The sequence below is a fragment of the Papio anubis genome, chromosome 11, assembly GCF_008728515.1.
Source record: "Papio anubis isolate 15944 chromosome 11, Panubis1.0, whole genome shotgun sequence".
Taxonomy (NCBI): Eukaryota; Metazoa; Chordata; class Mammalia; order Primates; family Cercopithecidae; genus Papio; species Papio anubis.
The window spans coordinates 38,701,573-38,773,661 of NC_044986.1; the positions used below are offsets into that span (position 1 = coordinate 38,701,573).

The window sequence follows — 72,089 nt, forward strand, 5'->3', positions numbered from 1 at the left end:
AATTAACAAAAGTACAAGATCTCTATAATAAAAACTATAAGACATTGATGAAGGAAATTGAAGAGGGCACAAAAAAGTGAAAAAATATTTCATGTTCATTGATTGTAAGAATCCATTTTGTAAAAATATATATTGTTAAAATACACTGCCCAAAGCAATGCAGTTCCTTGCATTGCTACAGTTTCAATGAAATTCCTGTAACAATACCAATGACAGTCTTCACAGAAACAGAAAAAAATTCTAAAATTTATATAGAACCATAAAACACCCAGAATAGTCAAAGCTATTCTAAGCAAAAATAACATTACCAGACTTCAAATTCTACTGCAGAGCTGTAGTAACCCAAACAGCATGGCACTGGTATAAAAACAGACACATAGGCCGGGCGCGGTGGCTCAAGCCTGTAATCCCAGCACTTTGGGAGGCCGAGACGGGTGAATCACGAGGTCAGGAGATCGAGACCATCCTGGCGAACACAGTGAAACCCCGTCTCTACTAAAAAGTACAAAGAAACTAGCTGGGCGAGGTGGTGGGCGCCTGTAGTCCCAGCTACTTGGGAGGCTGAGGCAGGAGAATGGCGTGAACCCGGGAGGCGGAGCTTGCAGTGAGCCGAGATCTCACCACTGCACTAGAGCCTGGGCGACAGAGCGAGACTCCGTCTCAAAAACAAAACAAAACAAAACAAAACAAACAAACAAAACAAACAAACAAAAAAACCCAGACACATAGACCAATGGAGCAGAACAGAGAACCCAGAAATAAATCCACGCTCCTACAGTAAATTGCTTTTTGACAAGACTGCCAAGAACATACATGGGGTGAAAACAGTCTCCACAATAAGTGGTGCTCAGAAAACTGGATAGCTATATGTGAAAGATTGAAACCAGACCCCTATCTCTTGCCATATACAAAAATCAAATCAAAATAGATTAAATACTTAAATTTAAGACCTCAAATTATTAAACTACTACAAGAAAGCATTTGAGAAAATCTCCATGACATTTGTCTGGGCAAAGATTTCTTAAGCAATACCCCACAGGCACAGGCAACCAAAGCAAACATGGACAAATGGTATCACATCAAGTTAAAAATCTTTTGCACTGCAAAGAATACAATCAACAAACTGAAGAGACAACCCACAGAATGGGAGAAAATATTTGCAAACTACTCATCTGGCAAGGGATTAATAACCAGAATGTACAAGAAGCTCAAACATCTCTATAGAAAAAAATCTAATAATCCCATCTAAAAATTTGCAAAATTTTGAATAGACATTTTTCAAAAGAAGAAATACAAATGGACAACAGGCATATGAAAAGGTGCTCAATGTCAATTATCATCACAGAAATGAAAATCAAAACTACAATGAGATATTACCTCATCCCAGTTAAAATGACTTACATCCAAAAGACAGGCAATAACAAATGCTGGTGAGAATGTGTACAAAAGGGCACCCAGGTACACTGTTGGTGAGAATGTAAATTAGTACAACCACTATGGAGAAAAGTTTAGAGGTTACTCAAAAAAAAAAAAAAAAAAACAAAAATAGAGCTACCCTATGATCCAGGTATCCTTTTTCCCAAGAAAAAGGAAATCAGAATATTGAAGAGATAGCTGCACTCCCATTTTTGCTGCAGCACCGTTTATAGCATTCCAGATCTGGAAGTAACCTAAGTGTCCATCAACAGATGAATGGATAAAGAAAACATGGTATACACAATGAAGTACTTTTTAGCCATAAAAATGAATGACATCCAGTCATTTGCAGCAACATGGATGAATACTGGAGATCATTAGGTTAAGCAAAATAAACCAAGCACAGAAAGGAACATCACATATCATATATTTGTGACATCTAAAAATCAGATCAATTGAACTGATTGAACATAGACAGTAGAAGGATGGTTACCAGAGGCTGGGAAGGGTGGTGAGGGGCTCAAGGAAAGGTGGGTATAGTTTATGTGCACCAACAATAGAAAGAATAAAGAATAAATAAGAACTACTATATGATAGAAGAGTAGGGTGACTATACTCAATAATAACTTAATTCTATATTTTAAAATAATGTAAAGAATGAAATCAGATTCTTTGTAACTGAAATGATAAATGCTTGGGGGATAGATACCCCATTCTTCATGATGTGCTTATTTCACATTGCATGGCTATTTCAAAACGTCCCATGTACCCCATAAATACGTGCATCTACTATGTACCCACAGAATTTTCTAAATACTAAAACATTAAGTAAAAAATAAAAAAATTGAATTATATAAAAATAAACACAATAAAGTAAGTAAACATTTTGCTTGTGTTAAAAGTTATTTTTTGGAAAAATAAAAGAACATCAATAATTCCTAAGCAGTACCAGTCCCTGAGATTTTATTAATTTTTGTATCAAAATGGGACATGTAAAATGTTATTTCCTTGCCTATATTTTTGTGGCTTATTTATTAGTTCTGTACTTATTGGAGACATTGAGATGATCAATCCAGAAGTGTTTGACAAGCACCTATTGTGTATATGCATGTGGCCTAAGCTTCATGGAATAATTAAAAATTAAATTGTTAAATAATTAGAATATACTAATTACACTGTTTTTAGTTACTAATAATCTAAGAAAGACATAATGCATATGTCAGGTGAAATGGAAACACAAACAAGTTAAAAAATACAAATATAAATTGAATGTAGGCATAATCATATCACAGCATATGGAAGAGAAAGAAGGAGGGGTTAAACCTAGGAGGGCCTCCTGTAATCCCTGAGGTTTGATGTATATCTTTAAATATTTGCATGAAACATAGGAGAGGGGATTTTGGATGAGTAGAATGGTGCTGTCAACTAAAGAAAAACACCTTGCTTTTAAAGAATTAAAGTTAATTTTATTCAGAGTCTTCCTGAGGACTGCAATCTAGGGTAGTCTTTCAGAGTTTCTGTTAAAATACTCCAAAGCTGTGTGTTAGTCAAGAGCTTATATACTGGTGGTGGAGATTCTGCATGTGCTCAGAAGTTACATCAAATGTGGTTAGAAGTTACTTTAGAGCAAAATTTCATCAAAGTTTCAATGTAAAGGTACATCTACTTATAAATTACAGATGCATTATTAATAAACCTGTCAGATATTATCTTAGGTACAGAAAAAGGCAAGGGGTATAATCATTAAACATATATTTTTAAAATGCCATAATTCAGGAAAGATTCGTGGAGACCTGTACTGTATCCTGCTTATAGCCTTCAAGTTATTCTCCCTGAAAGCTGCACTCAGTCGCTGAGTCAGAGTTTTGTGAATTCATGCTGACAAGCAGAATGAACAAATGGATTCTTCATGACAAGGGCTGACTATGTGGCTGGCCAGAGCCATATGTTTGCCACTATTGTCTTGCAGTATGATGAGAGGTCCAGAGGTATTTGGTGGCAAAAAGATGGAGGAGAGAAACCTTAATTGAGTGGAAACAAAAATGAATTTGAATAGATATGGAATTGGGGATGTCTTTCAATAATCTGCAAGCCTGAATGTTGGCATGAAGAGTTTTTATTTGGTCAGGTATGCACCAGAAAAAGAGTTGAATGTGGATAATTATTAGAGAAAATTATACTAGGAGTTCTGTAGAATGATTTATACCATGAAAACAGAACTCAGGGACCAGATTATGAGATTGTTCCTCTCTTTGGCCTCTGTCTTCAAGGAAGTCTGGACTATGGAAATGCAGATTCTATAATAAAGTCTGGCTCTCCATTCCAAGATGGCCGAATAGCAACAGCTCTCGTCTGCAGCTCCCAGCATGAACAATGCAGAAGACAGGTGATTTCTGCATTTCCAGCTAAGGTACGTGGTTCATCTCATTGGGACTGGTTGGATAGTGGGTGCAGCCCATGGAGGGCAAGCTGAAGCAGGGCGGGGCATTGCCTCACCCAGGAAGCACAAGGTGTTAGGGGATTTCCCTTTCCTAGCCAAGGGAAGCCATGACAGACTGTACCTGGAAAAATGGGACACTCCCGCCCAAATACTGTGCTTTTCCCAAGGTCTTAGCAACCAGTAGACAAGGAGATTCTCTCCCATGGTTGGCTCAGTGGGTCCCATGCCCACGGAGCCTTGCTCACTGCTAGTGCAGCAGTCTGAGATCAAACTGTGAGGCAGCAGCCTAGCTCAGGGAGGGGTGTTTGCCATTGCAGAGGTTTGAGTAGGTAAACAAAGCAGCCAGGAAGCTTGAACTGGGCAGAGCTCACCACAGCTCAGCAACCCCACTGCCTCTATAGACTCCACCTCTGTGGACAGGGCATAGCTGAACAAAAGGCAGCAAACAACTTCTGCAGACTTAGACTTCTCTGTCTGACAGGTCTGAAGAGAGCAGCCACTCTCCTAGCACAGTGTTTGAGCTCTGAGAACAGACAGACTGCCTCCTCAAGTGGTTCCCTGACACCCATGTAGCCTAACTGGGAGACACATCCCAATAGGGGCCAAATATGTGGGTGTCCCTCTGGGACAAAGCTTCCAGAGGAAGAATCAGGCAGCAATATTTGCTGTTCTACAGCCTCTGCTGGTGATACCCAGGCAAACAGGGTCTGGAGTGGACCTCCAGCAAACTCCAATTGACCTGCAGCTGAGGGACTTGACTGTTAGAAGGAAAACTAACAAACAGAAAGGAATAGCATCAACATTAACAAAAAGAATGTCTACACCAAAACCCCATCTGTAGGTCACCAACATCAAAGACCACAGGTAGATAAAACCACAAAGATGGGAAAAACCAGAGCAGAAAAGCTGAAAATTTAAATTTTCAGCAAAAAAAGCTGAAAAGTTAAAAACCAGACCACCTCTTCTCCTCTAAAGGATCACAGTTCCTCACCAGCAATGGAACAAAGCTGGATAGAGAATGCCTTTGATGAGTTGACAGAAGTAGGCTTCAGAAGGTCGAAAATAACAAACTTATCTGAGCTAAAGGAGCATGCTCAAACCCAACTCAAGGAAGCTAAAAGCCTTGAACAAAGGTTAGATGAATGGCTAACTAGAATAAACAGTGTAGAGAAGACCTTAAATGATTTGATAGAGATGAAAACCATGGCATGAAAACTTCATGATGCATGCACAAGCTTCAATAGCCATTTCGATCAAGTGGAAGAAAGGATATCAGTGACTGAAGATCAAATTAATGAAATAAAGCAAGAAGACAAGATTCGGGAAAAAAGAGTAAAAAGAAATGAACAGAGCCTCCAAGAAATATGGGACCATGTGAAAAGACCAAATCTATGTTTGATTGGTGTACCTGAAAGCGATGGGGAGAATGGAACCAAGTTGGAGGATACTCTTCAGGATATTATCCAGGAGAACTTGCCCAGTCTGGCAAGGCAGGCCAACATTCAAATTCAGGAAATACAGAGAACACCATAAAGATAATCCCTGAGAAGAGCAACCCCAAGATACATAATTGTCAGATTCACCAAGATTGAAATAAGGAAAAAATATTAAGGGCAGCCAAAGAGAAAGGTCAGGTTACCCACAAAGGGAAGCCCATTAGACTAACAGTGGATCTGTGTGCAGAAACCCTACAAGTCAGAAGAGAGTGGGGCCAATATTCAACGTTCTTAAAGAACTTTCAGTACAGAACTTCATATCCAGTCAAATTAACCTTCATAAGTGAAGGAGAAATAAAATCCTTTACAGACAAACAAATGCTGAGAGATTTTGTCACCACCAGGCCTGCCTTACAAGAGCTCCTGAAGGAAGCACTAAACATGAAAAGAAACAAAACCCAGCACCAGCCACCGCAAAAACATGCCAAATTGTAAAGACCATTGAAGCTAGGAAGAAACTGCATCAATTAACAGGCAAAATAACTAGGAAACATTATAATGACAGGATCAAATTCACATATAACAATATTAACTTTAAATGTAAATGTGCTAAATGCCCCCAATTAAAAGACACAGACTGGCAAATTGGATAAAGAGTCAAGAACCATCAGTGTGTTGTATTCAGGAGACCCATCTCACATGCAAAGACACATAGACTCAAAATAAAGGGAGGGAGGGAGGAAGATCTACCAAGCAAATGGAAAGCAAAAAAAAAAAAGCAGGGTTGCATTCCTGGTCTCTGATAAAACAGATTTTAAACCAACAAAGATCAAAAGAGACAAAGAAGGGCATTACATAATGTTAAATGTATCAATGCAACAAGAAGAGTTAACTATTCTAAATATACATGCACCCAATACAGGAGCACCTAGATTCATAAAGGAAGTCCTTAGAGACCTACAAAGAGACTTAGACTCCCACACAATAATAATGGGAGATTTTAACATCCCACTGTCAGTATTAGACAGACTAATGAGACAGAAAGGTAACAAGGATATCTAGGGCTTGAAATCAACTCTGTACCAAGCAGACCTAATAGAAATCTATAGAACTTTCCACCCCAAATCAACAGAATATGCATTCTTCTCAGCACCACATCATACTTATTCTAAAATTGACCACATAATTGGAATTAAAGCACTCCTCAGCCAATGTAAAAGGACAGAAATCACAACAAACTGTCTCTCAGACCACAGTGCAATCAAGTGAGAACTCAGAATTCAGAAACTCACTCAAAACCACACAACTACATGAAAACTGAACAACCTATTCCTGAATGACTACTGGGTAAATAACGGAATGAAGGCAGATATAAAGATGTTCTTTGAAACCAATGAGAACAAAGACACAATGTATCAGAATCTCTGGGACACATTTAAAGCAGTGTGTAGCAACAAATTTATAGCAGTAAATGCCCACAAAAGAAAGCAGGAAAGATCTAAAATCGACACCCTAACATCACAGTTGAAAGAACTAGAAAAGCAAGAGCAAACAAATTCAAAAGATAGCAGAAGGCAAGAAATAACTAAGATCAGAGCAGAACTGAAAACCATAGAGACACAAAAAACCCTTCAAAAAATCAATAAATCCAGGAGCTGGTTTTTTGAAAAGATCAACAAAATTGATAGACTGCTAGCAAGACTAATAAAGAAGAAAAGAGAGAAGAATCAAATAGATGCAATAAAAAATGATAAAGGCAATATCACCACGGATCCCACAGAAACACAAACTACCATCAGAGAATGCTATAAACAACACCTCTATGCAAATAAACTAGAAAATCTAGAAGAAATGGGTAAATTCCTGGACAGATGCAACCTTCCAATACTAAACCAGGAAGAAGTTGAATCTCTGTATAGACCAATAACAGACTCTGAAATTAAGGCAATAATTAATAGCCTACCAACCAAAAAAAAAAAGTCCCAAACCAGAAGGATTCACAGCCAAATGCTACTGGAGGTACAAAGAGGAGCTGGTACAATTTCTTCTGAAACTATTCCAATCAATAGAAAAAGAAGGAATCCTTCCTAACTCATTTTATGAGGCCAGCATCGAGACACAACGAGAAAAGAGAATTTTAGACCAATAACCTGATGAACATTTATGCAAAAATCCTCAATAAAATACTGGCAAACCGAATACAGCAGCACATCCAAAAGTGTATCCACCACAATCAAGTCGGCTTCATCCCTGGGACGCAAATCAATAAATGTAATCCATCATGTAAACAGAACCAATGACAAAAACCACGTGATTATCTCAATAGATGCAGAAAAGGCCTTTGACAAAATTCAACAGTCCTTCATGCTAAAAACTCTGAATAAACTAGGTACTGATGGAACGTATAACAAAATAATAAGAGCTATTTATGACAAATCCACAGCCAGTATCATAGTGAATGGGCAAAACTGGAAGCATTCCCTTTGAAAACTGGCACAAGACAAGGATGTCCTCTCTCACCACTCCTATTCAACATAGTGTTGGAAGTTCTGGCCAGGGCAATCAGGCAAGAGAAAACAATAAAGTGTATTTGATTAGGAAAAGAAAAAGTCAAATTGTCCCTGTTTACAGATGACATGATTGTGTATTGAGAAAACCCCATCGTCTCAGACCAAAATCTTCTTAAGCTGATAAGCAACTTCAGCAAAGTCTCAGGATACAAAATCAATGTGCAAAAATCGCAAGCATTCCTATACACCAATAATAAACAAACAGAGAGCCAAATCATGAGTGAACTCCCATTCACAATGGCTACAAAGAGAATTAAATACCTAGGAATCCAACTTACAAGCCGAGATTTGGAATCAACCTAAGTGTCCATTAACAGATGAATGGATAAAGAAAATGTGGCATATATATACAAAGAAGTTCTATTCAGCCATAAAAAAAAGAATGAGATCCAGTTATTTGCAACAACGTAGATGCAACTGGAGATCATTATGTTAAGTGAAATAAGCCAGACACAGAAAGACAAACATTGCATGTTTTTACTTATTTGTGGGTCCTAAAAATCAAAGAAATTTAACTCATTTTATACCCCCCATTCTCCCACTACCCTTCCCATCCTCTGATAACTCTACTCTCTATTAAAGTTACTCTCTCATAGTTACAAGAGGCTGGGAAGGGTAGTGGGAGGGTGGGGGGTATTTGGGGTGCTTAATGAATGCAAAAAGATAGTTAAAATAAAAAAGACCTACTATTTGATAGAAAACTAGGGTGATTATAGTCATTAATAATTGAGTTGCACATTTTAAAATAACTAAGAGTATAATTGTACTGTAACTCAAAGGATAAATGCTTGAGGAGATGGATATACTATTCTTCGTGATGTGATTTTTACACACACACACACACACAAAAAAAAAAAAAAAGAAAGAAAAAGAGGGAAGGGAAGGGAAAGGAAAGGAAGTGGGAGAGGATTGCTTAAACGCAGGAGGCAGAAGTTGCAGTGAGCCAAGATCTCGCCACTGCATTCCAGCCTGGGAGACAGAGCAAGATTCCCCTCTCCCACTTCCTTTCCTTTCCCTTCCCTTCCATCTTTTTCTTTTTTTGGGGGGGGGGGGTTTACACATTACATGCCTGTATAAACACATCTCATGTACTCCATAAATAAGTACACCTGCTATGTACCCACAGAAATTAAAAATTAAAGAAAAATAAATTCCAAAATAAAGAGAGTCTCTCTACTGTAAACCTTACAAAAATAGTGTGAAATCCTTACTCCTATATTAGAACAGAATAGAAAACCCATAAATAAAGCCACATACCTATGGCCAACAGATCTTTGGCAAAGCTGACAAAGATATACACTGTGGAAAGGACATCCTATTCAATAAATGGTGCTGGGAAAATTAGCTTGCCATAAACAGAATGAAATTGGGCCCCTAATTCTCACTGCATATCAAAGTTAACATAAGATGGATAAAAGACAAATGTGAGACCTAAAACCATAAAATTCATAGAAGGAAACCTAGGAAAAATTCTGACATTGGCCTAGGCAAATAATTCATAACTAAGACCTCTAAAACAAATGCAACAATAGCCTGTGACAATTGGAACTTTGCCCAGTTTTTAATGGGGTTATTTGTTTTGTCTTATTGACTTCTTTGAGTTCCTTATAAATTCTGGATATTAGCTCTTTTCTGAATACATAGTTTGCAAATATTTTATCCTATTCTGTAGGTTGTCTGTTTACTCTGTTATTTATTTCTTTGCTGTGCAGAAGCTTTTTAGTTTAATTAAGTCCCACTTGTCTTAAGATGTTTTTGCAAAAATAAGAATCTAGATGTAATCTTACGCTATTTACAAAAGTTAACTCCAAATTGTTTATAGAACTAAATGTGAAACACAAAACTATAAAATTCTGAGAAGATAATATAGGAGAAAATATAGAAGACTTTGGCAATGGTTTTTCAAATACAACAACAAGTGCACAATCCATGAAAGAAACAATCAATTATCTGAACTTTGTTTAAACAACAAAGTTTTATTCTGTAAAAGACACTATCAAGGGAAGGAGAAGTCCATCTAAAAGAGGAATAATATTTCCAAAAGATACAAGAATATATCTTTATAAGAATAAAACACTGTCATCCAAAATACTCAAAGAACTCTTAAAGCTCAACAATAAAAAACTGGACACCCTTAATAGAAACATGGGCAAAAGATTTGAACAGACACCCCACCCAAGAAGATAAACAGATGTCAAATAAGCATGAAAACAGTTCAACATTACACATAATTAGGGATCTGCAAACGAAGACAACAATGACACACACCTTTACAATAAGAATATCTAAGACATTGATAAAACCAAATGTTGGCAAGGATTTGAAGCAATGGGAACTATTAGTTATTGCTGGTATGAATGCAAAATGTTACAGACACTCTGGAAGAGAGTTTGGTGGCTTCTCACAAAACTAAAATATGCTTACCACGTGATCCAGAAGTTGTGCTCCTTGATATTTGCCAGATGAGTTGAAAACATATGTCCACACAAAACTTACACATGGACATTTATAGCACCTTTATTCATTATAGCCAAAATTGGAAGCAACCAAGATATCCTTCACTAGATGAATAAACTGTGGTACATCAATGCAAGGGAATATTATTATATTACTATTTGGTGGTAAGAAGAAATGAGCTTTCAAGCCATGAGAAGACACGGAGAAACCGTCTGCATATTAGTAAGTGAAGGAAACCCATCTGAAAATGCTACATACTGTGTGATTCCAACTATATAGCAATCTCTTACAGTAAAGGCAAAATTATGGCAACACTAAAGTGAACTATGGTTCAATTCTTACCAAGGACTTGCAGGGAAGGGAGAGAATAGGCAGAGCACAGAGGATTTTTAGGACAGCAAATCCATATTGTATAATGCTACGATGATGGATATATGGCATTATACATCAGTCAAATTTATAGAATGTACAACACAAAGAGTAAAACCTATGTAAACTTTGAACTTTGGTTGATGATATGTCTTATTGTTGGTTCACTGACTGTAACTAATGAACCCTGCTGATTGGGGTTGTTGATTGTGGGAAAGACTATTTGTAGGTGCTGGGAAGGGGTTTGTGGGAACTGTTGCTGGGAGCCTAAAATTGCTATAAAAATAAGTTCTATTAATTTAAAAAACCCCGCTCTAATTCACAACTCTAACCAAGCTGAGGTTGGTGTTAATCTGTGACTGTGGAGGGCTTAATTAATGCTAATACACTCTTGATCATTTGGACTCAGGTGGGAATTCTATGAGATGGGGTATTTCACTGAACCACCAAGCAGGAAAACTGGGATTCTAATACAAAATCTTTTACTGGTGTATTGATAATGCTCTAACTCACTGAGTCACCAATTGCTCATTCCTGACAAACAAAGCAAAATTAAATTAGTAGATCTCAGAGATCCTATCTGTCTTTAAATGATCTACATTGCTTTTATTCTATAAAGAGAAAGGTCAAGGTAGGAGCCTCAGCTCAAGAGAAGAAACAAGGAGCAGAGCAAGGACAACTGTCTCTCAAGGATAAAATTATTACGCTAAAGAGAGAAAGTGAACTTATTTTATCCAAATAAACTAACTTATACCTATGTGAGTGAGGCAGTAAATTACTGCTTCCCTTTGCCCTGGATAAAGGGTTCACCAGGACCTGGACTCACTCACCTTTTAAAGGTTATAAAACCAAACACGTCTGACCTACATTTTACTCAACTGGTGCTAGAATTATTAACTAAATTAATGTTTATTTTGAAAGTCACTGATTAGATTAATCCACAAGTGTTGAATTTTAGTAAATCTTGGTGCCCCAGTTTAACTGAATGTTTTGCTTAAAAGGAAGGCAGCAAGATGCAGGGGTTATGGTTTCCAGCCCCAGCTTGGTCACTTGCATTCTGTGTGCCCTTAGCTAAAGTACTGAATCTCCATGGTCTAACTTTCTCCTCTCTAAACTGGGAATAATTTTACAGGGGGCAAAGATAATTGAGAGAATAAAAAGAGATGTGATGAGTGTGAAAATTCTCTGTAAATTTGTCATAATGTCTGTAAACATAATCGATAAAACATTGTATAACTGGGTCTTAACATTTTCCTAATGAAAGAGCTGGAAATAACTGTACTAGTCAATTTAGAATAAAGGTAATCTTTTCAGATCATGCCTTTGTACATACACTTTGTCATTAGTGATCTAGGAATGTTCATAAATCCAGTTGAATTCAGATCTTCATGACCATTGACTATCAGTTCCCATTCAGGTCTGCACATTGCAGTCGTTCTGTGCCCTGGGTCCATTCAATGATTTCCCTGTGTTCCATCTTCTATTGAATCCACAACTATTGTTCTGTAAATAATTTCTCTTCCTTGCTGTGTACGATTACATTCTATTATTTGTAACAATAACAAACCAAAAACAATAGAAGCAGCTATGTCTGGAGGTGACTGGGAGGTGGAGAAGCCATAGATTGTCAAGCCCTCTGCCATAAATTATGTGAGGTTGGCCCTTTCCTTAATAGCGCTGAACAACTTTCACTTGTGAGGTGATGCAGAGGGCAGAACTCTAATTTTTATTTATTCTTTTGAGCATCTCTGGTCCTCTTATCCTTATAAACAAATAATGGACTTCTATTTAATGTGAAGCCTGTTGCTTTCTGAACAGAGTCAAGGTGGTGTATCTTCAGAGTAACTAATGTCTGGGGTTGTTTTGTTTTTCTAAAATTGTTCTTGAGCCAGCTCTGGTGCAAGTGGTAATGCACCCCAATGGGCATCAGAAGATCTCTGCTCAAATCCCGGTTTTACCAGTGATGAGCTGTGTGGCACTGACAGGTGTCCTGTTCTCCCAGAGTTTCTTCCCCCATTTGAAAAATAAAAAATGACAATCTCTACATTCCAGTCTCTTTTAATGGTGAATATACATTTTTATATATCTAATATAATATTTAATAATAATATAAATATGTATTTTTGTTATGTAAGAACGTATTAACACTCCCTGCTAATTCAGCGTGTCTCTTTGACATGTAAACAATCACCTATTATTACAATAATGTAATAATAACATAAATATTATTATGTAATAACATAAATACATATTTATGTATATCATTTATATACAATTCAATATATATATACATTTATTAGCTAATACTTTGATATATGTGCAGTCATTCAACATGTATGAGTTATATTCAGTATTTCATGTTTAGGCAGTTGTATTTTAAGTGAACTATACTAAATATTTGAAAGGCTTTTGTTATCAAGGGTTAAGTCTTCTATTTTTTGATATAACATTACAATGTACATTTTTTATACACGACATACAGAATACACTGATTTCCCTCAAAGTCATAAATTCCCAACTGGTCATTAATCTGAGAATATTGAATTTTGAGTATATTGGAACATAGAATCATTTACTTCAGTATTTCTCCATCATCACAGCACATTGGAACAACCAGGAAGTTTTAATTACCAATACCTGGGCTCCAATCCAATATAATTAAACCAGAATCTCCTAGATGGGCACTGCAAAGAAGGAGTAGGACAAAAGAACATTTTATCTCTATCCATGGGCCAAAGTCCACACAGAAAAAAAGTATAAATTGGACCTAGGTGATTGCTTACTTTACATGTCAAAGAGACACACACTGAATTAGCAGGGAGTGTTATAAAAGCCTTGGAGTGCAAGCTCTCAGCTGTATTAATAAGAAGAGAAGTCTTCAATGGATCCTTTTGTGGTCCTGGTGCTCTGTCTCTCCTTTGTGCTTCTCTTTTCACTCTGGAGACAGAGCTCTGGGAGAAGGAAACTCCCTCCTGGCCCCACTCCTCTTCCTATTATTGGAAATATTCTACAGATAGATGTTAAGGACATCTGCAAATCTTTCAGCAATGTAAGTATGCTTTATGTTCCTCCAGTCACTTGCAAAGGGTAAGTTATTTGACTGCTATTTTTAGACAAAATATATTCCTGGAAGCACTCTATTTTAATAGATCATTGTAAAGCAAAATAATCCCTCTGAACTTCTTTGATGTTTCTTTTGTCTTTCTAAGTCTGTCATTGTCAGAAATAGTAGAGTGAGTTGATGCATTTTGTGAATACAGAATCATTGGGGTCATTGTATGATAGAATCATTTAATACAATGTCAAAAGTTTGAAGTGCTGTTCACCTCTTTGTTTCAGAGTGTTTTGCTATGATTTTTGACTGAAGGTGAAGGGAAATATGTGTGATTAGAAATTTCATCCAATAAGTCCTCTACTGCAGTAGTCATGTGTTTTATTCAGAATCGTCATGAAAATTGAACTTCTCTGAAGATTCATTTGATGGCTGATATGACAGAAATATTTGTGGGTTCAGGACAAGCATACATGCATGAAAGAAAGAAGTAATCAGTCAGGGCCCAATTGGTGGTTAACATAATTCTTCTGGATTCTGAACAAAGTCACTATCTGTGGCCAAGGTTGCTGGAGAATGGAAGAAATTCTTTTTTCAGGAATTGCTGAATGTCCTGATTCTAACTTTGTGGTACTTCATCTTTCCATATTGGTAATACCAGCAGTTACAAACTGGATTGGGCATCAGAATTGCCTAGGGTGACACTGATAATACAGATTTCTAGGGTTGATCACAGGACTGCTGAATCAGAATCCTCATGGTAAGAGCTTTACAGGTGACCCTGAAGTCCTTAACCGGGGATTGGCCTCAAGGTGGACATGGGGGAGTGATAAATTGTTCAAGCATCAGTTTAAATTAGCAGAGGTTCAAGTTTGGAACTTCTATATATTACCCGTAGGACTCTGAGAATGAATTTGGAATTCTCTGGCCTCAGTTTCTTCATTTTTAAAACAGGGCAAATGAATGTGCTCAATGTGTTGAAGTGAGGATGAACTGTGATTTGTGTACCAATTGCCTGGGTTATTGCATAGCATATCATAGGTCATCTATAAGTGGCAGCTATGACAATCACCATCACATTTATGTACAAAATTCAGAAATATTGAATCTATGTGTGGCAAATATAAACATTAAAAAATACAATGAAAATATCAATCTGAATCATACGTAATATTTGGAGCAAATAGTGACTTATTTTGCTGCTATTTGCATTTCCTTTCCCAGTTCTCAAAAGTCTATGGTCCTGTGTTCACCGTGTATTTTGGCATGAATCCTGTAGTGGTGTTGCATGGATATGAGACAGTGAAGGAAGCCCTGATTGATAATGCAGAGGAGTTTTCTGGAAGAGGCATTTTGCCAATATCGGAAAGAATTACTAACGGACTTGGTAGGTGTGCATATACCTGTGTCAGCTTTGGTAACTGGGGTGAGGAAGATGGAAAACAGAGCCCTAAAAAGCTTCTCAGCAGAGCTTAGCCTATCTGCCTGGCTGCCCAGTGTTGCAGCACTTTCTTCCTTGGCTATGAATTCTCCCAGTTTCTGCCCCCCTTTTTTGTTAGGAATCATTTCCAGCAATGGAAAGAGATGGAAGGAGACCCGTCGTTTCTCTCTCACAACCTTGAGGAATTTTGGGATGGGGAAGAGGAGCATTGAGGACCGTGTTCAAGAGGAAGCCCGCTGCCTTGTGGAGGAGTTGAGAAAAACCAAGGGTGGGTGACTCTACTCTGCATCACTGACCTTAACAGTTAGCTGTCTTCACTAATGACATCCTTGGAAACATTTCAGGGGTGAACAGATCTTCATTGTGCATCCTGGTTGTCAGCCCTCAGGTGGTGGAGGGAGGTTTGAAGCACAGACAAGGGAGATTTTGTGTACCTGTGCTTTACCTGTATAAATGTGTTGGTTCATAGGGTATAGGAATCAAAGGTCATTTAATCCTATTTTCTGCTCAGTTTTTTTCCCTTGTTTTCAAATCAGAAATAATAAATAAGGGTCTTGAGTTCATTTTTTGAAAAGAGTTAAAGAAGAAGGTTTCCCCCATAGCATAAATCTGCATTACCTTCACCAGAACATTTCACCAGAGAACACTAGGAAAGTGGACATGGTGAAAATGACCTCATCACACCTTATGGAACATGAACCAAGTGACATGTGCTTTCATTTAATTAGTTTTTTCATATGGTCAGACTCACATGTCCGGGAATTCCTTCCAGGTCCATGCCTACAGCTCTGGCCAGTAATGACACTATGTATGGTTTCACTTTCTTAGGTATATCTCAGTACAGTTTTCATCAGTTCTTATTTCTCAGGAAACACGGTACTATTTGAAAACTGTCAGGATTAATTATTTCTTGTTAACCACTACTTACTGTAACAATTTATATATTTTGAGTAAATATAATCTACAGTATAACTCAGCAAAATACACAAATACTAATTTATAAATAATTTAACTAGATTTTAACTATTATGAAAAACTCTTTATCTTGTCTTCCTTAAATGTAATTTGGCTATGTTTTCAGTTTTGTCATCTTTTTTCCCCTGTATTGGATCTTAGCTTTGAAATTTGTGCGAATCATTTTTCTCCCACTGCCAATTTACTCACCTATGAAGTGCTTGTTATAATCAATGTGATTATCAGCTGGGATATAAAATTACCTTTTTAAATTCACTCTCCCAAATGCAGTAAAAAAAAAAAAAAAAAAACCTGGATATCAGATTGTACCTGAGAATCTCTCTCTCTCACACACACACACACACACACACACACACACACACACACACACACTCTCACCAAGGCTTCCTAAATTACCTTTCACCCCGTTGGCTAAAACAACTGTTTTTCTGAAACTTTAGAGCCCAGTAATGTTTAAAGGAGTCTGGCATAGAAGCTGCTAACTTAGCAGGTTTCCTGTTGTTCAATGTTCCAACTTTATTCAGAACCCTTTCATTTCATGTCACTCTTATTTAGGACCTATCGATGTGAATCTGGGCACCTTTTCCATTTATGTTCACTAGTCACTTGGTTACAGCAATTTCATTTTAGAGATTCCTGCACCAAAAAAAAAAGCCTTTTTAATAATTTATTTACCTGTAAAATGACAGATTTGGCCTAACTTATGGTCAAATTTAAAACTTTATTAAAACATACTTATCTTGATAACTATACTGAATAATATCCCAGAATCCACAAGAGTAGTTTTGCCCAAATTAATTAAATTTGGAAGATGATTGAAAATGATAAACATTATTCCAAAGGAAGGACATTCATTTTTTACAAATTGAAAAAGAAATAAAAAGATTCCATTTATCAATTTATGTTTTGGTTAGCTTTACTGGGATTTAGATTTGAAATAAAAAGTTAACATTTTACTTATTTAGATAAACAAATCTGTTATACTTAATGCTCATTTATATTAGTTTTTCTTCTATGCCATATGGATGTACCTGCTTTTCACATTTGTTCCCTCAAACACATGCATTCACCCACAATCTCCCTAACTTTAATTCCTGTTGGTTCAGCACATTATACTTTCAGCTATTCACTGTATGTAAGACATTTCTAGGTCCCCAGATTTTCTCTTCCTATCTGTGTGTTTTATTGTCCAGAGGCTTTGCAGACAGACATGATTCTGCTCTAAAAACTTGAATTATTAGGATTTTGGAAAAGTCTTCTTTTTCCTTCCAAAATAAAAGATACTTTGGGTTAAAAGAGTTTAAATAAAAGCAGTGGATGTGAATTACCACATGTGAAATGACATTGCTTAGCTAGACTGGAATGCTCAACTCATATTTAAGGTAAAAGTAATATATTTATTTCATGCATGCTGATTTTTTTTGGACACATGGGGAATTTGTAAGATATTGTTTAAAATTTCTAAATTTCCTTTATGTCTTAACAAATGCAGATCTTTTAAATGTTTATTTTTTAATAATATTTTAAAACATTTTTAAATCTTTAGCCTCACCCTGTGATCCCACTTTCATCCTGGGCTGTGCTCCCTGCAATGTGATCTGCTCCGTTGTTTTCCAGAAACGATTTGATTATAAAGATGAGAATTTTCTCACCCTGATGAAAAGATTCACTGTAAACTTCAGGATTCTGACCTCCCCATGGATCCAGGTAAGGCCAAGATTTTATCTTCCTGGGAAACTATTTATGCTATGTTTTCTGGTAAGTCCAAAGTTCTATATGAAGGGCATGTTTGAACACCACAGTACTGCTCAGAAATTTATGAAGTGAACATCTGGAAAAGATGACCAAGTCTTTTATTTTACACACAGAAAATGAATGCCCAAATACAGGGGTGGCTTTCAAGCCCAATGGCTTCCTGACCAGTGGTTTATCCACTAAATCCCAAAGACTGTTTCAATAAAGTGCTTTGGTGACAGCCCAAAACATGTCCATATCACTCCATGGACATCCGGGCCCTTTCTGAAGGCTTCCATTACTCAGTAGGCTTATCCTCCAATCAATGCTTACTGACCTCTTCCTCACATTACTTGGCAGAAATATTCTAATTTAGGGAAAGACTATCTCCATCAAGGAGGGAGAATATTTGTGACCATAGAAGGTGCCAGGAAATACTGAATAGGGCAGGTGTGTTTGATGCTTCAGTTGAGATCCTGGCTGATGAGGCAGCTAGGTTAGGAATGACAAAAATGGTTGGTTTCATGGTGTGTGAACCATAAACAAACATTCAAATTTTACCCTGTGCTGAGCTAGCATGCCCTACACTCTGCCTAAATAATGATTGTGTGATCTTAGAGAAATCACTTAACTGCTCAGGTGCACAGCTGGGTTTTAAGGTATCTTCGAGCTGCTCGCACTTCTAAAATACTGATTCCATTTTTGAAGCTACTTGACAGAAATAAAAACAGTGCGTTCTAGCTTTGTGCTCTCTATCAGGTTGCCCAAACCCCCTTAACCTCTAGCGTCATGAACTAAATATAAATCATAGTAATTCATGCCATCTTATATTTCAAGGTGGTAGGGAAGACTTGGTTTAAAAATGAGAAAATTGATATTAAAATGTTTTTATACAATAAAATGATGTATGAGTGAAGAAAATAATTATCATCTTTGATTTCCTGTTCAAAATTTTCTCCCTCCAATCTTTAGGTACAGAAAATTGCTATACATGCACAATAAAAATTTCCCCATCAAAATGTACATAACATTTTATTCATATTTATAGCTATAATTTCAATCAGGGCTTGGTGTAAGACACATATATCTTATGATGTGTTTATATTTAATATTCTTTTCTCTTTTAGGTCTGCAATAATTTCCCTCTACTCATTGATTGTTTCCCAGGAACTCACAACAAATTGCTTAAAAATGTTGCTCTTACAAAAAGTTACATTAGGGAGAAAGTAAAAGAACACCAAGCAACACTGGATGTTAACAATCCTCGGGACTTTATTGATTGCTTCCTGATCAAAATGGAGCAGGTAAGATACTAGCAACAGATCAGTATTTTGATTTCTTGTCCATTTTGTGATTCATCGAATCCTTCTGTAATTTACTAAGGATGTTTAAATGATCAGGCCAGCAATGCTTGACAAGCACCTTAATTACGTATTGTATTTATGGGCCTGTACTAAACATCATGGAAAATATAAAATTGTCCAATAGCTAGAATGCATAGACTCTCTTCTTGAAATAAAAGTAATCTACGTGAGTAGAATAATATAGACACTGCAGTCAAATGGAAACAATTACAAATAAGTAGAAAATATAAAATATCCTACCATAAACTGAAGATGGATATCAATATTGCACACAGATTATGTGACAATGGAAAAGAATGGCTTATCATAAATGGGCTTCTTGCATGCCCTGCATATTGAAATAGCCCTTAAAATATTTGCAGTGTGGAACAGAAGAAAGGTTTCAGATGGACTGAGTAGATTGTGGAGAGGTATGTGATGGGAAAGAGTTGGTGGATGGAAGAGAGAAGGTTTAATTTGGTGTAACCTAAAATGAATTTGCACAAAGGAGTTGGAGGTTGATGTTTATTAGGTAACCTGTGAGCGTGAATCCCGTTTTCATTGCACTATTTATTGAATTGTCTTGATGACCTCATTATAAACCAGTTAAATATAAATGTGAGGATTTGTTTGTAGGCTCTCAATTCTACTCCATTGATCTGTCTGTCCTTATGACAGTAGTACCTCATTTTGAAGTCTTAATTACTGTAACTTTGTATCAAATTTTCAAATCAAAAAGTGTGGGTCCTCAAAGCTTTTTTCAAGACTATTTGGGCTTTTTTGGGTTCATTCAGTCTCAACATAAATTTAAGAATAAACTTGTCACTTCTGCATACAAGCCCATAGGGATTTTAACAGATTGCATTAAATCTATAGATTAATTCAAAAAATTATGACTTTTTAAATATTGAGATGAAATTCATGTACCATTATCACCCAATTTAAAGTGTACACTTTAATGGTATGATTTCAATTACAATATTGTGCAACTGAGGTAAGAGGCGGGAATCAACTCCAGAAGTGGGACTTGGACACAGGAACAGATTGATGGCTAGCTAAAACAGGGCCAGGACGAAAGCAGCCTTCAATCAGTCTCGCCCACCAGTGTGCCGTGTCAATTTACTATTCCCATGGCAATACTCAGGAGTTACCTCCCCTTTCCATGGCACCCAATGACCCAAAAGATAAGACCCCTTCCCTTCACAAACTGTCCATTAGTATGCATGCAATTAAAAGTGGGTATAAAAATGACTGCAAAACTGCCCTGAGTTCCTACTCTCTGCCTATACCATAGCCCTGCTCTGCAGTAGCCCTCACAGACCTGTACCACTGCCTGTTCAACAAAGCTGTTTTCTTCTACCTCTGAGCTACCTTTGAATTCTTTTCTGGGCAAAGCCAAGAACCCTCCCAGATTAAGCTCCACATTGGGACTCGCCTGCCCTACATCACAACTACCATCTCTCTCTACTTTCAAAACTTTTTTATCACTCCACAGAAACATATTCTATCATTAAATAGTTACCCTCATTCCCCACTCCATCATGTAGTAAACATTAATCAACTATCTTTATGGATTTTCCTATAATGAATATAGCATTTAAAAGGACCCATGGCATACGTGACCTTTTTCCTGGCTTCTTTCACTTAGCATAATGATATGGAGGGTCAACTAAGTTTTAGCATGTGATAGTACTTTGTTGTTTTTTGTGGTTGAATAATATTCCATTTTCATGTACACATACAACAATTTGCTTGTCATTCATCTGTTGATGATCATTTGTGTTATATAAATGATCTTTTGGCTCTTATAAATAATGTTGCTGTTAACATTTGTACACAAGTTTCTTCATGAACATATTTTCAGTTTTCCAGGGTATAGTCCTAGGAGTGTTATTTCTGGGTCATATGGTGATTTTATGTTTAACTTTTTGAGAAACAACTAAACATTTCTACAGTAAATGCACCATTTTAAAATCCCACTATCAATGTTTGAGGGTTCCTCTTTTCCATATTATAGCTAATATTTGTAGTTTTCTGTTTTTTTGTGTCAGCTCAAAGTGGTATTTCATTGTGGTTGTGGTTTTGACTTGACCAATGATATTAATCAGCTTTTTACCATTTTTACAAGATCTTTGGAGAAATGTTATTCAAGGCCCTTGCTCTTTTTTTTTTTTTTTTTTTTTTTTTGAGATCAGGCCTCTCTGTGTTCCTCAGGTTGGAGTACAGTGCTGTTATCTTGGCTCACTGCAACCTCTGATTCTTGGGCTCAAGTGATACTCCTACCTCAGCTTCCCAAGTAGCTAGGAGCACAGGCACAAACCCCAACACCCAGCTAATTTTTGTATATTTTTGTACAAACATGGTTTCACCATGTTTCCCAGGCTGGTCTCAAACTCCTGAACTCAAGCAGTCCACCCACCTCAGCCCTCCCAAAGCACTGGGATTGCAGGTGTGAGTCACCACACCTGGCCCTTTGCTCATTTCTATATTGGGTTGCTTGTCATTTGTTGTTCAACTGTAGGTAATTGTTTCTGGATTCTGGGCATTAAATGCTTACTAAATATGTATGAAATACAAATATTTTCTCCCATCCTATATATTGTCATTTCACATTCTTAATTTTGTCCTTCGATGAACAAACATTTTAAATTTGGTGAAGCCCAGTTTATCTCTCTTATTTTAGTTGCTTTGGTGTCAAATCTATGCATCCACTTCCAATTCTGAAGGCATTAAGATTTAACCCGATGTTTTATTCTAAGAATTTTATAGTTTTAGTTCACATTTGAGTTTTTCGTTCACTTTCAGTTATATTTTGCATAAGAGTGAGATAGGGGTTCAACTTCATTCTTTTGTATGTGGTTACCCAGTTGTCCCAGCACTGATTGTTGAAGAAACTCTTCCTTTATTTATTTATTTTTTTTGAAACTCTTCCTTTAGATTGAATGATCTTGGCACGTTTGTTGAAAAAGAACTGGGCATAGATGATTAGGTTTACGTTTGGATTTCAATTTATTCCATTGGTCTTTATTTCTTTCCTTTTGCCAGTACCATGCTGTTTTGACTACTATAGTTTTGTTTTGAAGTTTGGAAATTTGGAAATTGAGTCCTCTCCCTGTAGTTGCATATAAATTCAGGATTGGCTTTTCCATTTTTGCACAAATAAAAATTTTAAAAAGGACATTGGAATTGTGACAGTGATTACATTCAATCTTTAGATTACTTTTGGAAGCATTGCCATCTTAACAATTTTAAGTCTTTCAATCCTTTAACATGACATGGTTTGCCATTTATTTAGGTACTCCTTATTTTTCTAAGCAACATTTGATAGTTTTCCATCTTTTATCTTCTTGATTATAGATTCTCAAGGCTTTTGGCCCTTTTGATGCTATTGCGAATGTAATTATTTCCTTGATTTTATTTTCATGTCACTCATTGCTGATATAAACAGACACAACAGATATCTGGACCAATTTTACACTCTAAAATTAAGCTGAAAACATTTGTCAGCTCTCGTTGTGTTTTGTCGGTTGTATGAACTTTTCTTTATATATAATTGTGTTATTTTAAAATAGAAACAGTTTTACATCTTGCTTTGTTACCTAAATGCCTTTTATTTCTCTTTCCTGTCTAATTGTTTTGGCTAGGACATTAAGTGCTATGCTGAATAGCAGCAGCAAAATTGGATATACTTGGATCTTTTCCCCCTGATTTTGGGGCATAAGTTTTTAGATTTTCACAACTGGACATAAAATACCTTTGGAATTTTTATAAATATATTTTATTATAAGGAATTTCCCTTCTATTCATATTTTTGAGTGATTTTATCAGGAAGAGAATTGAATTTTGTCTTATGCTTTCTCAGCTTCTATTGAGATGGTCATTTTGTTAGATTTTTCCTTTCTTTCTAATAAGGTGTATTACATTGATTGATTTTCTTATTGAAGCACTCTTGCACTACTCATATAGATCCCATTTAGTTATGACATATAATCCTTAATTTTTTTTATTATACTTTAAGTTCTAGGGTACATGTGCACAATGTGCAGGTTTGTTGCATATGTATACATGTGCCATGTTGGTGTGCTGCACCCATTTACTTGTCATTTACACTAGGTATATCTCCTAATGCTATCCCTCCCTCCTCCCCCTCCCCCTTCCCCACAATAGGACCTGGTGTGTGATGTTCCCCTTCCTGTGTCCAAGTGATCTCATTGTTCAATTCCTACTTACGAGTGAGAACATGCGGTGCTTGCTTTTCTGTTCTTGTGATAGTTTGCTGAGAATGATGGTTTCCAGCTGCATCCATGTCCCCACAAAGGACACAAACTCATCCTTTTTTATGGCTGCATAGTATTCCATGGTGTATATGTGCCACATTTTCTTAATCCAGTCTGTCACTGATGGACATTTGGGTTGATTCTACGTCTTTGCTATTGTGAATAGTGCCGCAATAAACATACGTGTGCATGTGTCTTTATAGCAGCATGATTTATAATCCTTCGGGTATATATGCAGTAATGAGATGGCTGGGTCAAATGGTATTTTTGGTTCTAGATCCTTGAGGAATTGCCACAGTTTTCCACAATGGTCGAACTAGTTTACAGTCCCACCAACAGTGTAAAAGTGTTCCTATTTCTCCAGATCCTCTCTAGCACGTATTGTTTCCTGACTTTTTAATGATTGCCATTCTAACTGGTGTGAGATGGTATCTCATTGTGGTTTTGATTTGCATTTCTCTGATGGCGAGTGACGATGAGCATTTTTTCATGTGTCTGTTGGCTGTATGAATGTATGCATAATCCTTAATTTTAAAAAAATCCATAATATACAACTTGTCATATTATTTATCTTTCTTGTCTAATTGTTTTGGCTAGGACCTTAAGAACAATGCCAAATAGCAGTAATAAAAGTAGATATACTTGGGTTTTTTACCCCCTGATTTTAAGGCACAAGCTTTTAGATTTTCACAATTTGATATAAAATATCTTTGGAATTTTTATAAATACATTTTATTATTATAAGGAATTTTCCCTTCTATTCATATTTTTCAGTGATTTTTAAAGTTATACTTTAGGTTCTGGGATACATGTGCAGCATGTGCAGCTTTGTTACATAGGTATACATGTGCCACGGTGGTTTGCTGCACCCGTCAACCCATCATCTAGGTTTTAAGCCCCACATGAATTAGGTATTTGTCCCAATGCTCTTCCTCCCCTAGCTCTCCACCCCCTGACAGGCCCTGGTGTGTGATGTTTCCCTCCCTGTGTCCATGTGTTCTCACTGTTCAACTCCCACTTTTGAGTGAGAATATGCAATGTTTGGTTTTCTGTTTCTGTGTTAGTTTGCTAAGAATGATGGTTTCCAGCTTCATCCATGTCCCTGAAAAGGACATGGATTCATATTCTTTATGGCTGCATAGTAGTCCATGGTGTATATATGCCATATTTTCTTTATCTAGTCTATCATTGATGGACATTTGGGTTGGTTCCAAGTCTTTGCTATTGTAAATAGTGCTGCAGTAAACATATGTGTACATGTGTCTTTATAGTAGAATGATTTATAATCCTTTGAGTATATACCCAGTAATGGGATTGCTGACTCAAATGGTATTTCTGATTTTAGATCCTTGAGGAATTGCCACCCTGTCTTCCACAATGATTGAACTAATTTACACTCCCACCAACAGTGTAAAAGCATTCCTATTTCTCTGCATCCTCGCCAGCATCCGTTGTTTCCTGACTTTTTAATGATTGCCATTCTAACTAGTGTGAGATGGTATCTCATTGTTAATATTATGTGTGGATATTGTAAATAGGATTACTTTTTTAAATTATTCACTGTAGGAATATAGAAATACTACCAATTTTTGTATGTTATTTTGTGTCTTCCAACTTTACTGAATTTGTTTATTATTTCTTGTAGTTTTTTAGTTGAGTCTTCAGGTTTTTTAAAATATAAGATTATAATATCTGCAAATGAGGATAATTTGACTTCTTTCATTCTAATTGGGATCTCCTTCATATCTTTCTCTGATTGCTCTAGCTAGGTATTCCAGTACAATGTTGAATAACAGTGGTGAAAGTAAGCATCCTTGTTGTTTTCCAGACCTTAGAGGAAAGGATTTCAGTTTTTTCCTCATTTAGTATGTTACTAGCTGTGGGTCTTTTGTAGATGGCTTTTATTATGGTGAGGTATATTCCTTCTATACCTTGTTTTTTTAGGGCTTTTACCATGAAGGGATGTTGAGTTTTATCAAATAATTTTTCAGTATCCATTGAAATCACCACATGCTTTTGTTCTTTATTCTGTTGATAGGATGTACCACATCTATTAATTGGCATATGTTAAAGCACCCTTGTATACAGTGATAAATCCCACCTGGTTGTGATGAATGAGTTCTTTAATGTATTCATTAGTTTGGTTTGCAGCTATTTTCTTGAGGATTTTTGCATCAATATTCCTCAGAGACAATGGCCTATACTTTTTTTTTTTTTTTTTTTAACATGTCTTTGGTTTTGTTATCAGAGTAATACTGGCCTCATAGAATTAGTTTGGAAGTATTCCCTCCTTCACTATTTTGTGAAATAGTCTGAGTAGGATTGGTATTAGTTCTTCTTTAAATGTTTGCTAGAATTCATCATTGAAGTCATTGAGTCTTGAGCTTTTCTCTACTAGGATGCTTTCTCTTGAGTTCAATCTGATTACTTGTTATAATTTTGTTCAGGTTTTGGATTTCTTCATGGTTCAATTTCAGTAGGTTGTATGTATCTAGGAATTTGTTCATTATTTCTAAGTTTTCTAATTTATTGGTATATAGTTGCTCATGGTAGCCACCAATGATCCTTTGAATACCTGTGATATCAGTTGAAATGTCTTCTTTTTCATCACTGACTTATTTGGATCATCTCACATTATTCCTCAGTCTGGCTAAAGGTTTGTCAGCTTTCTTTAATGCTTCTAAAGAACAACTTTTTGCTTTATTAATATTTTGTATTGTTTTCTTTATTTCAATTTCATTTATTTCTGCTCTGAGCTTTATTATTTCTTTTCTTCTACTAATTTTGGGTTTGGTTTGCTCCAGCTTTCGTAGTTTCTTAAGGTATATTGTTAGATTGTTTATTTGATGTTTTTCTTCTATTTTGATAGTTGACACTTACAGCTATTAACTTTATTATTAGTACCACTTTTGCTGAATCCCGTAGGTTTTGGTATGCTATGTTTTCTCATCATTTGTTTCAAGAAATTTTTCAATTTTCTTCTTAATTTCTTCATTCTCCCACTATTCATTCAGGAGCATATTGTTTAATTTTCATGTATTTAAACTTATACAAAATTGATTCAAGATGGATTAAAGACTTAAATGTAAGGTCCAAAACTATAAAAACATTAGCAGAAAATCTAGGCAATACAATTCAGGACATCTTTGGGAGTTTTATTATTAAATGCCTGGAAGTAGTCTTTGTTGGGTTTAATCTGCTTGGTGTTCTATCAGCTTCTTGTACTTAGATAGTGATACCCTTCTCTAGTTTTGGAAAGTTCTCTGTTGTTTCCCCTTAAATACATTTTGTACTCCTTTCTCTTTCTGTACCTCCTCTTTAAGGCCAATAACTCTTAGATTTGCATTTTGAGGCTATTTTCTAGATCCTGTAGGTGTGCTTCATTGTTTTTTATTCTTTTTTCTTTTGTCTCTTCTAGCTGTATTTTCAAATAGCTTCTGTTAAAGCTCACCAATTCTTTCTTCTGTTGGATCAATTCTACTATTCTATGATTCTACTAAAGACTAATACATTCTTTAGTATGCCAATTGCATGTTTCAGCTCCACAATCTCTGCTTGACTCGTAAATTATTTCAGTCTCTTTGTTACGTTTACCTGATAGAATTGTGAATTTCTTCTCTGTGTTATTTTGAATATCTTTAGGTTTCCTCAAAACAACTATCTTATATTCTCTGGCTCAACGATCACATATCTCTGTTTCTCCAGGATTGGTCCCTGGTGCCTTATTTAGTGAATGTGGTGAGGTCATGTTTTCCTGGATTTTCTTTATACTTGTAGATGTTCATCTGGGGCTGGGCATTCTAGAGTTAGGTATTTTTGTCATCTTTGTAGCCTGGGATTTTTTTTTTGTACCCATCCTTCTTGTTAGGCTTTCCCGATATTAAAAAGGACTTAACCTATTTTCAATTTGCCCCTAGAATACTGCAATGGCAGTGAACTGCACTTTTTTTAATAATGGGAAATGAGTTAAGTGTTGTGATCTATCTGCTTTAGGGGCACTCCAAGCCCAATAATGCAGTGGTTCTTGAAGACTTGTAGAGATACTGCCCTGATGGTCTTGGATAGGATCCAAGAGAATTCTGTGGATTACCAGACAGAAACTCTTGTTCTCTTCGCTTAGTTTCTCTCAAATAAACAAAGTCTCTTTCTCTGTTCTGAGCCAACTGAAACTGGGGATAGAATGACACAAGCACTCATGTATCCACCAGCACTGTGACTGCACTGGGTCAGACTTAAAACCAGCAGAGCACTGGGCCTTGCCCAAAGCCTGCTGTAACCACTCCCTGGCTACTGCCTATGTTTCCAAGGATCTGGGGCTCTACAATCAGCTACTGGTGAATCCAGCCAGGCCTGTGTCCTTCACTTCAGTGCGGCAAATTCCTCCAGTACCCAGGCATGTCCAGAGGTACCACCTAGAAGCCAGGGACAAGAGTCAAAAACCTTAGAAATCTATTTGGTGTTATGTTGTACTGCAGCTGATCTGGCACTTAAACCACAAAATGCAGTCCTTCTCACTCTTCCCTTTCCTCTCCAAGGGCAGTGGAGTCTCACCCCTTGAGCAGTGCTATCAAAGGCCCATTCAGAATACTAGACCCTGCACAAGAGCCAAGTCCTAGTTTTGGAGACTCCAGGAGTGCACTTGGTGCTCTACCCACCTGTGATCAAGCTGATACCTAGTTGCAATTCAACGTCGCCTTTATATTTTACTCTGATATCTCAAGTAGAAGGAGTCTTTCCTGATAGCCAGCTAGCTGGGAATGTGTTGAGTGTTACCTAAGCCAGCAAGTCTCAAAGTCTTACCCAAAGCCCTCAACGTAGTACCTGGGTATTGCTGCTAGCTATTCAAGCCCCCACTCCTCAAGCAGAAGAAAGGAGTTTCTTTTGGAAGTGAAAACTGTGCAGCTTGGGATTAGGAGAGGGAGGATGCCAGCACCCCCTTACCCATCTTCAGCTGGTGTTTCAGTAAGTTGCACCTCCAATCCCCGGTCTACTGTCTCTGGGCCCAGTTCAGCACTAGGACTCACATAAAAGTTACAATCCTTGTAGCCAAATCTGTCTTTCAAGTTTATTTACAGTCCCGGAGCCCTATAGTCCACAGTGATGAGGCTTGTAGAAACTTGGTTCCAACCACTGGTATCAGAGATTCACCTCAGGCCAGGGCTGGTTTAAATGCTCCCTCTCTGAGTGGGCATCAGCTGAATTTGGGCCTGTTTTCCCTTCTGCCATAACAGAACATCACTAATTTTATGCTCTATAATTACTGTGTTTTCCCTCCTTCAGTACTCAGAAACACTCTCTGAACCATGCCACTGATGCCAGGGGAAGAGAGGATGTCAGTAATTCAATACTATTTTTTCTATCTCTTCAGTTCCTCTTTCAGTGATACACATTTAAATCTAGGTACTGTGCATGCTCATCTGATTTTGGTTCTTATGAAGGTACACTTTGTGTAGATAGCTGTTAAGTTGATGTCCTTGCATGGGGAATAATCAGTGAAGCATTCTATTCTGTCATCTTGCTCCACTCTCTCATTTGTATATCTTCCTTTGAGAAATTTCTGTTCATGTTGTTTGTCTACTTTTTAATGGGATTATTTGGATTTTTTTTTCTTGCTATTTGAGCTTCCTGTAGATTCTGGAAAATAGTCCTTTGTTGAAGGTATATTTTGCAAATATTTTCTCCCATTCTGTAGGTTGTTTGTTTACTCTGCTTGTCATTTCTTTTACTGTGCAGAAGCTCTTTAGTTTAATTAGGTCCCATTGTCAATTATTTTTGTTGAAATTGCTTTTAAACACTGAGTCATAAATCCTTAGCCTACACCAATGCTCAGAAGAGTTTTTTCTAGGTTTTTGTCTAAAATTTTTATGATTTCAAGTCTCATATCTAAGTCTTTAGTCCATCTTGAGTTAATTTTTGTATATGGTGAGATATAGCAATCATATTTCATTCTTCTACATGTTCCCCTGGGTAATATAAGCCAAACACAAATCCCACAGCTACTAGTGTATGTGGCTCTCTCCTGCAAGAACCACCTCCTAGCTGGAAGCCAATAGGCACAGCCTATTACAACATCTGCTGGCAAAATAACACAACATTTGGGAAGGAGAAAACTTTTGTCTTATCTCAGCTAACACCATACCCACCTCACCCCAGCTAATCAGAATGTCTTCAGTGTGTTCACAAACCCAGTACATTGCTAGTACAGCTGGCATTTGAGAAAATCACTAAGCCTATTTATAACCGAGTAAATCTTACAGAGTTTATGTCACTCTCTTGCCACCCCTATCAGAGGTGGTGCTTGCACCTGCTCCTGGGAGACCAAGCACAGTTAGGCCCAGTTAAGCCCCACTCAACATTGCCCTCCTTTGTAGCAAAGAGTGGAACCCAAGCACTGTATATCTCTCAGACCTTTCCACAGCCTGAAGCATCAGAGATTTCCAGTTGGCTGAAAAAGATGTCAATCATCAATTATTCTCAGAAGGAAGAGCCAATATTACAGGTGAATAATCATAGGCCAAATGGACTGTTAAAGAGAGAGCAATGGAGCTTATTGGTCAATTCATAAGAAGAACCTACAACTCACAAACACGCACAGATACACACATGCACACACACACACACAAATAAAGTAAAAAGAAGCTGGCAGAGGTGAAACCCTGAGAGACTTAGTAATCCATGGAAAGGGCAGATAGGAGTGTTCTCAGCCTCCCTACCCAATTTGGCAGTCTGCTGGGATCTGAAGTCAAGGTGACCTTCTTTGCCTTCACGAGCACAAGTACTGGAGTGGGCTGTGGTTTTGAGACTTCTCAAGAACATTACCTTGTTCACACAAGTTCCCTTTCCTTTTCCCTTGGATCTGAGCTCTTTTCAACTATTTTGGTAGAATTCACTAGAGAAGTAATCTTGAATTGGAACTTTTTTTTTGTGGGGAGGGTGGGGTGGAGTTCTTGATTACTAATTCAAATACTTTACTCATTGTAGGTGTATTCACACTTTCAATTTATGAGAACTTTATTCAATTAGTCCCTTAGCCTTGGCATTTGCATTACCCCTACTCTTCTTTATCCAATATAGGCAGTTAATGCTTCATGTTTTTGTATTAATAATTGCCATTTCTCTTCACTTTGTATTTTTCTATTTATTCCTGAACTTATTCATTAGAATAAGTTGCCTGTTGCCTCCCATCTGGATTACAATTTTGTTAGACCTGTCTTATCTTTGTGAACTCATTATCTTTCACTCTATTTCATTCTTGGTTTTGTTGACATATTTGTTTCACACATTTCAGCTTTGTAACAAATATGTAGGTGATACTGAGTCTTTGTAAATTTTTGACAGAAGAAAATTGCAAACTCTTGATTCAAGAGTATAACACTTTTCATGATATCGCCCTAATTTACCTATATTTATACACTAAAATTGTGTTCACTTACAAATAATAAAAAAAATCATAAAAATGAATGTGTTAGGCTGTTCCTGAATTGCTACAAAGAAATATCTGAGGCCAGATTATTTATAAGAAAATGAGGCCCAATTGACTAACAGTTCTGCAGGCTGTACGAGCATGATGCTGGCATCTGCTCAGCTTCTGCAGAGTCCTCAGGGAGTATTTGCTCAAAGCAGAAGGCAAAGCAAGAACAGGCATATCACGTGGCAAGAGGAGAAGCAAGTTGGAGAAATAGTTTTAAACAACCGGATCTTATGTGAACTCATTTATTATCAGGATAGCATCAAGGGAAGTAATGTTCATGAGAAACCTACCCCCATGATCCAATCACCTCTCACCAGGTCCCACCCACAACATTGCAGATTAAGTTTCAATAAAAGATTTGGGAGAGATAAATATTTATTATCCAAACTATATCAAGAGCATAATCAAATAGTTGGCTTATGTATCTCAAATACAAGAAGTCTTATGGTGGGCTAGACTAGAAATAATATGGTAGCCCTTAAGCATGAGAGAGTCAAGTGCCTTTTTTTTTTTTTTAACCATATTTAGTATAGAAGTCTTCATTACTATGATCAAATGCTCATGTCCAAAGATGATGTCAATCCTACTCCTCCTTCACATTTGTGTTTTGAGTAATAAGGAAAAAATAGAAGAAGATTCATATTCTGGTTTGAATGTGTCCTCTATAGTTCATGTGCTAAAAGTGAATGCCCAACGCAACAGAGTTGGTGGCTGCAGCCTAACAAAACATGACTACGTCATCACTGTTCTGCCCTCATAAATATACTTATGTCATTATTGCAAGAGTGGGGTAGTTCTTGACAGCTTGTTATGAATGTGATTGTGCCCCCACCCTTGCTCTCACTCTTACCCTTTCTTGACCTTCTACTTTTTGCCATGCAATGAAGTAGCAAGAAGGCCATTGCCAGAAGCAAGTGCCATGCTCTTGGACTTCCCAGCCTTCAGAATCATCAGAAATAAATTTCTTTTCTTTACAAATTACCAAGTATATAGTATTCTGTTATATAACACAAATTGTACTAAGACAGGGCATCAGTATACTTCTGCTTTTATTTCCGGGGAAAGAAATACTCTGTGTGACTAACCTAAGTGGCAAATGGTTTCATGAATGGAACTTGTAGGCCTCTCAGGAAATAAAGTTTGAGTCAACTGATCTGCAGTTTCTGCCATACCATACAGTTGCTTTTTCTAATACTGTACTGTCCAGTATCTCTTTTGGCTAACTTTATGACATAGTATGTTTTTTTAAAAAATTTAGTGTATTTAGATATACTGGCACATAATTTGTCAGATAATTGCATGAAATCATTTCTAGGAAAAGGACAACCAACAGTCAGAATTCACTATTGAAAACTTGGTTGGCACTGTAGCTGATCTATTTGTTGCTGGAACAGAGACAACAAGCACCACTCTGAGATATGGACTCCTGCTCCTGCTGAAGCACCCAGAGGTCACAGGTAGGACCACAGATGATGAACAAAGTGAATTTAAGAACAATGCTGAGAAGATGGTGCCAGTGTCCTCCACCTTATTTCTCTCAGAGAAGCTTCATTCCTTAAATTTCTGTGTCATCAGCTGTAATCTGTCTAAATTTGATGACATGATTAAAAAGGACATCTTTACACAATGGAGGAGGATGACTGAGATCAGTAAAAACAGTATGGCAGTAGCAAAATAAATAAAGCCCTGATGAAATGTCTGGATTTCAGCAGAGGTAATTTGTGGTAGGGAGAGCCAGCATAAATTGGCCTAGTATTGAATGTTGGTTTTATTATGAAAAGTCCACTTTGAACAGTAGGTTCATTCTTAAAGATATCTTTTCTCATTTTGAAAATTCCATGCTCTAATGCTGAGGTAGGGAGATGAAAACATCCTTATTGAAGTATAAGTGGAATTCTAGAATTGTACTGAGGCATCCTGTGATTAATTCCAGTCTGGGAAGTAATCTAAAATTAGGCTTCTAAGAAAGGTGTTTCTGTTTAAGCAGAGACCATACCTAAAGGAATTTTATTATTCCGGAAGTGTGTTTCATAAAACTGCTGTTTGACCAAATAGGAATATTTGGAAAGGGGTTAATAATTGCATCTTTCACATACAACTTTTCTTTAGAATTTATAATTTACCTTTAGAGTAAACTCTACATTTCCTTAGAATTTACATTTAAATAGTTCTTGTTTGGCAGCAGATAACATACCTTCTTCCCTGTGTCAGGATCCCACTGAAATTTCAATAACTAAATTACAAATTAAAATTAACCTGTTGAAGTAAAAAGAGAGGAGAATAGAAAACAGCCAATAAGTCTTTGGCAAATTTCTAAAACACGGAGAAACAAGGGAGGGCTGACAATTGACACAGCACAGAGGATGGAGTTGTAACAAGTATCAGCAGAGGAAGATTTATCAAGAGGAGAAGCTAATCTATGTCACTATGATTCTCATAAGGTTCAGTATTTTGGAGGCACCAAGAGCCAAAGAAGGTAGGGAATGAGACTGAAAAGGGAGGGTCTCCTGCCCAGGTTTCCTCCATGACTCCTTTTATCAGGTACCTGATTTTTTCCCACTGGAAAAGGGAAGCACACTCTCCAGAGAAACTGAGCCTAAGAAGCCCTGTACTCGGGGACGCTTTACAGGGTCAGGAAAGTGTGAGGTGTGAAGCCAGAAAAAAAAGGTTTGGGAAATATCTATTCCTCAGATTCAAAGACTCAGCACTTTTCTTCATCTTGCTTCTTGACATTCAGCAGCTAGATATTCTCCAGAGAAGAAACAAGTCTAGAGAAAAGACCTCTGTATTTTGCCATCTTAAGAGAAAGTTATCTACAAGTGTTCAGCAGAGTGAATGAAATTAAAACATCCATCACAGGACACAAAGTCATGGAATTTCAGAGCACCAGAAGTAAAGCGAAAATTAAAATCTTTCAGAGAGTTATATCAAGTCATATATAAAATATCAGCATTCAGATAGCATCAGAATTCCCAATCATACTATCTTGTGTATTCATAGAAAAAAGTATTTGGGACCTACATGCTTGTTACAAATTTCACTCTCTATACTAACTTTCTCCAATACTGGGGATCGTGCTCCATCTCATGTCTGAAACCAAGTCAGAAGAAATTAAGGGTGCCAGGAATCAGAAGACCCCATGTAAGAGAATGAAAGCATCAGAGACGCTACTGGGCTCCCAGGAAACAACCACTTCAGAAGGGACCAGGTGAATAATACATGTAGAGGAGACTTCAAGAACCAAAGAGATGTGATTGATAGTCTGAGATTTCCCTATAATGGGGAAATTATTACTAGGAGTTTCAAACGTGTGCAAATACTCTAACTTGAAGAATAGAAAATTGTGATTTAACTAAAGAACCAAGGAAGAATATGTGTGTGTGTGTATATGTGTATGTGTGTGTGCTTGTGTGAGTATATTTAGAATGATATAAACAATGAATAGTGATATAACCAGAAATTGTGGTCTAAATATATTCTGGTAAGTAGAAGGAGGAGAATTGTGTGTGTGTATACGTGCGTGTGTGTGTGTCTGTGTGTACAAATATCACTTTGTGGGTATGCGCCTATATATGGAACAGAGATAGAGATAAAAATTCTCATCTCGCATACCAGAAAATTATTAAATATTGTCTAAAAATTGTTAAGTAAAACATAGAAAGAAATAGTGGTTATTTAGAAATGTAAATATAAATTTCAGAGGAAGCTGCTAGCATGCTCAAAGTGGCCACAATGGGAAGTGGAAAAATGAAGACAGTACCAGTGCTAATTGCGTCACTGCCCCCACCCCGCCACCGCACGCGCAAATATATTTACAAAACCATTACAATTTAACATTATACCCTATATATTATTTGGTAATACATATAATATTTGATTCCTGTTTTTCTGCTTGCAAGCACTGTAATTTCTTGACTTCTGTTTATTTTTTAAATAATGTATTACTGAAATTTGCATTAGTTGTCATATATGCTAATTTATAGAAATGTACTTATGCACTGTAATGACTAGTTTGTAGGAGAATGATATGTATCTGTATTACAGTAATTCTTTTTATATGGCTGGTTGTACTTCTGCACATGTAACTCATGTTTGTAATGTTGCTGGGATTTTTACATCATGTTTAATGTGGCCATGAATTGCTATGACAAATGTTCCATCAGTTCTTTCTTGTGTCTTGTCAGCTAAAGTCCAGGAAGAAATTGATCATGTAATTGGCAGACACAGGAGCCCCTGCATGCAGGATAGGAGCCACATGCCTTACACAGATGCTGTAATACACGAGATCCAGAGATACATTGACCTTGTCCCCACCGGTGTGCCCCATGCAGTGACCACTGATATTAAGTTCAGAAACTACCTTATCCCTAAGGTAAGCTTGTTTCTCTCACGCTATATTTCTGTGCTTCTGAAATTTCCAAAGTGCTAGTTTGGTTCCAATCCCCTAACAACAGAAGATAAGAGAAGTGCAAAACTCATACATGTGGCAGCTTGATGGACTTTCTGCTATTTTGTTTGGGGCTATAAAGATTTATAAAGCTAGGTCTCCTTAATAGGCTACTCTTAGGTGTTTATACTTTCAAATAGTTGTTGAAAATATCAGTGTGTCAATTTCCCAAAACACTTCTGAAATTTTTATCAAAGTGACATTCATTGTGTAGTTCAATATGGAAAGACTTAACATGTTCATGCATTGAATTTTTTTCTTTTTAGGTTTCAATATTTTATTCAAGTTTTTTTTAAGTGACGTTAATTACAGCATTTGAAGGGGAGGATTGAATTTCACACAAAATGGAAGACTCTAAAATGTACCCATTAAACTGCTAAAAAACAAATTGAGTGGTGAGAATACAACAGAAGTCCAATTTAGATTCTGAGTGTTGTCACCATGTGATTACAATCACACAGACACTTCCAAGCTTATAGCTGGAGCTCCTGGAAGCTATTTCATACTCTGGTGCAAGGGCAAAAAAAAAAAAAAAAAACAAAAAAAAAACATAACACAGGAAGGACTAAGTCCTGAATTGTTGGCTTCATCACATCCACCTTCTCCACTCCAAAATGGTACAAAAGAAACAGTGACCACACCCTGCAGACCTTTTGGTGTAAAAGAGGTGATGATGAACTGGGGTGGGAACAGGTCATGAAGATCTGTCTAAAAAAGTCCCATTCAGGTTAGTTTCTACACACCATCAAGCAGTGAGCCTCTCATCAATCAAGGTTAGGAAACCAAGGTTCGATTCTCAGGAAAGCACAATTTCATTCATTTACTCAATATGAATTTACAAAGTGCCTACATATTATCAGCTTCCACTTGCAGCCATTTCTAGATAAAAAAGAAACCTGGCATCTCAAAGGGGCCACCAAGTTCCCCCTCAAGTCTACTACTGAAAGGACCTTTTTTGGAAATGGATTTTATCTGTCCCTCTGGAAAGGTAACATCTTAAAGCTGAATCATCTTTAACTTGGAGGGCTAACATATTTAGCAATACTTGCATCCCAGACATACAACATTAAAAGATATACTAAATTCTGAAGGTAGCTATGCTGCAAAATAGTTTAAAATTAAACAATTGTACAGTATTTATTTATGCTTGAAATTCCAGTCCTAGATCAAGCTTGTGACCACCAGCATTGACATTCTTGCCATCCAGAAGAGCTGACGGTGTCAGTTTGATACCTGGCTTTAGAGTATGAGTGTATCCTAAACCTATCAGGCTGGAGTTGTTCACTTTAGCCGAGAAGCAGGGGTCAGGGTCAATCTGATACTTGGCTGCTATTCCGAAGCGCCTGTTACTGTTTCCTGCTGTCCAGTTGAGACTGACAGCGGTCTCCAACTTCTTGTTCATTTTCTGGTAAATGGAGCCACCAAACTCTGTCCCGTCATTCACATTAGTGTGAGGCTGGAATTAGCAGTCTTGTAGGAACTGCAAAGTTGCTCTGGGTCACTCGGGATTTTGCAGTCTCAAAATTCATGTGGTAGCCGGCCAGCCAGCCCTCCAAACCCAGCACCAGAGCACCCCGGATGGAAGGCCCAGCAATGTCGAAATCCATGTCGCAGCCCAGGTTAATGTGCTCCCGCTTGTACCCTGTCTTGATTTTAGCATTTTTCTTCCCAGTGTTAGGTGAGAAGGATGAATCGAAGGTCAGCTTCAGTCCACGTGCAAGTTGATCTTCCACAGTAATCTCGATGCCTAGTGTATTGTCGGTGTTCCATTTCTTTGTAAACGTAAGGCCGCACTCAGTCCATCTGTACTTGGTTTTCAGATTGCCTGTCACTTTGGTCTCAGTGTTGGCTGAGCCTGAGCTTGTAAATTCCAATCCATTCTCAGATTTCGTTTTCAAATCAAGCTTTATTACGCCAAATCCATAGCCCTTGGTGAAGACATCCCTGGCAGATTTGCCAAGATCAGCATACATGGGTGGCACAGCCATCTTCTGCTCAGAGGCAGTAGCTGCGGGCTCCGAGGCGGCTACCGCAGGGGCTGTGGTGCGGAGGCAGGGAGCCCAGCAGAGCAAGCCTCATGTATTGAATTTTTAAATTCATGAATATGGTTATGCTCCCAACTTATTGAGTTTTATTCTATTTTCTCAGTAATGTTTTATTTTCAGTGCAGTGACTTACAACTCTTTTATCAGGTTTTCCCTAGATAATTAATAATTTGTTGTTATAAATTTTTAATTTTTATTTAAAATTAAATAAAAATTTTTTATTTCTTTGTAATTGGTATATGTAATTGTATTCAATTATACTATTTTGATGACCTTATATCTAATAACTTTCCTAAATTTACTGATCATTTCTAATAATTTATCTATAGATATATTTGGAATTTCTATGTACATTATTTTGCTATCTAGGTTAATATGCATTTTATTTCTTATTTTCCAATGATTTTATCTTCAATTTATCTTTATTACATTATTGCACTGGCTAGGATTTCCAGGATAGCATTGAATAGAATTGGTGATAGAGGGCATCCTTATTTCATTTCTGATCTGCTGGGGGGTAGACTACAAGAATATTAATATTTCACTACTGAGAATGATGCTTTAAGTATTTTAGCAGATATTCTTTATCAGAAATCTTTAAGATTTTAGTAGATATTCTTTATCAGATTAGGGAAGTTTTTCCTCTTCTCTTATTTTTATATAAATTTTTGTCATGAATGTGTGTGCAATTTTATCAAATTGATTCTCTGCATCTATTTATATGATTGTATATACTGGCCTCACATCCCTCACTCAATATACAAAGTATACACAAACAGCTGGCTTTGCTCTGTTACTTACTGTTCAGGACTTCTGTATTTATATTCATAAGATACTTTGGTCTGCAATTTTTCTTCCTCAACATTTTCTTTTCAGAGTTTTGATAACAAGATAATGCTGGCTGCATAAAACTAGTTGAGAAATGTTCCCTAATGTGGGTCTGTTTTCATTGTTTTCCCTTCTTTCCACTTTTCTTCTTGTGACTGCTTAGTTGTATCTTTCAAATGCCTAAAACCCTATGGCTCAGTACCCGATATTATATATGAAAAAATGCAGAATTTCAGAGAGTGTTTATCTTTTTCCAGAATGGATTCATTCACTTCTCATAGGCAGTTATAATGACAACACCTCCTGTCCCGATTCAGAATTGAATATGATATGAGCACAGTCAAAAATTGACTGTAGGTATGAGCTCACCCCTCTGAAGTTCTCCCGTCACTGGGGCCAGTTATTGTCTTTGTAATCTGGAGGCCAATTTTGGTCTTTGCAGCTTTACAATGCTGTCTATCATATGGTTTCTGTATTCATCCAGATGTTTTAGTTGCTATGCTATAAACTACACAATTCCACTTATTATTATTCAATTAAAAGTAATAAAAGTTATATTTTCGTGAAGGAAAACGATGAGACTGATAAGATTTCAATTACTAATGTTATCCTCCAGAGAAGAGAGAATTCATAATTTATCAAGATGCGATAGGGTTTTCCCTAATTATCACAGATTTTTTACAAGGATTAGGACTTCAATCCACACTGTTTTTACCAAAGCACACAACCAGAAGAGGTTTTTCTTTCTCAATACAAGGTTTATTTACACCTCAATACTGCAGTATGTATGCCCCAAAACAAAGATTTTTCTTATACACAATAATAGAGTATTCACACTCAGTAGCTATTGTTCAAATAATAATACAGCCTAAATTTAAATTTTCTCAATTTTTCTAGAATATTTTTATGCCTTTTTTCTTCTGCAGTTTACTATCCAGGCAAGGAACAAGCATATAATTCACTTATGTTGACCTTTTCACCTCCTGTAATCAAGGAAAGTTCCTTTCCTTGTTTGTTTCTTTTCCATCAGTTGACCTTTTTGAGACGAGCAGTCATTTAAAATGTTCCTCAGGCTAGTTTTGTGTGACTGTTTTCTAGAGGCAGATTCCAGCTAGAATTTTGGCAAGAAAACTACACAGGTGCTGAATCCCACTGAATATCCCACTGAATCACATTGATGAGGTGGGAGCATAAAATGTCACATATGTCATTATTGGTCACGCTAAGTTCCTCACATAATATGGTGGTATCCTCCAGATCTTACCGTTGTAGGGGTTCTGCTTTTTATACACAACTAGTAAAAATCTATGGGAGTACATTAAGACTTGGTGAAACTCCTGCTTCCAGAATGACACACCCAGTGGTTCTAGCTTTAATTGATGATCCTTACCTGACCTGATGATCCTGACTTGAATTGTAGCAAAGTGATAATCTTTCTAATTTCATCATCTTTTCAGTGTTTTAAGCTAAAATTAATCTGTATTATAAAATTAATAATAAACACTCAATAGTTTTTACTGGTTATTGCACTTGTGCTTAGCATCCCAGATGACATCATATTAAAATAGATTACATGTTTATTTACAAAAGTTCTATGAACAGATACTCTGGACATTTCAAGTGTCAACAGAGACTTCCATTTTAAACCGTAATCTACATAATCTAAATACAAGATTTGTGAAATTTGAAGTGATGGGGACAGACAAGGGCATCGAAACTTGATGATCTAGAGAACACATTCAGAGGGTTGCACACAAGTATCCAAGATGTAAGACTTCAAATGTGATTGGAAAGTTCTTTAGCAAGCTTCCACCACTGGCCTTTAGCTCATCCATGTAAATTACTATGTCTGGCTGGACCTTAGTTCCCTCATCTATTGATCAATGATATGGGGCTACGTGATGTCCACTACTTCTTCTCACTTCTGGATTTCTTTATAAATCAGATTATCTGTTTTTTTACTTCCAGGGCACAATCATAATAACATTACTCACTTCCGTGCTGCACGATGACAAAGAATTCCCTAATCCAAAGATCTTTGACCCTGGCCACTTTCTGGATGAGAATGGCAACTTTAAGAAAAGTGACTACTTCATGCCTTTCTCAGCAGGTAATAGAATCTTGTTTCCATTTGCATTTGAAGGAAAGAGAGAACTTTTTGGAATCAGTTGGAATTTACATGGCACCTCGTCTGGGGCTGGTAGAATTGCTATTTGTCCATGATCAAGAGCACCACTCTCAATACCCATGCGCTCCACCCTCACAATATACCCTCCTTGTTGGGCCAGATAGTGGGGCTTCCAGGAGTTAACCCTATTGTTCCCAACTGAGAAAACTAACATCTAGGTTGACTGAACTCTGCCACTAGATACATCACTAAAGTACCCTAGAGCTCCTCCTGGAAAGTAAAATTCATCTGATCTGTCCTTACCTGCCTTGGCGAATGTATCTGAATCCACAACTGCATTGAGTGTCTTCTACATGGTGTCTGTCACCTCCCAGGCTGAGCTCCAAGGGCACAACTTTCAGTGAGAACAGAGGCTCACTCCTGAGTTAGGGAAGAAGAGTAAACAGGTCGTTGTAATTTAGTCAGACCAGGACAGTGAGAGAAGAATGCACAGGCCCCTGGGTAGGGGCTAGAGGGGGAATCTGCATGCTTCTTGCTCTCTCATACAACACACTGAGGCATAAAATGGAGTAAGAAACTCAGAGGATGTTTGATGTGCTTCAAAGGAGGTGGTACAATTTAAGGGAAGGCTGGGCATTTTGAAGGAGATAATGAATTACAGAGCAGGATATTTGCTTTAGATCAAGGATGTCAGAACCTTTGCCAAAAAAATATGGGGTTCCAGAAACATTGGCAAGGGAGGAGGTTACTTTGCAGTGATTCCATAGCACCCTGTCTTCCTCCAATCATGATCATATATCCTGGATACTTGATTTTCACACCTGTGCTTTGTGTGCTAAGTCTCTGGCCATGGAATCTCCTTCCTTTACTCTTTGATCTTTTATGTCTGCTTTATATTTGGCACTGTAGATACCAAGATGACAAAGACAGAGACCTTCCTTCAATAATTCACATTTTAGCACAATAGATAAATAAATACAGAATTATGATTCCTGGTGATCCATGCTTTAATGAAAACATGAGTATGATGTTGAGGAAAACCAGAGAGCATAGGATTTTATTACTTGAGACAATTGTAAAGAGTGTGAAGATGAAATGAAATCGAACCTATGTCCTGAATGTAGCCTAATAAAGATGTATCTTAGCCAAAACGAACAACAGGATATGAAACTTGAAACTTCTTGGTGTGTTCAAGATTGATGAAAAGTGTGTATGACTAGAGTTGAGAACAGATTATGCGAAAAGTGGAAGGAAAGATCATGGAATATCAGGCTTGGAACAGGAAACAAGAATGTGCATGTATTTCTATAATGACAGATGGAAACTCAAAATGGCAACAGAGTTGTTTTAATGTGGAAATAAATAAGGAAGCGACTGTTATGGTGCTGATAATCAACGAATATTTGCTGAATGAAGGGTGCCTATTGAGATTAGATGTTAGACGGATAGCAAATGTGTCTCTTTTTGTACATTTGTTTGTCCTACCATCCATTAATCCATCCATCATTTCATCCATCCATTCATCCACATGTTCATTCATCTACCCAATCATTAATCAATTATTTACTGTGTATTCTATTTGTGCAAGTCACAAACGTACTGTCACAGTCACAGTTAAACACAAGGAGTAACTACTTCCTCTCTTTGTTATCTTCAGGAAAACGAATTTGTGCAGGAGAGGGACTTGCCCGCATGGAGCTATTTTTATTTCTAACCACAATTTTACAGAACTTTAACCTGAAATCTGTTGCTGATTTAAAGAACCTCAATACTACTTCAGCTACCAGAGGAATTATTTCTCTGCCACCCTCGTACCAGATCTGCTTCATTCCTGTCTGAAGAATGCTAGCCCATCTGGCTGCCGATCTGCTATCACCTGAAACTCTTTTTTATCAACGACATTCCCACCGTTATGTCTTCTCTGACCTCTCATCACATCTTCCCATGCACTCAATATCCCGTGAGCATCCAACCTCCATTAAGGAGAGTTGTTCAGGTCACTGCACAAATATATCTGTAATTATTCATACTCGTAACACTTGTATTGACTGTCACATATGCTAATACTTTTCTGATGCTGACTTTTTAATATGTTATCACTATAAAACACGGAAAAGTGATTAATGAATGATAATTTAGATCCATTTCTTTTGTGAATGTGCTAAATAAAAAGTGTTATTAATTGCTGGTTCAGTTCTCAGACTTTCCCTCTTTTGAGCATAATGCAAGAAATAAAAGAAAAGAGAGTGCCAGGAGGCCAGTCTTGTCCTCATAATAATAAGCAGAGAGAGTGACAAAGGAGAAGAGGGTGAGGAAGGTCTCTGGATGTTTGCCATCTAGAGTTACTGAAAGTTTGGCTTTGTAACAGGAAAAGTCTGTCCAAGGGAAGAAACAACCTTCAGGGAAATATTGAGAGAATCAGTTCAGTTGTGTATTATTTGCAGATAAAATGAGGCTAATTACTTCAGGGCCACAGAATCAATTTACTGGTGCATTTATGATAAGTGTAAAACAAGAAATAGAAATGGGAAAAATAATGTAATCTGTTGAGACTTTCCAAGGATTTTGTTCTTGTTTGGAGAGAGAAGAATAAAACCCAGAACATATGATTAGCAATATGATTAGTATATATCATACTTGACTCTAAGTTGAAAACATAAAGCAAAAAAATATTCAAATTTTTATTTAGTGTTCACAATGATACCAAAACAGAGGCATGAATTTAGACACTTAATCTCCATTTCTTCACTGACCCACTCATCTTTAACCCCATAGGCGAAAAAATTGAGCAGGGACATGAGAGCACTCAAGCACAAAGCCTCTGTAAACAGTCAGAACCACTACAGCAGGTTCAGTGGTCCTCTTATCGGAATAAGGTTACTGAAATTAGTCTCTTGTCCAACGAAAGCTGTGGCTATGGCTTGTGGAACAGTGGGTCAAGGTGGGCATCTGGTGGAGGCCAGTGCTTGTATAGTTGCTAGAGAAAAATTAAAATCTTGAGCCAGTTAGAACACAGTTTATTCTTTAAGTGTAGGGGTGAATGACCTAACTCTTGCCTGCCATGACCTTAGGTCCTATTTATAAGTTGGTATCTTATTGCCACAAAGAGTCCACCCCATCAGTCTCATGGTCTCTATTTTAACACTAATGTTGATGAGTTGTTTCGTGTCAACCACAAAAGGGAGGGGGTCTAAAGAGACATGTCTGATCTCCCACCCTCTCATGGCCGGGAATACAGTTTTTAAGGTTTTGCTGGGGTTGCCTTGTCCAAGCAGGCTTGGGATTTATTTTTAGTTTACAATAATTACAAAATTTCAAAGAATCTACCCACAGAATACATCTAAATTACATAGTTGAGAAGAACATAGTTACAATGGAGAAGACAGCCACACACTATCTGAACCTAGTAATCAAATGACATCATTCTAATGAAACACATTGAAATTATCTATCACTCAGAAATGAAAAGTATCCTCTGTGATATTCCTGGCAGAGATTCATCTGCTCAATTTAATCATTAGAAAACATTAGACAGGCCTAAATTGAGGGACATTTTATAAATATTCAGCCTATACTCTCAAAAAGTGGCAATGTCTTGGAAGTCAAGTAATGACTAAAGAACTGCTCCACACTGAAGTAGATGAAAGAGATGTGACAGCTAGTTGTGGCACGAGATTCTGGATTCTGAACTAAATTATGAGAGGGACAAAAAGCATATATTTTAGGACTTTTGGTAAAACACCAACAGGAAGAAGAATTAGAAAGTTCCAATGCATTAACATTGATTTTCTGATCCTGATGGTTTTACTATAATTATATAAGAGAAGCACATTGTTTTGAGTAAATACATACTAAAATACTTCAACTATGTGGAATCAGGTCAGTATTTACTTTCAAAAGGTTCCGTGTAAAACAGTTATTTATAAGAACAAGCAGTTCTTCTATATACCTGTGATTGTTTTAAAAACAAATAAAGCCAACTGTGTGCTTATATATGCAAAATAAACTAGGCTTTCACAAATGAAGAATCACTGCTGACAATACAAACTTGAATTGCTCAACATCATTAAGCTTTATGGAAATACAAATTAAAACTTCAATTAGATATTATTATATAACTCATCAGAATGGTTCAAATGAAAAAAGGACAGATCATGCTGTCTGTTGACAAGAAAGTGAAACAATCACAGTCTCATAGAAAAATTAGTAAAATAGTTCAACCATTTGGATAATCCTTTGGTGGAATTTACTTAAAGTAAATACATGCATATCTAGCAATTACAGCTGTAGGTATGTACTGAACAGAAATGCAGCAATACTTTGTGATAGCAAAAAGACGTATCGGAATGTACATAATAGCACTATTCAAAACAGCCTCACACTGGAAGCAACGCAAATGTTTGAAGCAGTACCATAAAACAATTGTAAAATGCTCATAAAGTGAAACACTAAGAAACAGATAACAACTATTGCTGTCTGCAACAACTTGACTGAATATCACGACACATTAAATGAAAGTATTTGACAGCAAATAAGTACTATGGGATGATTCCATTGATATAAATTCACAAATAAATAAAACTATCATTTTGTTTCTTTTTTAAAAAAAAATGTGTGTGTGTGTGTGTGTTTTGCCAAGATGGCAGATTAGAGGCTTTATCATGCCTCAGCCACTTGGAAATAGCAAAATAGTGTGTAAAGATCAATTCTGTGAGCTTTAATTCAAGAAAAAATGTGGGAATTCGCTGAAATAGTGAAACACACTTCAGATCCCAAGTGAAGGAGGTGGGAATACAGGCCCCGTGATGGTGTTCAGCTTATCAAAACGGGTGAAGCCTCCAGTGTGTGAGAGGGCCAGAGAGTCTCCCTTTCTGAATCTCCTTTCTGCTAGAGATCCAGGCCCCAAATGCTGGAACTTGCAGGGAGGCTGGAAGGTGATGAAAGGGAAAGACACCAGGAAAATCTGCAGGTGTTTCCCAGACCCAGAACTGAGAAGACATTGCCATTTTTAATCTGCGCTCCTGGAAAGTCAGTCATTGGTGACCTGGCAGCAGCAGTCACTGCAGGCATTTTAGTCTCAGGACAGAGACAGAAGCACTTGCTCTGGAGCAGGGAAAGGGCACCCACAGTCAGAATTGAGCGGTGAGTGTGGTGAGCACCCCAACAGCAAGCGCTGGAATTGAGCTCTCTCCCATCACTGTTCTGGAGTGGGAGGAGAGTTGCTGAAATCGAGGTTTCTCTTGGGCATCACAGCTTGCAGTCTGGGACAGCTTTGTGACCTGGAACTGGTCTGCCTGTGTCACTGCTGGATGCCCCATCCTGCTCCCTTGTTCAGTCATGACAGAGTGTCCCACCAGTTCTGAGAAACAGGAGAGAGGCAAACCACACTCCTGCTTACCTGTATTGGGAGCCTGAGCCAAGTTACCCTTTCCTTACTAAGATCTTGGCAAGGTGGTAGGTGTGCCCTCCACTCCACTCCTGGTCATTTTTCCAAGCATTTGGAGCATCCTCACAAATGGATTAGCAGCCTGAGCTTCCCCTCCCTTCCCATGCAAAGACCTTGGTGCAGAGGCACACTGTTTGCTCCATACCCACACATAACACCAAGCTTTGGGTGTACCTACTCACTGGAATAGGAGCTTGAGTCACCACTTCTTCCCACACGAAGACCTTAGTGCAGTAGCACTTCCTCTGCTGCACACCCAGACATAACTGCAGGCATTCTGCAAACCCATTCTCAATGATTAGGAGTTTGAACAGCCCCTACCTTCCCATGCAAAGACCTTGTCGTGGCGATTTCTGTGCTCATTCCCTAGTCATCTCACACACAGTTTGAGCGGCACATACTCTCTGGGATTAGGAGCTTGACTTGCCCCTCTTATCCCCTGCAAAGACCTTTTGGCAGCAGCAGTTTTTCTGCTACCTCCTCAGGCATATTTCCAGGCATTTGGTACACCTGCTTCACTGGATAAGGCTCCTGAAGTACCCTTCCCTTCAGGTGAAGAGATATTGGTGCAGCCATGGCCTCTCTGCTTGATGGCCAGAAATATCTCCAGGCACTTGAAGCACTCACTATTCTAAATTAGAAGTTCAGGCCACCCCACCCATGCAGAGAACTTGGGGCAGCCAGGATTTCCTGACAACATGAGTTAGCACACCTCCAGATGCCTGGCTATGGCCCACTAGACCTGCTTTCAAAGCTGATGCTTGTTCCTAACACTAGGAGACCTGTAGGCAGGCTTGTCTCATCTACCCTACCAGTCTTGGTCTTCCATTTGAGGGCTAATCTGGGAGCTCAGACAAATGTGCATGCCACTAACCAACCCATTGCCTGAGGTAACAGAGAACTTCTACCAGTAAACAAGGATCAAGTATATACACATCTGCATTAACCTTAGCCAGCTCTTACCTATGAGTACCACCAGTGGTCCTGGAGGTTGAAATGCATAACACAATAGAAAATCTACTGACACAATGCACAGCACTGGGGAACAATATATACTTTCTGAGAACTCCACACTCTAGCCCCAGAGGAGAAAATGAGCCTGCTCACGTACCATGCACAGCACTATTTCAACCAGCATTTGGGAAAGCCATTATACAAAGGCTATTTATAACCAAGGAACTTTTACAAACACTTTGCCACTGAAAGCACCCAGAACCAAAGCCAAAGGACCCTAAACAGCATATGTAATACACACCTTCTTAAATCTTTTCCCATTAGACAAAAAAAAGTGCAGCTCACTGCCAGCATTTATTTAATTTTACATAAACACTCTCTTTGAGGCTGAAGCAAAGGTTTTGAATGTGAAAATAAAATATAAAAACTTTCCTCGGAGTTGTTTCCAAACAGAACTTGTCTCTAATCCTAATGTAACAAAAGTGTATGTAAAGATCAGTATTTAATAGTTTCTCTGTGTGGTAAATTTCAAACCATAGAACAACACAAAGTGGAACATTCCACAAAAATGTACTGCATTTCTCTCTGAATCTTCTTGCCATCCTTGTCATTGTGTGAGCAGCAAATGATACAGCAACCAGCCAATTCTGTTTCCCTGACGTTGGTGGTATGCTTTTGGGGAAATGTCATCTAGACAGGCAATGTGGTGTGACATCATCACAGCATGGAGGACCTTGAAGAGGTTGCTGCCCTTGCTTGTGATGCTTTTCCAGCATTCTTTCTATCAACGTCACTCTGAAGTTTGCATGACTGATCATGTGCTCGAGATTATCCTTCTTGAATAGGATGTAAGAGTTCAGCAGAGTAATGTTTAAAAGGTGGTAAAGGAATTTCTTATACCAAAACCTGGTGTGTTATCTCAGGGTAAATGCTGAAGCTGCAAGTGCCAACAGAGAGCACTCTCAGTGCAAATGGGGAATGGGTTAAGGGGGGAATTTTTTTTATTCAAACAAAAGCTAATCCAAAAAACAAGAAGGTGAAATGGCTCATTCAAATGAGAGGAAAGCAGAGAAACAACTCTAAAAGTATGAAAAAATGAAGTGTATAACACCTCCAAAGGATCATACTAACAAAAATAAAATATTTGAATACCAAATAAATAATGCATAGTATTCATTTTTAAAAGCCCAGTGAGGTTCAAGAGAAAGTTAAAGACCAACACAAATAAAACAGAAAAACAATTTATGATATGAAAAAAGAAATAGATATCATTTTTGAAACCAAACAGAACTTCTGGAAATTAAAAAAAATAATTGAAGGGTTCACAAAATACAGTTGAAACTTTAACAAAAGGCTAGACCAAGTGGAAGAATTTCAGACCTGGAAGATGGGTCTTTTAATTAATACAGTCAATCAAAAATAAAGAGGAAAGGGTTTTAGAAATGAACAATGCCTTTGAAAAATATGGAATTCTGTAAAGCATCCAAAACTACAAGTTACTGGCACTCCAAAGGGAAGGAAAAAAACTAAAAAGTATGGCAAAACCTAGTTTAGGAAAAAATTCAGGAAAAGTTCCCTGGTCTTAGGAGAAATTTGAGACATTCAGATTTGTGAGCTCAGAGAGCTTCTAGAAGATTTTTTGCAAGAAGAACCTCATTATGGCATATAGTCATCAAACTATCTAAAGTCAACATGAAGGAAAAAAATCCTAAGAGCATCAAGAAAGACATATCTAATCACCTATAAAGAAAAATCTCATCAGAGTAATACTGGACTTCTCCGAAGAAACCCTGCATGCTAGAAGAGATGGGGACTATTTATTTTTAGCATCCTTAAAGAAAGAACTGCCAACCAAGAATGTCATATCATGACTAACAAAACTTCAGAAATGACAGAGAAATAGTCATTTGCAGACAAACAGACATTAAGGGAATTGCTCACCATTAGCCTGGTGCTACAAGAACTGATCAAAAAAGTCCTAAACTTGGAAACAAAATGGGAATACTCACTGTAAGAGGACATATGAATACAAAGCTCACAGATCTGATAAAAACAATTTTACAATTGAAAGTCAAAGGCAACTAGCTAACAACGCTATGACAGGAACAAAACATCACATATCAATTTTTTTGTGTGTGTGATGGAGTTTTGCTCTTGTTGCCCAGGCTGGAGTTCAATGATGCAATCTTGGTTCACTGCAACCTCTGCCTCCCAGGTTCAAGCGATTCTCCTGCCTCAGCCTCCTGAGTAGCTGGGATTACAGGCATGGGCCATTAGACTTGGCTAATTTTGTATTTTTAGTAGAGACAGGATTTCTCCATGTTGGTTAGGCTGGTCTCAATCTCCTGACCTCAGGTGATCTGCCCGGCTTGATCTCCCAAAGTCCTGGGATTAAAGGTGTGAGCCACCATGCCTGGCCACATATCAATATTAACGTTGAATGTAAGTGACACAAAGACTCTACTTAAAAATACAGAATGGCAAATTTGATTGAAAAACAAGACCTAGTCATTTACTGCCTTCAAGAGACCTACCTACCAGCTAGAACAGCTATAGACTCATAGTAAAGGGGGGAAAATATATATCATGCAAATGGAAAGCTAAAGTGACCTGGAGTGGCCACGCTCATATCAGATAAAACAGATGTTAAACCTACAATTGAAAAAAAAGAGGATTATAATGATAAAGGGTTCAATACAACAAGAAAAAATAAATATCCTAAATATATATGCATCCAAAACCAGAGCACCCAGATTCATAAAACAAATAATACTGGCCATAACAAAACAGACTGATAGCAATAGAATAATAATGAGGGACTACAACAGCACACTGACATCACTAGAAGATCATTGAGGCAGCAAATCAACAAAGAATTTCTGGACTTAAACTTGGCTATAGATCATATAGACCAAATAGACATTTATAGAACATTCTATCAAACAACTTCAGAGTATAAATTCTTTTCAATTGCACATAGAACATTTTCCAAAGTCCACTATATGCTTAGCCATAAAGCAAGCCTCATACATTCAAAAAATATCAAAATCATATTAAGTGTCTTCTCAGACCACAGTGGAATAAAATTAGACGTCAATACAAAGAGGAACTCTCAAAACTAAACAAGTATGTGGAAGCCAAACAACTTGCTCCTGAATGACCTTTAAGTAAACAATGAAATTAAGACAGAAATCAAATAATTTTTTGAAATAAATTAAATATAGACACAGTATACCAAAACCTCTGGGATACAGTAAAAGCAATCCTAAGGGGAAAGTTTATAGTGTTAAATGTCTATATCAAAAAACATAGAAAGATTCCAACTTAACCTAATGTCATACATCATGGAACTAGAAAAACAAGCGCAAACCAATCTCAAAGCTAACAGAAGAATGAAAATAAAAAAGATCAGATCAGAGCAGAACTAAGTGAGACAGGAAATAACAAAGTTCAGAGCATAAATAAATGAGACTGAGGCCCCCCAAAATTGATACAAAGAATCAATGAAACAAAAATGTGGTTCTTTGAAAGAATAAACAAAAATGATAGACAACTACAGCTAGAGTACCCAGGAAATAAGGAGAAGATTTAAATAAGTACTATCAGAAATAATAAATGTGACATTATAACTGATACCTCAGAAATACAAAAGATATCAGAAACTACAAAGAACACCTATGCAAACAAACTCAAAATCTTAAAGAAAATAGATAAATTCCTAGAGACATACAATCTCCCATGACTGAACTAGGAATAAATAGAAATCCCGAATATACCAATAATGAGTAATGAAATCAAATCAGTCATAAAAAATCTTTTAGCAAAAAATGCCCAGGACCAGACAGATTCATAGCCAAATTTTGTCAGCTGTACATAGGAAAGCTGATACCAATGTTTCTGAAACAACTCCAAAAAGTGAAGGGGCAGTAATTTCTCCTTAACTCATTCAACGAAACCAGTATCACCCTAATACCAAAAACAATCAAGGACATCCACACACATAAAAAGGAAAACTACAGGCCAATATTCTTGATGAACACAGATGCAGAAATCCTCAACAAAATATTAGCAAACCAAATAAAACAGCACCTCAAAATGTTTATACCCTGTTGGTGGAAATGCAAATTAGTCCAGTCACTGTGGAAAACAGTCTGATGGTTTCTCAAAGAATTTAAAGCACAGCCACAATTCAACCCAACAACCCCATTACTTTGTAACATAGCCAAAAGAGAATAAATCATTCTATCAAAAAGACATGTGCATGCATATCTTCATCACTGCATTATTCACAATAGCAAATGCATGGAATCAAAATATGTGCCCATTAATGGTAGATTGGATAAAGAAAATGTGTTACATATGTATCATGAAGTACTATGTAGCCATAAAAAGAATGAAATCATGTCCTTTGCAGCAACATGGATGGAACTGGACACCATAATCCTCAGCAAACTAATATAGGTACAGAAAACCAAATAATGAGCATTCTCACTTATGGGTAGGAGTTAAGCATTGAGCATACATGGACATAAACATGGGAAAAAATAGCACTATGGACAACTAGAAGGTGGAAGAGGGGGTAACAACTACCTATCAGGTACTATGCTTACCACCAGGGTGATTGGATCCATACTCCAAATCTCAGCATCACACAATGTACCAATGTAACAAATCACCATATGTAGCCCCTGTATCTAAAATAAAAATTGACTTTTTAAAAAACCAAACAAATAAGTAAACAGAAATCCTAATCAAGTGGATTTTCTTCCAGGGATGCAAGAATGTTTCCACATACACAGATGAATGAATGTGAGTCATCAAAGAAACACAGCTAAAAACAAAAGCCATATGATTATCTCAATAGATATAGAAAAGGCAATTATGATTAAAAAAAAAAACCCTCAACATATTAGGCTTTAAAGGAACATACTTCAAATTAATAAGACCCACTTATGACAAACACACAACCAACATCATGTAGAATGTGCAGAAGTGAAAACAACCCCTAAGAACTGCAACAAGACAAGGATGTCCATTCTCAGCACTCCTCACCAGACATAGTACTGGAAGCTATAGTCAGAGCAACCAAGAAAGAGAAAGAAAGGAAAGACATTCAAATTGGAAAAGAGGCACTCAAATTATTTCTGCTAGTTGATGATAGAATCATATACCTAGAAATATCTAACGACCTCTTTTTAAGTCTTCTAGACTTAATTAACAACCTCAGTAAATGTTCAGGGTACAAAAATCTGTAGAATTTGTATACACCAATAAGATTCAAGAACTATATCAGAAAGTAAATCTCATTTAAAACACCCACACATTGGCAAGATGGCTGAATAGAAACAGCTCCAGTCTGCAGCTCCCAGCGAGATCAATGCAGAAGGTTGGTGATCTCTGCATTTCCCACTGAGGTACATGGCATATCTCATTTTGACTGGTTAGACAATGGGTGCAGCTCACGGAGAGTGAGCCAAAGCAGGGTGGGGCATTACCTCACCCCGGAAGTACAAGAGGTTAGGGAACCCCCTACCTTAGCCAAAGGAAGCTGTGAGAGATTGTGCCTTGAGGAATGGTGCACTCCAGCCCAGATACTATGCTTTTTCCATGGTCTTAGCAATGCACAGACCAGAAGTTTCCATCAAGAGTCTACACCACCAGGGTCCAGGGTTTCAAGCACAAAACTGGGCGGCCATTTGGGCAGACGCTGAGCTAGCTGGAGGAGTTATTTTTCATACCTCAGTGGCATCTGGAAAACCAGCAAGATAGAACCATTCACTCCCCTGAAAAGGGGGCTGAAGCCAGGGAGCCAAGTGGCCTAGCTCAGTGGAATGCACCCCCACAAAGTACAGGAAGCTAGGTTCCACTTGCTGGAAATTGTCGCTGCCAGCACTGCAGCCAGAAGTTTTCCTAAGATACTAGGGTTTGATCGGGGGAGCGGAATTCACCATTACTGAGGCTGGAGTGGGCACTTTTTCCCTCACAGTGTAAACAAAGGCACCAGGAAGTTTGAACTGGGCAGAGCCCACCACAGCTTGGCAAAGCCACTATATCCAGACTGCCTCTCTAGATTCCTCCTCTCTGAGCAGGGCATATCTGAAAGAAAGGCAGCAGCCCCATGCAGAGGCTGATAGATAAAACTCCTATCTCACTGGGACAGGGCATCTGGGGGAAGGGGTGGCTAAGGACACACTTCAGCAGACATAACTTTTCTGCCTGCCTGCTCTGAAGAGAGCAGCTGATCTCCCAGCACAGTGCTCAAGCTCAGCAAAAGAACAGACTGCCTCCTCAAGTGGGTCCCTGACCCCTGTGCCTCCTGACTTGGAGACACCTTCAGCAGGGGTCAACAGACATATCATACAGGAGAGCTCCATCTGTCTGGCATCTGGTGGGAGCCCCTCTGGGAAGAAGCTTCCAGAGAAAGGAACAAGCAGCAATTTTTGCTGTTCTGCAACCTTTGCTGGTGACACCCAGGCAAACAGGATCTGGAGAAGACATGCAGCAAACTCCAGCAGACCTGAAGCAGAGGGGCCTGACATTTAGAAGGAAAACTAACAAGCAGAAAGTAATATGATCAACATCAATGAAAAGAACATCTGCAAAGAAACCTCACATGAAGGTCACCAACATCAAAGATGAAAGGTAGATAAATCAACAAAGATGAGGAAAAATCAGCAAAAAAGGTTGAAAATTCCAAAAACCAGAATGCATCTCCTCCTCCAAAGAATCCCAACTACTTGCCAGCAAGGGAATGAAACTGGATGAAGAATGAGTGACAAATTGACAGAAGTAGGCTTCGGAAGGTGGGTATTAACAAGCTACTCCAAGTTAAAGGAGTGTGCCCTAACTCAATGCAAGGAAGCAAGGAATCTTGAAAAAAGGTTAGACGAATTGCTAACTAGAATAACCAGTTTAGGGAAGAACATAAATGACCTGATGGAGCTGAAAAACACAGCACAAGAACTTCATGAAGCATACACAAGTATCAATAGCCAAACAGATCAAGTGGAAGAAAGGATATCAGAGATTGAAGATCAAACTAATGAAATACAGTGTAAAGACAAGATTAGAAAAAAATGAATCAAAAGAAATGAACAAAGCCTCCAAGAAATATGGGACTGTGTGAGAAGACCAAACCTATGTTTCATTGGTGTACCTGAAAGTGATGGGGAGAATACAACCAAGTTGGAAAACACTTCAGAATATTATCCAGAAGAACTTTCCCAATCTAGCAAGGCAGGCCAACATTTAAATTCAGGAAATACAGAGAACACCACAAAATACTCCTTGAGAAGAGGAACCCCAAGACACATAACTGTCAGATTCAACAAGGTTGAAATGAGAGAGTGAGCTGAAGCAGTGCAGGGCATTGCCTCACCTGGGAAGCACAAGGGGTTGGGGGATTTATCTTTCCTAGCCAAGGGAAGCTGTGAGTGACTGTACTTGGAGGAAGAGTATACTGCTGCCCAAATACTGCACTTTTCCCATGGTCTTCACAACCAGCTGACCTGGAGATTCCTTTCCATGCTTGGTGCAGTAGGTCCCAAGCCCATGGAGCCTTGCTTGCTGCTAGTGCAGCAGTCTGAGATTGACCTGGGACACTGGAACTTGGCAGGGGGCAGGTGTGTCTGCCATTGCTCACGCTTGAGTAGGCGGTTCTATGTTCACAGTGTAAACAAAGCGGCAGGGAAGCTCAAACCAGGCGGAGCCCACCACAGCGCAGCAAGGCCTACTGCTGCTCTAGATTCAACTTCCGGGGGAATGATGTATCTGAACAAAAGGCAGTAGACAGCTTCTGCAGACCTAAATGACCTTACCTGACAGCTCTGAAGAGAGCAGTGGTTGTCCCAGCACAGTGTTTGAGATCCAATAACAGAAAGACTGCCTCCTCAAGTGGGTCCCTGACCTCTGTATAGTCTGGCTGGGAGACACCTCCCAGGATGGGCAAAAATACACCTCATACAAGTGGGTGCCCCTCTGGGATGAAGCTTCAAGAGGAAGGATCAGACAGCATTATTGGCTGCTCTGCAGCCTCCGCAGGTGGTACCCAGGCAAACAGAGTCTAGAGTGGACTTCCAGCAAATTCCAACAGACCTGTCACTGAGGGGCCTCTCTGTTGGAAGGAAAATAGAATCAACATCAACAAAAAGGACACCCATACCAAAACCCCATCAGTAGGACACCAACATCAAAGACTAAGGTTAGGTAAAACCACAAAGAGGGGGAGAAACCAGAGCAGAAAGACTGAAAATTCCAAAAAACAGAATGCCTCTTCTCCTCCAAAGGAACATAACTCCTCACCAGCAAGGGAACAAAACTGGAGGGAGAATGAGTTTGACAAATTCACAGAAGTAGGTTTCAGAATATCAGTAATAACAAACTTCTCTGAGCTAAAGCAGCATATTCCTTTTTTCTTTCTTTTTTATTATACTTTAAGTTCTAGGGTATATGTGCACAACATGCAGCTTGGTTACATATGTATACATGTGACATGTTGGTGTGCTGCATCCCTTAACTCATCATTTACATTAGGTATATATCCCAATGCTATCCCTTCCCCCTCCCCCCACCCCACAACAGGCCCAAGTGTGTGATGTTCCCCTTCCTGTGTCAAGTGTTCTCATTGTTCAATTCACACATAGGAGTGAGAACATGTGGTGTTTGGTTTTCTGTTCTTGCAATAGTTTGCTGAGAATGATGGTTTCCAGCTACATCCATGTCCCTACAAAGGACACAAACTCATCCTTTTTTATGGCTGCATAGTATTCCATGGTGTATATGTGCCACATTTTCTTAATCCAGTCTGTCATTGATGGACATTTGGGTTGGTTCCAAGTCTTTGCTATTGTGAATAGCGCCACAATAAACATACATGTGCATGTGTCTTTATAGCAGCATGATTTATAAACTTTTGTATATAGCCAGTAATGGGATGACTGGGTCAAATGGTTATTTCTAGTTCTAGATCCTTGAGGAATCGCCACACTGTCTTCCACAATGTTTGAACTAGTTTACAGTTCCACCAACAGTGTAAAAGTGTTCCTATTTCTCCACATCCTCTCCAGCACCTGTGGTTTCGACTTTTTAATGATCGCCATTTTAACTAGTGTGACATGGTATCTCATTGTGGTTTTGATTTGCATTTCTCTGATGGCTAGTGATGATGAGCATTTTTTCATGTGTCTGTTGACTGCATAAATGTCTTCTTTTAAGAAATGTCTGTTCATTCCCTTCGCCCACTTTTTGATGGGGTTGTTGGTTTTTTTCTTGTAAATTTGTATGAGTTCTTTGTAGGTTCTGGATATTAGCCTAAAGGAGCATATTCTAACCCATTGCAAGGAAGCTACAAATCTTGAGAAAAGGTTAGATTAATTGCTAACTAGAACAACCAGTGTAGACAAGACCTTATATGACCTGATATAACTGAAAACCACAATACAAGAACTGCGTGAAGCATACACAAGCTTCAATAGCTGATTCAATCAAGCAGAAGAAAGGATATCCTTTCAAAGGACTGAAGATCAAATAAACGAAATAAAGCAAGAATACAAGATTAAAAAAACAAGAGTGAAAGGAAATGAACAAAGTCTCTGAGAAATATGTGACTATGTGAAAAGACAAAATCCACATTTGATTGGTGTACCTGAAAATCACAGGGAGAATGGAACCAAGTTAGAAAACACTCTTCAAGATATTATCAAGGAGAACTTTCCAAACCTCGCAAGGTAGGCCAACATTCAAATTCAGGAAATACTGAGAACACCACAAAGATACTCCTTGAGAAGAGCAACCCAAAGACACATAATTGTCAGATTCACCAAGGTTGAAATGATGGAAAAAAATGTTAAGTGCAGCCAGAATGAAAGGTTTGGTTACCCACAAAGGGAGGTCCATCAGAATAACAGCAGATCCCTCAGCAGAAACCCTACAAGCCAGAAGAGAGTAAGGGCTAATAATCAACATTCTTAAAGAAAAGAATTTTCAATTCAGAATTTCATATCCAGCCAAACTAACCTTCGTAAGTGAAGGAGAAATAACATATTTTACAGACAAACAAATGTAGAGAGATTTTGTCACCACCATGTCTGCCTTACAAGAGCTTCTGAAGGAAACATTAAACATGAAAAGGAACAACCAGTACCAGCCACTGCAAAAACATGCCAAATTATAAAGACCATCAACGCTGAAGAAACTACATCAATTAACAGGTGAAATAACCAGCTATCATCACAATGACAGGATCAAATTCACACATAACAATATTAATGTTAAATGTAAATGGGCTAAATGCCTCAATTAAAAGACACAGACTGGCAAATTGGATAAATAGTCAAAACCCATCAGTGTGCTGTATTCAGGAGACCCATCTCATGTGCAAAGATACACATAGGCTGAAAATAAAGGGGTGGAGGAAGATCTACCAAGCAAATGGAAAGCGAAACAAAGCAGGGGTTGCAACCCTGGTCTCTGATAAAAAGACTTTAATCCAACAAAGATAAAAAGAGACAAAGAAGGCCATTACATGATGGTAAAGGGATCAATGCAAAAAGAAGAGTTAACTATCCTATATATATATGCACCCAATACAGGAGCACCCAGATTCATAAAGCAAGTCCTTAGAGAGCTACAAGGAGACTTAGACTCCCACACAACAATAATGGGAGACTTTAACACCACACTGTCAATATTAGACAGATCAATGAGACAGAAAATTAACAAGTATATCCAGGTCTTGAACTCAGCTCTGAACAAAGTGGACTTAATAGACATCTACAGAACTCTCCACCCCAAATCAATAGAATAAACATTCTTCTCAGCACTAAGTTGCACTTATTCTAAAATTGACCACACAATTGAAAGTAAAATACTCCTCAGCAAATGTAAAAGAAGAGAAATCACAACAAACTGTCTCTCAGACCACGGTGCAATCAAACTAGAACTCAGAATTAAGAAACTCACTCAAAACTCACTCAAAAGCTACGTGGAATCTGAACAACCTGGTCCTGAATGACTACTGAGTAAATAATGAAATTAAGGCAGAAAGAAAGATGTTCTTTGAAACCAGTGAGAACAAAGACACAAGGTACCAGAATCTCTGGGACACAAGACAAGGATGCCCTCTCTCATCACTCCTGTTTAACATAGTATTGAAGCTCTGACTAGGGCAATCAGGCCAAAGAAAGAAATAAAAGGTAGCCAATTAGGAAAAGAGAAAGTCAAATTGTCTCTGTTTGCAGATGACATGATTTTATATTTAGAAAACCCCATTGTCTCAGCCCAAAATCTCTTTAAGCTGATAAGCATCTTCAGCAAACTCTCAGGACACAAAATCAATGTGCAAACATCGCAAGCATTGTTATACACCAATAACAGACAAACAGAGAGTCAAATCATAAGTGAACTCCCATTCATAATTGCTTCAAAGAGAATAAAATACCTAGGAATCCAACTTACAAGGGATGTGAAGGAACTCTTCAAGGAGAACTACAAACCACTGCTCCACGAAATAAAAGAGACACAAACAAATGGAAAAAAATTCCATGCTCATGGATAGGAAGAATCAATATCATGAAAATGGCCATACTGTCCAAAGTAATTTACAGATTCAATGCTATCCCCATTAAGCTACCACTGACTTTCTTTGCAGAATTGGAAAAAAACTACTTTAAAGTTCAAAGGGAACATAAAAGAGCCCACATAGCCAAAACAATCCTCAGCAAAAAGAACAAAGCTGGAGGCATCATGCTACTTGACTTCAAACTATACTACAAGGCTACAGTAAACAAAACAGCATGGTACCGGTACCAAAACATATATATAGACCAATGGAACCAAATAGAGGCCTCAGAAATAACACCCCACATCCACAACCATCTGATCTTTATAAACCTGACAAAAACAAACAATGGGGGAAGGGATTCCCTATTTAATAAATGGTGCTGGGAAAACTGGGTAGCCATATGTAGGAAGTTGAAACTGGGTCCCTTCCTTACACCTTACAGAAAAATTAACTCAAGATGGATTAAAGACTTAAAAACTAAAACCAAAAAAGCCCTAGAAGAAAACCTAGGCAATACCATTCAGGACACAGGCATGGGCAAATACTTCATGACTAAAACAGCAAAAGCAATGGCAACAAAAGCCACAATTGACAAATGAGAGCTAATTAAACTAAAGAGCATCTGCACAGCAAAAGAAACTATCATCAGGTTCAACAGGCAACCTACAGAATGGGAGAAAAATTTTGCAATCTATCCATCTGACAAAGGGCTAAAATCCAGACTCTACAAAGAAATTCAAACAAATTCAAAAGCTAGCAGAAGACAAGAAATAACTAAGATCAGAGAAGAACTGAAGGAAATAGAGACTTGAAAAACCCTTCAAAAAAAATCAGTGAATCCAGGAGCTGGTTTTTTGAAAAGATCAACAAAATAGACCACTATATAGACTAATAAAGAAGAAAAGCGAAAAGAATAGACACAACAAATAATGATAAAGGGTATATCACCACTGATCCCACAGAAATACAAACTACCATCAGAGAATACTATACACACCTCTACGCAAATAAACTAGAAAGCCTAGAAGAAATGGATAAATTCCTGGACACATACACCCTCCCAAGACTAAACCAGAAAGAAGTCGAATCCCTGAATAGACCAATAACAAGTTCTGAAACTGAGGCAGTAACTAATAGCCTATGAACCAAAAAAAGCCCAGGACATGACAGACTAACAGATGACTTCTACCAGAGGTACAAAGAGAAGCTGGTATCAGTCTTTCTGAAACTGTTTCAAGCAAAAGAAAAAGAGTGACTCCTCCCTAACTTATTTTATGAGACCAGCATCATCCTGATAACAAAACTTGGCACAGACACAATAAAATAAACTTTTAGGCCAATACCTCTCATGAACATCAGGGTGAAAAACCTCAATAAAACACTGTCAAACCAAATCCAGCAGCACATCAAAAAGCTTATCCACCATGATCAAGTTGGCTTCATCTGTGAGATTAAAGACTGGTACAACATACACAAATCAATAAACGTAGGCCTGGTGAGGTGGCTCACAGTTGTAATCCCAGCACTTTGGGAGGCCAAAGCAGGTGGATCATGAGGTCAGGAGCTCACGAGCAGTCTGGTTAACATGGGGAAACCTCATCTGTACTAAAGATACAAAAATTAGCCAGTTGTGGTGGCATGCGCTTATAATTCCACGTACTCAGGAAGCTGAGGCAGCAGAATCACTTGAACCTGGGAGGCGCAGGTTGCAGTGAATTGAAATCACACCACTGCACTCCAGCCTGCATAACGGGGATAGACTGTATTTCAAAATAAATGAATAAATAAACGTAATCCATCACATAAACAGAACCAATGACAAAAACCACATGATTATTTCAATAGATGCAGAAAAGAACTTCAATAAAGTTCCACACCCCTTTATGCTAAAACTCTCAATAAACTAGGTATTGATGGAATGTATCTCAAAATAATATGAGCTATTTATGACAAACCCACAGCCAAAATCATAATGAATGGGCAAAAGCTGGAAGTATTTCCTTTGAAACTGGCACAAGAGAAGGATGTCCTCTCTCAACACTCCTATTCAACACAGTACTGGAAGTTCTGTCCAGGGCAATCAGGCAAGAGAAAGAAATAAAGGATATTTGAATAGAAGGAGAGAAGATCAAATTGTCTCTGTTTGCAGATGACATGATTTTATATTTGGAAAAACCCATTTTCTCAGCCCCAAATTTCCTTAAACTGATAAGCAAATTCACAAAGTCTCAGGATACAAAATCAATGTGCAAAAATCACAAGCATTTCTATACACCAGTAATAGAGAGTCAAATCATAAGTGAACTCCCATTCATAATTGCTACAAAGGGAACAAAATACCTAGGAATACAACTTGCAAGGGATGTGAAGGACTTCTTCAAGGAGAACTACAAACCATTCCTCAAGGAATTGAGAGAGGACACAAACAAATGGAAAAACATTCCACGCTCATGGATAGGAAGAATTAATATCGTGAAAATGGCCATACGGCCCATGACTTTCTTCACAGAATTGGAAAAAACTACTTTAAATTTCATATGGAACATAAAAAGAGCCCACATAGCCAAGACAATCCTTAGCAAAAAGAACACAGTGGGAGGCATCATGCTACCTGACTTCAAACTATACTACAAGGCTACAGTAACCCAAGCAGCATGGCACTGGTACCAAAACAGTGGACCAGTGGAATAGAACAGAGACCTCAGAAAGAACACCACACATCTACAACCATCTGATCTTTGACAAACCTGAAAAGAACAAGCAATGAGGAAAGGATTCAGTCTATTCAATCCAGCAATCTCACTACTGGGTATATACCCAAAGGAAAAAAAATCATTATATAAAAACACACCTTCATTCATGTTCTCACAACACTATTCACAATAGCAAATTCAGGGAACCAACCTATATGTCCATCAGTGGTTATTCAGGTAAAGAAAATGTGGTGTATTTAGACCATGGAGTACCACATAGTCATAAAAAACAGAACGAAATCATGTTTTTTTGCAGCAACCTGGAAGGAGCTGGAGGCCATTATCTTATGTGAACTAACTCAGAAACAGAAAATCAAATACCACATGGTCTCACAAGTAAGTGGGAGCTAAACAATGGGGACATGTGGACATAAAGATGAAAAGAATAGACAATGGGAACTCCAAAAGTGTGGACGATGTACTGGTGGGCAAAGTTTGGTGAATTACCTATCAGGTATAATGTTCATCATTTGGGTAATGGGTGCACTAGAAGCCCAGTCCCCACCAGTGCACAACATACCCATGTAAGAAATATGAGCATGTATACCCTGACTGTATAACACAACAAAATTTTTAAAAACTAACCTGTGGAATGATAGTGGATACCTTAAGAGAGGATGTGGCAGTATAAAGAATGAGGATGCCTTAGAAACAAAATTCTTTTTTATGCCTTACTTGTAGGTTATATAAAGACATTCACTTTATGTTAATGCATTGAGCTGTACATTTAGAACATGTGCATCTTTTTCTATGTATATTGTACTTCAATGAAAAAAGCTTATTTAAAAACAAAGTGTTCTGCAGAAGCAATATTAGAAGCAGTAATGACTGAGAATTTCCCAAAATTAAGGACAGACAGCAAACTGCAGATCCAAGAACCTCAAAGAACACCAAGTAGGTTCGGTACCCAAAAGTCTACACCTACGCACATCATATTCAAATGAAGAAAATAAAGACTAAGCAAAAATCTTGAAAGAAGCTAGGGGAAGAAAACATCATAGCTATCTAGGAATGAGAATAAGAATTACATCAAACATCTCTTAAAAGTTCATGCAAATAAGAAGAGAGTGAAGCAAAATATTTAAAGTGTTGGAAAATAGTCTCATCCACTTTGCTTTCTGTATCCAGAAAACTTATCCTTCTTAACTGAAGGAGAAATAAGGACACTCACTCATAAAATGTTGAGAAAATTGTCTTTAGTTCCTGCCTTGCAAGAAATGTTAAAAATTTCCTCAGAAAGAAGAAAATGATACAAGCCAAACACTGATGTACATAAAGAAAAGAACAATGTTAGAGAAGGAGTAATTGATGGCAATATAAAACTTTTATTTTTCTTATTCTTAATTGTCAGACAGATAGTAGTTTGTTCAAAATAATAATGACAACAATATATTTGGTAATTATAGCTTACGGATAGGTGAAATGAATGGCAGTAAGGATATAAGGAATTGGAAGGAGGAGTTAAGAATACTTTGTTACAGGTAGATGCACTACCCATGAAGCAGTGTAGTGTTATTTGAAAGTGATCTTGGATTAATTCCAAATATAAATTGCAAACTCTACGGAAATTACTAAAGTAAATATTGAAATATTATGTGTTAAGAAGAGGAAATTAAATTTTATAAAATGCTCATTTAAAACCACAGGAGGCAGAACAAGAATTGATGACAAAAATAGAAAAAGAACAAGGCCAATGAGTAGAACACAACAACAAACATGTGGTACATATAATCCCACTATATCAAAATCACTTTAAACATAACTAAATACACCAACTAAAAGACACAAACTATCAGAGTGGATAAAAAACAAGGTCCAACTATATGTATGATACCAAAAGCTTGTTCTTTGAAAATAAATTTAACAAACATCTAGCCACTTTCACCAAGAGCAAAAAGAGAGAAAACACATTTTAATAACGTCAAAATTAAAAGGGGTATAACTATTGATACCTTAGACATTGAAAGGATAATAAATATATATTATGGGCAACTCTCTGCCCTCAACCACGGTAATTCAAATGAAATCAATTAATTTCTTAAAGACAAATGTTCTAAAACTCAGACAAAAGAAAATAGATAATCTGCTTAAGCCTTTATTTACTAACTTAATTGAATCAACATTAATAACTTCCAAAATAAAAAGCCATAAGCCCTAATTATATTCACTCTTGAATTCCTCCAACATTTAAGAAAAAAATTGACTGTGGAGGCCAGTTCTAGAGCTGTTGTAGCCTCGGTTGCCCGGCCGGGGACCCGAGCCGAACAGTTATCGTCAGAATGTCGGGCAAAGACCGAATTGAAATCTTTCCCTCGCCAATGGCACAGACTATCATGAAGGCTCGTTTAAAGGGAGCACAGACAGGTCGAAACCTCCTGAAGAAAAAATCTGATGCCTTAACTCTTCGATTTCGACAGATCCTAAAGAAGATAATAGAGACTAAAATGTTGATGGGCGAAGTGATGAGAGAAGCTGCCTTTTCACTAGCCGAAGCCAAGTTCACAGCAGGTGACTTCAGCACTACAGTTATCCAAAATGTAAATAAAGCCCAAGTGAAGATTCGAGCGAAGAAAGATAATGTAGCAGGTGTTACTTTGCCAGTATTTGAACATTACCATGAAGGAACTGACAGTTATGAACTGACTGGTTTAGCCAGAGGTGGGGAACAGTTGGCTAAATTAAAGAGGAATTATGCCAAAGCAGTGGAACTACTGGTGGAACTAGCTTCGCTGCAGACTTCTTTTGTTACTTTGGATGAAGCTATTAAGATAACCAACAGGCGTGTAAATGCCATTGAACATGTCATCATTCCCCGGATTGAACGTACTCTTGCTTATATCATCACAGAGCTGGATGAGAGAGAGCGAGAAGAGTTCTACAGGTTAAAGAAAATACAGGAGAAGAAAAAGATTCTAAAGGAAAAATCTGAGAAGGATTTGGAACAAAGGAGAGCAGCTGGAGAGGTGTTGGAGCCTGCTAATCTTCTAGCTGAAGAGAAGGATGAGGATCTTCTGTTTGAATAATCTTTCCTGTTCTGGTTCTTTTAGAAACCCTAACACTGGCTTCATCTTAATTCATAGTGTGTAGGTTTGATTTGTCTGGCTATTTATTTTTTGGCCTAAGAATTTCACTGGTTGTAAAATTTACCTGGATGTCTGTTTATGGGATTACTTTTGCAGAATCATAATTTAGCAACCATTTATCATGGATGAAAGAGATCTGTAAAACCTGCCCAGGAACTTAAAGAATTTACTCTGAAGTGTTATCCTACTCCATTTACATCTGTGTTACACGTGCTGTGCTTACCAAGCATATTAGGAAATACCTCTTAGGAAGCATTAGTGGTCTCAGGCCAATTACTGTGGAGCAGCTTTCATTCCTACCCTCTTGCAAACCTTGGCGCTGTTGTCTGAAATTGCTGCAGCCATTCTTGTGTTACCATGGTACTTCTCAAACTTTGTGAAAACCTGCACTTTTCCTTGCATGACAGGTCCCTGTCTTGTCTGTCATGGGAGCAGTTCTGCCAATTTAAATGTGACTGTGGTATAAACAGAGTAAAATGATTTAAAAATAAAAAAAAAAGAAAGAAAAAAATTATACCAATTATCATTAATCTCTTCCAGAAAATAATGGCTGGCTTCACACCTCACACTTTCCTGGCCCTGTAAAGTGTCCCCGAGTACAGGGCTTCTTAGGCTCTGTTTCTCTGGAGAGTGTGCTTCCCTTTTCCAGTGGGAAAAAATCAGGTACCTGGTAAAAGGAGTTGTGGAGGAAACCTGGGTAGGAGAGGTTCCCTTTTCACTCTCATTCCCTACCTTCTTTGGTCCTTGGTGCCTCCAAATACTGAGCCTTATGAGAATTATAGTGACATAGATTAGCTTCTCCTCTTGATAAATCTTCCTCTGCTGATACTTACGTTATAACTCCATCCCCTATGCTGTTTCAATCGTCAGCCCTCCATTGTCTCTCCGTGTCTCAGAAATTTGCCAGAGACTTATAGGCTGTTTTCTATTCTCCTCTCCTTTTACTCCAACAGGCTAATTTTAATTTGTAATTTAGTTATTGAAATTTCAGTGGGATCCTGACACAGGGAAGAAGGTATGTTATCTGCTGCCAAACAAAATCTGCTACATTTACTATTTAAATGTAAATTCTAAGGAAATGTAGAGTTTACTCTAAAGGTAAATTATAAATTCTAAAGAAAAGTTGTATGTGAAAGATGCAATTATTAACCCCCCCCTTCCAAATATTCCCATTTGGTCAAATAGCAGTTTTATGAAACACGCTTCTGGAATAATAAAATTCCTTTAGGTATGGCCTCTGCTTAAATGGAAACATGTTTCTTAGGTGTCTAACTTTTAGATTACTTCCCAGACTGGAATTTATCTCAGGATGCCTCAGTACAATTCCAGAATTCCACTTATGCTTCAATAAAGATTGTTTTCATCTCCCTACCCCAGTATCAGAGCATGTAGTTTTCAAAATGAGAAAAGATATCTTCAAGAATGAACCTACTGTTCAAAGTGGACTTTTCATAATAATACCAGCATTCAATACTAGGCCAATTTTGCTGACTCTCCCTACCACAAATTACCTCTGCTGAAATCCAAACACTTCATCAGGGCTTTATTTATTTTGCTACTGCCATACTGTTTTCACTGATCTCATTCATCCTCCTCCATTGTGCAAAGATGTCCTTTTTAATCATGTCATCAAATTTAGACAGATAACAGCTGATGACACAGAAATTTAAAGAATGAAGCTTCTCTAAGAGAAACAGGATGGCAAACACTGGCACTGTCTTCTCAGCATTGTTCTGAAATTCACTTTGTCTATCATCTGTGGTCCTACCTGTAACCAACAGAAGCAGGAGTCCATATCTCAGAGTGGTGCTTGTTGTCTCTGTTCCAGCAACAAATAGATCAGCTACATTGCCAACCAAGTTTTCAATAGTGAATTCCAGTGGTTGGTTGTCCTTTTCCTAGAAATGATTTCATGCAATTATCTGACAAATTATGTGCCAGCATATCTAATTATACTAAAATTTTTAAAATATACTACATTATAAAGTTAGCCAAAAGAGAAACTGGACAGTACAGTGTTAGAAAACAAAACCAAAAACAAACACAACTGTATGGTTTGGCAGAAACTGCAGATCAGTTGACCTAAACTTTTTTTCCTCACAGACCTAAAATTCCATTTATGAAATCATATGCTGCTTAGGTTAGTCACACAGAATATTTCTTTCTCCAGAAATAAAAGCAGAAGTATACTGATGCCCTGTCTTAGTTCAGTATTTGCAATATAACAAAATGGTACTGGTACAAAAATGGATAGATAGACCAGTGGAACAGAACAGAGGCCTCAGAAACAACAGCACACATCTACAATCATCTGATCTTCAATAAACCTGAAAAAAAAAAGCAGTGGAGAAAGGATTCCCTACTTAATAAATGATGCTGGGAAAACTGGTTAGCCATATGAGGAAATCAGAAACTGAACCTCTTCCTTACACCTTATACAAAAATTAACACAAGATGGATTAAAGACTTAAATGTAAAACCGAAAATCCTAAAAACCCTAGAAGAAAATCTAGACAATACAATTCAGGACATAGGCATGGGCACAGACTTCATGACTAAAACACCAAAAGCAATGGCAACAAAAACCACAATTGACAAATGAGAGCTAATTAAACTAAAGAGCTTCTGCTCAGCAAGGGAAACTATCATCATAGTGAACAGCAGCTTACATAATGGGAGAAAATTTTTGCAATCTATCCATCTGACAAAGGGCTAATATCCAGAATCTACAAAAAACTTAAACAAATTTACAAGAAATAAACAACCCCGTGATAAAGTGGGCAAAGTATCTGAACAGACACTTCACAAAAGGACATTTTTGCAGCCAACAAACATGTGAAAAAAAGCTCATCATCACTGGTCGTTAGAGAAATGCAAATAAAACCATAATGAGATACCATCTCACCCAGCAATCCCAATACTGCGTATATACCCAAAGGATTATAAATCATTCTTCTATAAAGATACATGGTCAGGTATGTTTATTGCAGCACTATTTACAATAGCAAACAGTTGCAACCAACTTAAATGCCAATGAATGATAGACTGGATAAAGAAAATGTGGCAAATGTGCACCATGGAATACTATGCAGCCATAAAAATGGATTAGCTCATGTCCTTTGCAGGGACATGAATGAAGCTGGAAACCATCATCCTCAGCAAACTAACATAGGAACAGAAAACCAAATACTTCATGTTCTCACTAATAAGTGGAGTTGAACAATGAGAACACACGGACACAGAGAGGGGAACATCACACACCGGGCTCTGTCGGGGGTTGGGGGGCAAGGGAAAGGAGAGCATTAGGACAAATACCTAATGCATGTGGGGCTTAAACCTAGATGACGGGTTGATAGGTGCTGCAAACAACCATGGCACATGTATCCCTATGTAACAAACTCGCACGTTCAGCACATGTATCCCAGAATTTAAAGTATAATAAAATAAAACAAAATAAAATAAAAATACCATTTTTTTATCATTAATAAAATCTTGACTTTGTAAAATGGGGTAATAATGCTCATCTCATAGAAATATGTGTGTATTAAAAATGATGCTACATATGAATTACAAAACATGTTAGTCACACAAAAAAAGAAGGATTACCTTGAGGGTACTGATGAATTGCTCAACTGTAAGAGTTCGAATAAGTAGAGATTCATCAGGTAAATGACAAGTTGATGGATGCTGATGAGTTGATGGGTGCAGCACAGCAACATGGCACAAGTATACATATGTAACAAACCTGCACGTTATGCACATGTACCCTAGAACTTAAAGTATAATAATAATAATAATAATAATAATAAAGTAGAGATTCAAATGTGGATCTTCTATATATTGACTGTAGGACCCTGAAAATGAATTTGAGATTCTCTGACCTCAGTTTTTTTATGTGCAAAACAAGGCAAGTAAACATGCTGAGTGTATTGATGTGAGGATAAATTTTAATGTCTACCGGTTGTCTGGGCCACTTCATGGCACATTGCAGGCCATCCATAAGTGGCAACTAGAGTAATCATCAAATATGTGTATATATATCTCCTTTCCCAGTTCTCAAAAGTCTATGTCCCAGTGTTCACTGTGTACTTTGACATAAAGCTTATCCTGGAGTTGCATGAATATGAAGTGGTAATTGATCATGGAGAGGAGTTTTCTGGAAAAGCTATTTTCCCAGTACCCAAAAAAAGCTAGGAAGGAGTTGGTAGGGGTGTGTGTGTGTGTGTGTGTGTGTGTGTGTGTGCGCCTTTGTATGGGTAATAAGGCAGAAAGGGAATGGAAAACAAACACTTGAAGAGCTCTGAAAACTGACCTTGGCCCTTATATGTGGCTGTTGAAAATCAGCTCCCTCTTTCTTGCCTAGGATCTCCCTCCTTGTTTTTGTTTCTCTTCCTGTTAGGATCATTTTTAGCGATGGAAAGACATGTAAGGAGATCTGGCTCTTCTTTCTCATGACCCTACGGAATTGTGGGGTAGTGAAGAGGAGCACTGGGGAAGCATGTTCAAGGGGAAGCCCACTGTCTTGTGCAGGAGTTGAGAAGAATCAAGGGTGGATGACTCTACTCTGCATCACTGACCTTAACAGTCAGCCATCTTCACAGATAACACTGGAAAATTTCAGTGGTGACCTGATCTTTCATTATAGATGGTTTTTGTCAGTCCTGATGTAGAGGAGGGATTATTTGGAGGAGAGAGCCAAGATTGCTGCTGTGTACCTGTGCTGTGTTTACATAGACATAACAGTGCATACAGTGTGGGTATACAAGGTCACTTAATCCTTTTGCTTCAACTTTGTTTCTTTGTTTTCAAATCAGAAATCATGAACACAAGATTTGAGTTCATTTTCAGAAAGAGTTAAAGAACAATGGTTTCTCCATAGCATAAATGTGGTTTATTTCTTCCAGAACACTTCACCAGAGAACATTTAAGAATATACTTCATTTAAGAATACTTCTCAACAAAATACTAGCTAACATAATTCAACAGTATATCAAAATATAATCCACCATGATTAAGTGGGTATCATACCAGTGATGCAAGGATGGTTTAACATATGCAAGTCAATAAATGTGATACACCACATAAACAGAATTAAAAGCAAAAATCACACGATTATCTTACTAGATGCTGAAAAGGCATTTGACAAAAACCAGCATCCCTTTATGATTAAAAGCCTCAGTGAAATTGGCATACAAGGGACATAACTCAATGTAATAAAAGCCATCAATGACAAGCCCACAGTCAACATAATACTGAATGGGAAAAAGTTGAAAGCATTGCCCCGAAAACAGGAACAAGACAAGGATCCCCACTCTCACCACTCCTCTTCAACATAGTACTGGAAGTTCTCGCCAGAGCAATAAGACCAGAGAAAAAAAATCAAGGGCATCCAAATCAGTGAAGAGGAAGTCAAACTGTCACTGTTTGATGGTAATATGATCCTTTACCTTGAAAACCCTAAAGACTTCCCAGAAAGCTCCCAGAACTGATAAAAGATTTCAGTAGAGTTTCCAGATACAAGATAAATGTACACAAATCAGTAGCTCTCCTATACACCAACAGCGACCAAGCAGAGAATCAAATCAAGAACCTAACCCCTTTTACAATAGCTGCAAAAATAAAATAAAATACTTAAGCATATACCTAACCAAGAAGTCAAAAGACCTCTGCAAGAAAAACTACAAAACACTGCTGAAAGAAATATAGATGAGACAAACAAATAGAAATATATCCCATGCTCTTGGATGGGTACAATGAATATGGTGAAAACGACCATACTGCCAAAAGCAATCTAAAAATGTAATGCAAGTCCCATCAAAATACTACCATCATTCTTCACATAATTAGAAAAAAAATTCTAAAATTCATATCAAACCAAACCATAAAAGAACCCACATAGCCAAAGCAGACTAGGCAAAAAGAAGAAATCTGGATGCCTCACACTACCCAATTTGAAACTGTACTATAAGGCCATAATCACCAAAACAGCATGATACTAGTATAAAAATAGGCACAGAGACAAATGGAACAGAATAGAGAACCCAGAAATAAACTCAAATACTTACAACCAATTAATCTTTGACAAAGCAAACAAAAACCTAAAATAGAGAAAGGACCCCCTTTTCAACAAATGGTATTGAGATAATTGGCTAGCTACATGTAGAGAATGAACCTGGATCCTCATCTCTTACCTTATACAAAAACTAACTCAAGATGGATTAAGGACTTAAATCTAAGACCTGAAACTGTAAAAATTCTAGAAGATAACACTGAAAAAAATACTTCTAGACATTGGCTTATGCAAGGATTTCATGACGAAGAACCCAAACGCAAATGCAATAAAAACCAAGATAAATAGTTCAAACTTAATTAAACTAAAGCACTATTGCACAGCAAAAGGAACAGTCAGCAGAGTAAACAGACAACTCACAGAGTGGGAGAAAATCTTCAAATCTATATATCTAAGGAATGACTAATATCTAGAAGCTACAACAAACTCAAACAAATAAGTAAGAAAAAACAAACAATCCCATCAAAAAGTGGGCTAAGGATATGAATAGGCAATTCTCAAAAGAAGATATACAAATGGCCAACAAACTTATGAAAAAAATGCTCAACATTACTAATGATCAAGGAAATGCAAATCAAAACCACAATGCAATACCAACTCACTCCTTCAACAATGGCCATAATCAAAAAAATATAAAAACAGTAGATGTTGGCATGGATGCGGTGATCAGGAAACATTTCTACACTGCTGGTGGGAATGTAAACTAGTACAGCCACTATGGAAAACAGTGTGGAGCTTCCTTACAGAATTGAAAGTAAAATTACCATTTCATCAAGCAATCTCACTACTGGGTATCTATCCAGAGGAAAAGAAGTCACTATATGAAAAAGATGCTTACACATGCATGCATGTTTATATCAGCACAATTCACAATTGCAAAATTGTGGAACCAACCCAAATGTCCATCAATCAAAGAGTGGATAAAGAAACTGTGGTGTGTATATATGTATGTGTGTGTGTATATATATATACACACACATACACACATACACACACACACCACATATATATATATACCATCATAAAGATATATGATGGAATACTACTCAGCCATAAAAAGGAGTGAATTAACAGCATTTGCAGCAACCTGATGAGATTGAAGACTATTATTCTAAGTGAAGTAGCTCAGGAATGGAAAACCAAACTTCATATGTTCTCACTGATGTATGGGACCTAAGCTATGAGGATGCAAAGGCATGAGAATGATAAAATGGATTGTGGGGACTTGGGGGAAAGAGTGGGAAGGGGGTGAGGGATAAAAGACTACAAATATGGTGCAGTGTATATTGCTCAGGTGATGGATGCACCAAAATCTCACAAATCACCACTAAAGAACTTATTCGTGTAACCAAATACCACCTGTACCCCAATAACTGATGGAAAAATAAACAAATATAGATAATTTGACATCTTCCATTCTAATTTGGATGCCCTTTATGTCTATTTTTTGTCTGATTGCTCTAGCTAGGACCTACAGTACTATCTAGAGTAACAATGACGACAGCGGGCATCTTTACTGTGTTTCAGATCTTAGAGAAAAGGCTTTCAGTTTTTCCCCATTCAATATGATACTAGTTGTGTATCTGTTGTATATGGATTTTATGTTGAGGTGTGTTCCTTCTATCCCCAGTTTTTTGAGGGTTTTCTTCATGGGGGGATGTTAAATTGTATCAAATGCTTTTTCAGCATCAATTGAAATGATTATATTGTTTTTAATGCTTCATTCTGTGAATATAATGTATCACATTGATTGATTTGAGTATGTAGAACCATCCTTACACCCCAGGGATAAAT

General features: G+C 37.6%; 2 protein-coding genes and 1 pseudogene across 3 annotated transcripts; 2 read left to right on the plus strand and 1 right to left on the minus strand.

Moving 5' to 3' along the window:
* Positions 1 to 13,462: 13,462 nt before the first annotated feature.
* CYP2C8 (cytochrome P450 2C8) lies at positions 13,463 to 42,622 on the plus strand. The gene is made up of 9 exons (XM_003904030.4): positions 13,463 to 13,737; positions 14,965 to 15,127; positions 15,300 to 15,449; positions 17,703 to 17,863; positions 19,018 to 19,194; positions 32,297 to 32,438; positions 35,166 to 35,353; positions 40,270 to 40,411; positions 42,087 to 42,622. The coding sequence occupies exons 1-9, from the start codon at positions 13,570 to 13,572 to the stop codon at positions 42,266 to 42,268; spliced, it is 1,473 nt and encodes a 490-aa protein (XP_003904079.2). The 5' UTR covers positions 13,463 to 13,569; the 3' UTR covers positions 42,269 to 42,622.
* LOC101024353 lies at positions 35,693 to 37,649 on the minus strand (annotated as a pseudogene). The gene has a single exon (XR_161672.5). The product of XR_161672.5 is annotated as a voltage-dependent anion-selective channel protein 1 pseudogene (transcript).
* A 20,727-nt stretch (positions 42,623 to 63,349) lies between the features above and the next one.
* On the plus strand, positions 63,350 to 64,410 carry LOC101024001 (V-type proton ATPase subunit D). Its single transcript, XM_003904033.4, has one exon. The coding sequence runs from the start codon at positions 63,422 to 63,424 to the stop codon at positions 64,163 to 64,165; it is 744 nt and encodes a 247-aa protein (XP_003904082.2). The 5' UTR covers positions 63,350 to 63,421; the 3' UTR covers positions 64,166 to 64,410.
* Positions 64,411 to 72,089: the final 7,679 nt, after the last annotated feature.

What these genes read in the sequence shown, in the direction of transcription:
- CYP2C8 (XM_003904030.4), top strand. Translation starts at nt 13,570, where the DNA reads ATGGATCCTTTTGTGGTCCTGGTGCTCTGTCTCTCCTTTGTGCTTCTC. An exon ending in TCCTGATCAAAATGGAGCAG is followed by an intron (nt 19,195 to 32,296) that starts GTAAGATACTAG and finishes AATCATTTCTAG; the next exon opens with GAAAAGGACAACCAACAGTC. An exon ending in GAAACTACCTTATCCCTAAG is followed by an intron (nt 35,354 to 40,269) that starts GTAAGCTTGTTT and finishes TTTTACTTCCAG; the next exon opens with GGCACAATCATAATAACATT.
- LOC101024001 (XM_003904033.4), top strand. Translation starts at nt 63,422, where the DNA reads ATGTCGGGCAAAGACCGAATTGAAATCTTTCCCTCGCCAATGGCACAG.